A 72,089-nucleotide genomic window follows, 5' to 3' on the forward strand; every position below is an offset into this window, starting at 1 on the left:
GGATCAACAAACATTCATTCTTAAACAAATAGTTGGCATGATACGGGTTATTTTCATCTCAAATTTTGGATGATGGTATGATACTAAAGCCCTAACGGGATAGTTTGTACTTATCATGACGAAAGCATATTTTTTCCATCAGTTTAATTAAGGTCTGGAGCTGGCATGTCAATAAATTTGAGTAGCCCTTTGTTAATTTATGTATTTTCTGCATTTTGCTTAGTTTTCTTTTTCTGACTCAGACTTCATTTAAACTGAGTTTTACTGTACGTATTGCTATGGGTTTTTTTTTTGTATTGGCTAGAGGTTTAAGGGGATGGTTTAGATCTCACAAAACATATTAAATCCCACCAAATGTTTGTGCTTGTCCTAAAACAAGGGCCTCTGGCCTATATTAGTCTTGGTTTTTTTCTTTAATTTAAGTTCATTGATACGTTTTGGAGTTTAGTATGACGTTGATTTTCACTGAACTTGTACACATTTTTATTTAGGGCCCAGCTGAGGTTGCAGACGATATCTTTCGTTTCATTTCATTTGAAATGTAGAACCAATAATTCATTCTTTTCAAACCAATTTCACACTGGCTGAAATACTGTTGATATCCGAGATGGTGTCACAAGCAAATCTAACAGAAATCAGTTCACATATTTTAAATAATGTCTAGATCAAAAGTTAACGTAGTTTCTAATAAGATAGGAAAAAGAAACACAGGGAGAAATATAAAAAAATAACAAAAATCAAATAACGGATAACACCATAACAATAAGAGGTCTATATGTACATCATGTACATTTGCAAACTATATTTCGATAGGGCATTTTATTCAATGAAATATGTCTTAAAAAAGGGCGGACACTGCAATAAGTCTATTCAATGTCTTGTTCCGTATATTAAATATACATTAAATGTAAGTAAATACTTTACAAATTATGTTTTTTGTTTAAACCCCCCAAGAAATCCGGAAGTATTCTACAGAATATAGAAAATAATAACAATAAAAGTTTTTGGGAAATAGTTGTGTAAAAAAATAGTAGGAAATTCTGTGTGTGACAAAAGGCTAAAAAAAATATGAAAGATTTGTTCAACTAATTGGGAATAAAAAGTAATAAACAAAATATATTCAATGCAATTCAGTAATTCAACACTTATTTGTACAACATCCTGTCGATTTAGATGATTTATTAGGAAGATCATTCATTTCTCGGACTGCATAATTAGGTGCCTTTGCATTACATCTGCTAGAGTTATACTGATTGATATTGTAGTCTTGGGAACATGACTGGTTGGTTTGATGTGTATTTAGAAATACTCGTAGTCATATAGTTTATAGTTTGATCTTTCCTTATGTTATTTTATCATCGTCCTAGGTTATGGGAAGGTTGCGCGATGAAACAAAAATGCCTTTCCCGCCATATAAAATGTACATTGTATGTATATATAAAAAAGTATATTTGATGTGGTTGCAAATGAGACAACTATCCCCACAGAGTCCACATAAAAGCGAACCAATAAAACTATAATTTACTGTAGAACCTTCACTAATGAGCAAAAGATATGCGGTATAATAAGCTATAAATGGACTCACATAACTAAATGAAAAACAATTTAAACGAGAAAAAAATCATCGAAAGGTGATTTGGTTGACAGCAAACAACGACAACCACTGAATAACAGGCTTCTTACTTAGGATAGTCACATGCATAATGTAGCTTTCTTAGAATGTGTACGAATAACCCTCCCGTCACCTTATACAGCGATATAACAGTTCAAAATAAGACAAATCTATAAACATCAGATCCGTCTGTTTCAAGGAAGGAATCAACAAATAAGAATAGAAATGAAAAGTTGTTATCCTATTTTTACATTACGAAAGGAGAAGGTTTGTATGATCGTCAATGGAAAATCAATTCAAAATAAATCAAATGATGTTTAGATTTCAAACAATATAGAATGTTTATGGTGTATAAGAAGGTTTAGTTCAGTTGGCAAAATATACAAGATCTTCCTTTAACAACCATTTCTATTTTCTATTTACAATATCCATAGAAAAGTGTAGAACAACAAAGTATATTTATTTGATTTTTAATTCATTGTTGTATCCTATATCAGGTCGTTGGTTTTATCGTTTGATTATTTGAAATGTCGAAGCTTTTTATTTGCTAACTTAACGGTATTGGTTTAACATATGGTCATTTCATATCTGGTAGATAGATGTATGTATAAAAAGTAAGATCACAAAAATACTGAACTTAGAGGAAAAATCAATTCGGAGAGTCCATACTCACATGGCAAAATCAAATAAAAAACCGCATCAAAAACGAATGGACAAGAACTGTCATATCCCTGACTTGGTACAGACATTTTCAAATGTAGAAAATGGTGGTCATTTCATATCTGGTAGATAGATGTATGTATAAAAAGTAAGATCACAAAAATACTGAACTTAGAGGAAAAATCAATTCGGAAAGTCCATAATCACATGGCAAAATCAAATAACAAAACGCATCAAAAACGAATGGACAAGAACTGTCATATCCCTGACTTGGTACAGGTATTTTCAAAAGTAGAAAATGGTGGATTTAATTGGTACTTATACCACAGATTTTTATATCATATCAGTAAATAAAACATAACATGCTAAGGATGCTAATAGATACTATATTTTTAAAATGTTTTTCTCAGACACGTCTTCAAACGACTCATCAAGTTTGATCGAAACAAAACATTTTAAAAAGGCAGACAAAAGTACGAAGCTGAGTTGAAGGGAGGATTAAATTAGTTTTCTTTCTAATGAGTGTAACTTATTTACTTTTACTTTTAAATCGATACAAGATTATTTATTCATCAGTAAATATATAGCTATATTTAGACCACAATAACTGGGATGTTTTCACGAAGTGTCTTTATTTTCAGTATAATAACTATACTTGTCCTTTTAAGTCATAATCTGTTTAAATCAGAAAATTCCAGTTTGACAGTTTGTTAAATCAATAATAAAATTAGTCAATTTGAGACCATTCTTGTACTTTAATTAGTCATTCGACTATTATGTATAAATGTAATAACTAAATAAATAACTGAATGACCTATTCAGTTATTTATAATTACAGCTAAGGGTGCTGCATTGCAAATGTAGAAAAAAAATTAGGTGATTGGAAATTATTATTATTTCAAAATACTTGTTTATTTGTGCGTGCAATGTAATTGAATTTCAGGACTTTTGCATCCTGCATTGTGTCGATATGTTGCGAAATCTTTTAAAATTTGCTAACTGAAAAGTATATTTCACTGAAAAAAATAATTGTCTCACACAGACATAAAATGGAATCACCTTTTGCCTATTGCAACTGTCTTAGAACTGTTAATAGGCCCATTAACTTGATATTGTCTCGAACAAGTATTTCTCAATAATAATACTTTATTCCGAAAGCAAAACAGCTTATAAGATACATACATATAATTTTACATGCACCAATATTAAAATTTTTGCAAGAGATATATAATATATATAAATATAAAGGTCTTCTTGAAATAAAATATAATACATAATACAAAATACGAAATACGAGCAGAGAATGATTTAAATAAAGTGAGAACAAATACACTATATAATGCAATTACATTCTAAGTTTCAAGTAAATAGATAGTGAGTGTTATATCTCAATATCATTATAAATCAAATGTATTTTATTTTTTAACTCTAAGTTACATTTTAGATTGAAAGATAAAACGATTTAATCTACATGGACTTATATCGTACGATAGGGTCTCTCCGAGGGCTAATTCTGCTAAAAGTTTACCGACAACTGGCGCAAGTTTAAAGCCATGTCCTGAAATGTAAAATTGTAGTATATAAATAATAGAATTTACTACGACTGTAACAAGTGAGAGGTTTAGCTAGCTATAATAAACAGCTGCGCCATGAGCGCATGATACGCCCGACGTCTGGTGTGGAAGTTTTCTGCAATAATCATAAATAGGTTTCTGAGGAAGTTTTAAGCAATAACCATTTATTGTTTTTGAGACACGGCGGGACATGTGAAACCCCCCCCCCCCCCTGTTTTTTTGTTTTACAAATATCACTAAAATAAAATTTTGAATCAAACCAAAAAGTATACAGATCTTTAAATTAGTATAACAAAGAAGTGTGTACAGTTTCAAGCAATAATCATAAATTGCTTTTGAGATACGGCGCGACATGTAAAAAAAAACCTCCCCTTTTTTACAAAATACTCAATAACTCAAAAATAAAATGAGTCATCACCAACAAGTATACAGATCTTTAGATTAATATAACAAAGAAGTGTGTAAAGTTTTAAGCAATAATCATAAATCGTTTTTGAGATACGGCACGACATGTAAAAAAAACCTCCCCCTTTTTTACAAAATACTCAAAAACTCAAAAATGAAATTTTGAATCATCACCAAAAAGTATACAGATCTTTAAATTAGTATAACAAAGAAGTGTGTACAGTTTCAAGCAATAATCATAAATTGTTTTTGAAATACGGCGCGACATGTAAAAAAAACCCTCCCCTTTTTTACAAAATACTCAATAACTCAAAAATAAAATTTTGAGTCATCACCTAAAAGTATACAGATCTTTAGATTAATATAACAAAGAAGTGTGTAAAGTTTTAAGCAATAATCATAAATCGTTTTTGAGATACGGCGCGACATGTAAAAAAAACCTCCCCCTTTTTTACAAAATACTCAAAAACTCAAAAATAAAATTTTGAATCATCACCAAAAAGTATACAGATATTAAGATTAATATAACTAAAAAGTGTGTAAAGTTTTAAGCAATAATCAAGAAACGTTTTTGAGATACGGTGCGACATGTGAAAAAAAACACACCCCTGTTTTAGTTACAAAGTGCCGTAACTCAAAAAGTTTAAATCTTATTTTCACCAAAAAGTATACAGATCATTTGACCATCATAAGAAACAACTCTATTAAGTTTCATGAAATTTGGATAAGTCGTTCTCAAGTTACGGTGCGACATGTTTACGCCGGACATACGGACAGACGGAGAGACAGACGGACAGACGGACGGACACCGGACATTTGTATACCATAATACGTCCCGTCAAAATTTTGACGGGCGTATAAAAAGTGAAATCACAAAAATACTTATTACCGAGGAAAATTCAAAACGGAAAGTCTCTAATCAAATGGCAAAATTAAATGATAAAACACATCAAACGAATGGACAACATTTGTCAAATTCCTGGCTTGTGGAGGCATTCTCAAATGTAGAGAATGGTGGATTGATTGAATTGGTTAAAACCAGGTTTTAGCCACCATTTTTGACATAAGAAAATGTCTTTACCAATTCGGGAATATGAAAGTTGTTGTCCATTTGTTTGATGTGTTAATCATTAACAATGTAGAACAAAGAATCTGAAACCCATGGTCGTTCTAAATACTCTATCCTTAAACAAAAACATATTCCAATATGACTCCTCCCGAAAAGCTGCTTCACAGATGACGACTTATATGTTTCTACTGTCCTAACCACGTCTCTCCCTCTTTTCGGCCATTGTAACTGATCACCGAATGCTTATTTTCAGCCGATTTGTATTTTAAAGCGAAACACGACGGTTGACCATATGATGCAGGAACTGCTCACTCGTCCGGAGTACTTAGTTAAGCACTATATTTTGGTTTCGTGTTACTCAATCTTTTTTGTCTATATGTTCTTCGTCGTTTTTTGCAATAGTGTTATCATTTTATTCTCGGGTTGTGTGTTTTGAATGTCCCTATGGTATAGCTCTTTCCCAAGATAGGTCTCATTCTTAAAAATCAATAAATTAAATAAAATAATTACTAAAAAGCATCATGCAAAGCAGTTGATAACTGAAGATCAAAAAAACAATTTGATAATATGACCATCAATATACAAGATCATTGACGCAAAATTTCAATGGTAGGTTAAGATGGGATAAATCAACCTTCATCCTCATTTTTTATAATGTTTGAACAAACAAACACATACAAAAGCAATGCCGGGCAGAACACTGGAATTTCTATCTTTCGGCTACATCGATATATCCAATTTCAGATATATTGATGACATTATGTCACTCAGTAATCCACATTTCATTGATGGACTCCATCCTCTTTAAACAAAAAATTAGAACTTATATCTTATTTCATACGTTACACTCATGTTTCTTCATACAATACGGACTTCATTAACAGGGAAATGTCAGTACCAAGTTATGAATATGACAGCTGTTTTCTATCATTAGATGTGTTTTAGCAAAAACAAATTACAACTTATAAAGAACTTCCTGTTCTAAATTTTTCTTAGAGATCGTTACTTTTGTTATTTTACCTTTACATATAATTTGTGACAACAGAGTTAGAAGGAAGAACGACAAAAGTCGACATGACACAAGTTTTGTGATCACCATCTCGAATTGGTTGACCGATAGCCTCTGTTTAGACATGTTTTGCGATCTTATATCTTTGAATGCAGGTAAAGTCGTCTAATATGCAGTTTTATCGATTATGTCCTATTCACGATTGTAGCATTTTGACATAGTGTGAATACACACGGCGGATTATACTTTTTAGGAGGTGACGCTTAACCTTAATGATTTCGCTCTTATTATCGCTAATTGTCAACATACCAGAAAATCCTGCTCCAATGATTACATTTGACCACTTTGGATGTTTGTCTAATACAAAATCTTCATCAGGTACCATCTGAAATAAAAACTATAATACAATATTTGAGTCGAATATTTCATAATCAGTCTCATGCCATGTGCGTTCTACTTGATGCTTTATATTATTCCAAATGAATATTGAACACTCTAGATATACGTTTTTTATAACATTGATAATGAGTTATTATAGCATTTAATTGTTAATTGAAAACAGAAATAAATAAAATAGAAAAGAGATAATTCGACAGTTCTTTGGCTCTGAGGAGTACAAAGTGCTTATTAAAATATTACCGTGTATATGCATGGTTCGACTATGCTTGGTTCTGAATGGAGATTTGGAAAATGGTCAGTAACATATTTCTTGATTCTGGAAATTACCCATTCTTCATTATCAAAATCTCTGTCGTCTGGGTCGACATCAGGACCCCATCCTAGACACATCTGAAACAAAACAAAAATAAAAAACTATGTTTATAGTATATATTTTTTTCATAAAAAAAATATACAAATAGAATTACTATGCGCTGTGTAGTCTAGTGTTCGTAATATTCAAGTTAAAGACAGCTGCTTTTACTTAAAGTTTACTTCTTGTGTTCTGATTGATATACCATTCTTGTGTTCTGTTTGAGATTGTGTTGCTTTAACCTTTGTTGTGTATGTATTATTTTGTCTGGCGACATTCGCTTTTTATATTTCTTACCTTATCAAAATTGCCGATCTAAATTTTATGAAACACCTGAGGCTTTCAGATGACAATTAAACATTTAACTTTACTACAATCATTTCATATTTTTCCCTTTGATAATTACCTTGACATAGCCAGGATATTCCATACTAGGAAAACCGTATACACTGTATTTTCCATCTACAGCTTCACTCTCATAAAAAGTTGGGAATTTGCCAAATCCATATTCTCCAGGATTTTTCTCTTTCCAGTAGCATACGCTTATTCTTATTGGCTGAAAATCAATTGATAAAGATTATGGAAAACAACAAATTTCATTTTGGAAATTATAAGAAGATTTTTTTATTTTCTTAAAATGAATAACGAAACACTTTGACCAATGTTGATTTTGTTTAATCTATATGTGCATGTAAGATCATATAATTTTTGGTCCTACAAATATTGTACAGAACAAAATAAGGATTTACCGTTATAAAGATAGAAATCGATTTACGATCAGGTAACGTGTCAGGTTAAGTAACTCTTGCTTACATTTAGAACCCTAATGGTAATAATTTTTTCGATTTAGAAGAACAGAGTTGTGTATTAAAAAAATAAAAGTAATTCGTGAAGCAGTACCGATACTAATTATTTAAGGTTCAACCACTATCAAATTCTAAAACAAATAACTTCCACATTTAGGTAAGAACCATTGAAAAGTATATTTATATATACATATATCCTTGTAAGGAAAACTGATCTTATAGAAATCAGTAATGTTGATCTTAATTTTTTTTTCCACACTGTTAAGTTCTAGGTCGATGTTTTCATGTCGTTTTTTATTACCCGTCATTACATCGATGGATAATATTTTTCGATAATAATGCAATTAGTTTATAAATTTATGTAATATATAATAAAATTGAGAAAGGAAATGGGAAATGTGTCAAAGCGACAACAACCCGATATGCATATTTTAAATTTTTTGTCATAAATTAAGAATCAGGATAAAATATTTTAACCTCCCATCATTTTAAAGAACGACGATGTTCCTCTTTAGAAATTGAGATCATTTGGTCATATATTAGAGTAACATTTATACAAATGTAAATTATCAAGAATTGACAGGCAGAGAGGACATAATGGTTAAGTTAAAGGATCTTCAATACAGGTTGAATGAAACGATTGTAAAATCTAGTTTTAACATATCCCACATACGAATGTTAAAAAAGTTGTGTTGTAATGAAAAATTTTGCATTATCAAATCTATCTCGCATAATGTCTCTCCATTTTAACGATACATTATCAAAACTACTTTTGCCTGTACCAAGTCAGGAATATGACAGTTGTTATCAATTCGTCTGATGTGTTTCAGCTTTTGATTTTCCCATTTTGCCTAAGACTTTCAGTTTCAAATTTCCGCAGAGTTCGGTAGTTTTGTTAATTTACTTTTTACAATAACTATCAAATAAATAAAGGTTTGTTTTCATTAATGACATTTTACAGGTCATTATTGTATGCCTTGGACCACATTTCATTGACACTTTATACCGTCCGCGTTGCCTCTTCAATAGAATAGCCTACCGTTCTGAAAGAAAATAACTCCATTTAAGTGTATGATTGTGAACATTGCAAGTCTTTGGTATCTCCTATACTTTAAGATATGGTATAGTACATGTCTAGACTTTGAGCAACCTAGAACCTGTTGTCCGAGCAGATAATAACTCTATAAATATGTTTCCTACGAAATATTGTCTTAAATTTTTTCTCTAAAAACGAGGCCGCACGGTGACGTATAGTTGTTAAATTCTGTGTCATTTTGGTCTCTGGTGGCGAGTTGTCGCTTTGGCGATCATACCACATCTTCTTTTTTATACAAACCTTCAATGGCATGTGTATCCCTAACGTTGGTAAGAGTTGTTTTGCCCATGGTCCGACAGTTAGGATAATACTTTTACATTTATACTGGCCTTTAGACGTCTGTACAGTTATGGCTGACCCAGGAGTAATATTAGTTACTCCCTCGTTGTCCTTCAATATTCCGCCATTTTTTCTGAATATATCCTGAATGAAAAATAAACAATGTGTACGATTTAAAACTGTCCTATGATCTTTTCGATTATTTTTATATTCTAATTAAGTCATACTTTCGAACGATAAATGCAATAAAAAAACTAATTTATTCTGATAAACTGTATTGACAGGTAAATACAGTTTAATATGAATAATGAATGAAAATTATCAAGATGTATTTTTTTTTTATATTGTAGTTTCTTGATTCTTGTTGTTAATCTTAATTTCATTGACCTACCTGGAAAGCTCGTAGTCCCTTATCAGCTAAGAGTATCCCAGCACATTTATCTAAAACAAACACATAATTCTTTGGAAATGTCATCTTAGGATATATTTTTCCTACATCCTTTTCGTCTGTAACTTCTACTGGTATTCCATTTGTCTTTGAGAATTCTATAGTCCCGTTTATGAATGTATTGTCTCTTTTTCCAGCGCATAGCATTCCAGTCTCACTTCAAATATAAAAAGTCATGTAAAAATTATATCTTACCTATTATTTCCTCTCATTTGATTCGAGCGTTAAAGACGAGTCTTTTGTAGACAAAACGCGCGTCTGTCGCAAACATGTAATTTCAATCCTGGTTTTTATGATTTAATTAGGTTACATTGAAAAGGTATCAAATAAAGTTTACATCTTCAACTGTTTCGGTTCTTATCATCCTCTGCTTTCAAATATTCGGCTTTGGTAGTACCTGATGAAGATAAATGCTTATATCGCTTTGGGCGCAGGAAATGTTGAACGTGTTGTTTTTAATCCTGGTATCGATCTATGATGAGTTAATTTTTTTTTTTTTTCAAAAGGTAGACCTTAGATTCTTTCATATTCTTTATACGTGTAAGTGACATGATTGTGTTTGTTTACATCAATTAGACAGCTACACAGTAGAATGAAAGATGTGCTAAAATATTTAAACATATCCTATAAATAATATTAACACATACTAATACAGTGTAGTGTTAGTTTCTTTTTCCAGGAGATTCCAAGAGTTATAAGCTTCCTCCATCATAACGGCATAGTGTTTATACACACCATAAGCTTTCCTTGTGATTCGTGTTTGGCCATGTGAACTTCCACGATTATGTGGAATAGGAAACTGCAAGAAAACATAATATGTTCAATTATTGTCAATCAATAATTTTTTCAGCTAATGTTTTTTAATTTGAGAAAAAGAATATAAAGTTTTGAATGGGCTTATGTTATATGTTTGATCTAATTTGTTTGTAACATTTTTTTACAATGTCTTTCATTTTTAAAATATTGTCTTGCTCACAGGCACTTGTTTCTGTCAATGTGGGGTTTACTATCCATACCAGTACAAAAAAAACACAAGGTAGCTAACGGAAATTTTCAATGTGTTCGCTTCAACCAATATTTTTTTTAATTTCCCTTGATTTTTTCACAAATAAAAGTACACCAGTCATTGTAAAGATAAATCAATTACCGACAGACTGGTGTACTTTTATTTGTAAAAACATCAAGGGAAATTAAAAAAAATATTGGTTGAAGCGAACACATTGAAAATGTCCGTTAGCTACCTTGTGTTTTTTGTACTGGTATGGATAGTAAACCCCACATTGACAGAAATAAGTGCCTGTGGTCTTGCTATATGCATGTCCTTTTAAAAATCTTTTAGGTATATGTCTTAAGACAGTCCCCGGTCAATATGCCAGTCAATAAATATGCAGTAGTACTCAAATGTATAGTTATTCATAGAGTTTTTTTCTCCCGTCTTGGTTAGCTTGTGATACATTGACTTGTGTTTTGTGTCACTTTTCATTAACGTTTATCCCACATTTATATACGTTTATTGATATTTATTTACCTGTTCTAGTAGTAATGTAGATTTACCTTTCTTGGCTAACTGGTATGCGGTTGCTGACCCTTCTATTCCAGCACCGACAACAATTACATCATAAGTATGGTCTCTGTTCATTTTAGTTCTCATTTAGTAATACTGACATACAACTACAGAATTAATACGTGTGTAAGTAAACTCGGGCTCACACAGGTAGTCGCTAAAAATAAACGATATAAACATTTTTGTATTACCAGAGATGCATTTACTATCAAATAAAACAGTTTTATCTTTGTGTAATCATTTATTAAATGATTGTTATTTGACCTCTTCTGTATCATAGAGAATAGTTTGTCATAACAGAAAATGATAGCCTTTTGTTTTGCACTTCGTAATAAAAGAAATTCAGTATTTGAAAGTGATGTTAAAAGAAAAAAATATTTGTTGTCTTCTAAATGACACACACTAAAATTATGATCCGAAGGCTTTTACTGGTCAATTTGGATGTTATCAAAACTGCAATACAATCCCGTAAAAAGATGTGACGAATTTTGAGGACTTAAAATCTTTTAATTCCATGTTTATTATTTTGTCTTACGAAAGAGGCTTTCAAAACAGAAACTCCATCTGATATACAAACAAATCACAGAAACCAATCACTTTTTTATCTATGTCTTCTTTACAAAGATATTTGCATCCATCAATCTCCATTTGGTACATTCATACCTAGACCTATACCGTGTCGTGTTGATCATAATAAATTGATACAATTCTTTGATGTAAATAAATAAACTCATCATAGATACCAGGATTGAAATTTTATATTTACGCCAGACGCGCGTTTCATCTACAAAAGACTTATCAGTGACGCTCGAATCAAAACATGTTAAAAGTCCAAATAAAGTACGAAGATGAAGAGCATTGAGGACCAAACATTCCTAAAAGTAGAGGGAACTTGATAAAAACAAGAATGTGTCCAAAGTACACGGATGCCCCACTCCCACTATCATTTTCCATGTTCAATGGACCGTGAAATTGGATAAAAAATATAATTAGGCATTAAAATTAGAAAGATAATATCATAGGGAACATGTGTACTAAGTTTCAAGTTGATTGGACTTCAACTTCATCAAAAACTACCTTGACCAAAAACTTTAACCTGAAACATGCACTTTCATTTTCTATGTTCAGTGGACCGTGAAATTGGGGTCAAAAGTTTAATTTGGCTTTAAAATTAGAAAGATCATATCATAAGGAACATGTGTACTAAGTTTCAAGTTGATTGGACTTCAACTTCATCAAAAACTACCTTGACCAAAAACTTTAACCTGAAGCGGGACAGACGGACAGACGAACGAACGGACGAACGAACAGACAGACGAACGAACGGACGCACAGACCAGAAAACATAATGCCCCTCTACTATCGTAGGTGGGGCATAAAAATCGTATGGAGGTGGATAGATGCGTAAACTTGATATAATGGTACATGAAGTGGCTAGATGCAACCTGCTTTAGATATAGACCCATCGTGACACAGACATTAACAACTATAGGTCACCGTACGGCCTTCAACAATGAGCAAAGCCCATACCGCATAGTCAGCTATAAAAGGCCCCGATATGAAACCGTAAAACAATTCAAACGAGAAAACTAACGGCCATATTTGTATAAAAAAAATGAACGAAAAACAAATATTATTGTCCATTCGTTTGGTGTGTTTGATCATTTGATTTCGCCGTTTGATTAGGGACTTTCCGTTTTGAATTTTCCTTGCAGTTCAGTATTTTTGTTATTTTGCTGACACAACAGCTACATCATTGATAAATAGCATAACTCAGACCCCGAGAAAACAGCCATTAATTGTAGAAAAAAGTGTTCTACCTGTAGGATCTAAATGTTGAATTTCGCATCAATAGTTCAACTGTTGTATTGATTATAACGTTGCTTTTTGTTTTGTACTGCTAGATATTGAATGGGAGAAACGGTTGAAATCAAACAATAAAGGGTTAAACGCCGTCAAATTATCATATGTTTGACCCAAGCCATGAACCTTGTTTGCAGTTGTGGTTTGTCTAACATGTATATTTATATCTTGATGTAAGGTTTGTCAAATATATAATGCGTTATGATAATGACAAGAAATTGTTATAAAATTTTCAAAACGACAACATGCAAGAGAAAGTTATGAAAGATAGTTTTTATTGTTACATTTGTAAAAAAAACATGTATTTCATGCCCATACATTTATAGGTTTATTGAAAATATTTACAAATAAAAGAGAAAAGAAACCAAAGTGGCAATTAGAATCGTAAGTACAACCCACCGATGCATGAAGGAAAAACGATAACCTTTAATAATCACTACACAGAAACAAATTTCCTTTTTTTAACCAACCAAAAACCGAAAAAAAGTTTCACTGTGATACCATGAAATAATATGTGTTATACAGCAATCTATACCGATAAAATCAGGTAGGAACACAGTTATATAAATAAAACAATATTAAAACACAAGCCAATATAATGCTACAGCACGAAATAGTACAGTATAAATATAAATGCATACTAACTCGTCAAAGATACTCGGCTACTTATTTAGTACGCCTGACGATTAAATTATGTTTCGATAAAATAAAGGGCGAAACCATATTATACACTTTCCTCATTTGAATATGTCTTATAAAGAATAGCAAGTACGAAGTTGAAAATACAATAACATTAACCTTTTATTTAACAGTTGTGTATGAACCTTTTTTGTGCTCTTCAATGTTTTATACTTTTGACTTTCCAAACTAGTGATAACGATCGCACTAGAATGTAATGTAAGAAAAACAAATAATAATCCTACCGTACTCTAAGGAAAAGTCAAAACGGAAAGTCCTTTAACAAATGGCTTAATAAAAAGCTAAAACACATCAAATGATCAGAACAAAACTGCAATATTCCTGAATTGGAACAGGTTTTTCCTAACCAAGAAAGTAGTGAATTAAACCTTGTTTTATAGCTAGCTGATCCTCTCACCTGTATGACAGTCGCTTTTATTTCCATTATATCGACAACACTATGGCGTGTTTACGAAAATCGTGTTTTAGTTCACAAATTAATCGACTAGTATTATCGATGCTGTCATATATGACACTAGAAACTGGTTTCTTCAGAGTTAAGAATATAGCAAAGTGCTGTCGATCTTCAAAATTGCAGGATTTGATGTCTCTTAAGTGTGAAGAATGAATGTAAATATGTTATTAGTAAGGTATTATCCTACTATTTGGGACTTTTTACAGTTCAAAACAAAGAATTACTATAAATGAGTTACAACTGCCCCGAAGCATATTGACCAGTTTGAAAGGCGTTATCACAATAAATGAAACTGACTAAAAGTTGAACTGTTAAAGAAACTATAAAAATCAATAATTGAAGTTTACTGGGGCAATACAATTGTTACCTTTAAGGCTATTATGAAAATACTAAAAGATTGCAAATACCAAAGAAGTTTTATATCAAAATAACATGAATCTTTAGTTTTCCCCAATTCTGTTTACTGGACCAGCAGTAATATAGTTATTTCAAATATTTCGATATGATAATTTTAAAAACACTAGGAAATTATGTTTTAAATATTTCTAAAACTATTAAATGTCTTAAATGGCATTCAATTTTAGCATTCCCCTGACACAGTGAAATAGGTTTTGATTTAAAAAGCCGTACCAGGAATTGGCTGTGAAATAAAATTAGTTGTAACTTAAATATTCGTATAGTTTAAAAATGGCTAAAAATAAAAAAAAAAGACAAACAGACAAACAATAGTACACATGACACAACGTCATCATAACAAATGGACAAAAAACGGCTGTATTTCAACCTCAACAACTACTCTGAGTACAGACTTACCTGTGCATTTGAAAACGTGTAATGGCCTTCCACTAGATATATAAACGTCTAACGCTCGTACTTGATCATGAAGAAAAGGATTATCATTCTCGCTTACTTATACAAAGGGATAAAAGGGTAAATGTATGCATAAACGGAAGTATAGTAATCAGTTTTATAATGACCAAACGTTTTTGTTTAAACAATGAATATATATCATAGAAATGAACATGGGATATAATATTAAGGATGAGGTGAGGTTTTGAACATTTGTGTCAGATGTTCGAACTGCTTGCTTTCTTTTCAAACTATCCAGGGTAAAATATTTTGGACCATAACATCATTTTTCTTGTCATAAAAAATTCAATAGCTCATAACGTTCATTTTCCGAAATTTAATTATATTCTTCATTTCTTTTCTTTCGATGTAAGACACAAACAAAACCTACAATGCAAATGCAACGTAAACGTCCGAATCTGCCTTTTCCTGCCATTTTTCAGAACTGAAATATCTCATAAAGGAGCTCCATAACCTATCAATATGTTCAGCTTATGTTGTGCCTTAACTGATGCGCTTTCAACTTATAGCATTAATCTTAATTTCTTTTTTTTTTAAATTTCACCTAAGTACATCCTTAAACTTAAGCTATATATCTGTTTATACATTGTATCTTTACGTTAATTCTGCTGGAATAATATTTAATTTGAACGTAGTTTTACACGATCCTTTATTAGCTGTAGTATGTCAAACGATTTAAATTAATACACAATTGTATGTGAGTTGTTTTATAATATATTTTTCTTGATACAGGATTTATAACACGTGCAATACTGATTATTTTTAGTGAAGATACACAAGTGGGCAACACATTATATCTTGGATCTAGAAAAGAATCTATCAATTCGACAAGGTGATAAATTATAAGAAGGTTCTTTTCCCATTGCCATTTCTCCAAGAACTTTTCCAACCACTGGTGATAGTTTAAATCCATGACCTATAGTAGCAATAAATAATAAAACAAAAATATACATAAGGAAACATTACTTTGCTGATCGTTACAGAATATCTGTATCATAGTTGACCGTTTGTATCATGTTTTAGAACCAAATAGTTTGCGTTAATGAACACACAAGTTGCAACTTATTACTGGACTTGAACTAGCTATCAATAACACGAAAAGAGTTTTTAAAGAAACATAAACTGCACGTCCTTCAACAATACTTAATTTTAAACCCCAAATTTTGTTAATATTTATAACGCCAAAAATTTAATTTCAAAGCAAAATTTTGTGTATGTCAATGCTTATTTCGTTGCGTTTTGTTTTTCGCCTTCTTTAAGATACAGCTGTGAGAAACATTCGCACACAGTCTTTGATCTTTGGATACCAGATAAATCACATGTTCTTTAAATCTAGTGAGCATGATCAATGTTTGGTTCTTCATGGTGTAGTTATTGGCAAGATGAGTGATATAATCATAGCAAGACGTACTTATCATTTGGACGCACTCGGGTTTTCTCGTTTGTTATCAATGTGATTGGTGAACGTTTAAGTTTTCTCTCTTTTTTTTCTCTTCAACATAGATCTCTTTGTTTTGAAAACCGTAAACTACTGTTGCTGGTGAATGCCCCCTAACTACAATGTTCAACACTTTTTCCAATGCAGAATATTCTGTTTCACTTAATCGTTTTTACAATTGTCTGTCTTCACATGTTATGCCTGCTTAAGTTTTATCACCACAGGTTGGCGTTTTTTTTTTTTAATTCTTCATTTAGAAAATTTAACTATGATGTACTAAATATTAAATCAATTAACCGCATAACGAAATTGTACCTGAGAATCCAGCACCAATTATCATATTTTTCCAGGCTGGGTGTTTATCCAATACGAATTCTTCATCTGGTAACCACTGAAATTATGGCAACAACAAACAAAAGGTTTATCAAAAAAAGAGTCTAAAATTAGAAATAAGTTTTAGGACGGCATTTCAACTACTGTTCTCTCTATTTACTGAACAAAAAGAAGTGTTTACACATTTTCAGATCTATAAAGAATATTTAGATCAATTCATTTAGCCATTCATTACTTTGCATTTTATTAAGTATTATAGCGAGTGATGCATACATAACAGTAGATACTTTGCATGTTGATGCATCAGTTCACGCTCTTTTGTGTTTTTGTGCGATTCCCTCGGTTTTGTTTGTTACCTTGATTTTTCTTTTCCTCAGTCTCCATGACAAATATGCTGACGCAACGTCAGATATTGCTACCATTTAGTGTAACAGAAAACTGACGTTAAATTGGAAACGCGCACTATCTAATTCTTCCTGCATTCTTTTTTGGGTAAATGCAAAGTATAACACACAAGTATAAGTTAATGCCGTGAGAATCCAATCCAATATGATTTTATAATTAACATATGATATTCAATTTTATTGCTAGTAATTGTGTGTTTTTGGAGGAATATTGCTGCATTATATATTCAACCCGAGTATGATTTTATTCAAGCAGTGACATACAATAGATACATACATGTAGCTATGATACTAAAGTTTTCTTACATTTTGATTGTCTTATAGATGTGTATTTTTGTAATGTGTGCATCATTTCGTTTTGTTGAAACCAGGACATTTATATTTAGTGGAGGAAGGAACACGCGAATGCAGTTCATGCCGTCTCTAGCATATTACGCTTGTGGTGACGTCAAATTGTGATAACGGACAAAAGAGGGACGAAAGATACCAAAGGGACAGTCAAACTCATAAATCTAAAACAAACTTGCAAGACATTTTCATTAATCCGTATTATTTATAGATAACCCTGTAATCTTAGTGCTATTTGGTGTAACATCTTCAACTTTAAAAGTGCTTTTTATTGGTATAGTTATCAAAGCCGAAAAATAATCTTCACGAAATCAAATCTCTGTTTTTTTGGCCGTAAAAGTTTTGTGAGGGCATGAAAGTTTAACTCGGACATTTCCGCAAGACATTGCAAATCTATTGTTTTGAATTGAATATGTAGCTCAATTTATTTTTCAATTCGAATTTTGGGAGCTTATACTTAGTACAAAACGATCGTGCATACAATTTAATGAATTATTTGTCAAAATTTTATTTTTGAACAGAAATGTTTCAAGTTTCAAAATTAAAATTCGGATGGGACATTACCGTACATCATATTCTTTTGAAAATATGTATGCAAATTTTGAATGGAAACAGCCATGTTAACCAATACTGAAATATATCACGCCATAGAATGTTCAAGTCATAGAATGTTCATGCAAAATTTCGAAGAGTTGCGTGAACATTTCGCGAATTTTTCGAGTTTTATGTTTTATGTTTCGAGTTTGTAACATGGGACAATGCTAAGTAAGCATTTTTAGGATAATCTGTGTCTTCCTTAGCCTATGAATATTATATTTTTATTCTTTCTCTATTATAATGTGAAAATTTAAGAATCAATCTTTATTTTCATGTATAATTTGAAATATTTATTTCTGCATTTCTATAAAATTTTCCCGTCAAATATTTACTTAACGCTATTTTTCGTGGTAGTAGCAATATCTAACGTTGCGTCGGTATCTTGTAACCAAAATTGAACTTCATCCTTTTCTGATTCTTTTTTAAACTTAAAAGCGGTTGTTTAACATATTACGTTTAACTATATTGTGCTAAACGTGATATCAGCAATGAACAATTAAGTATTTATTCATTCAAATAATAATAAAGTTAGATATAACTTGGGAAAACCGGTGTGATATCCATGTTTAAATGTATATATATTTTCGATAAAGATGTATAACTAAATTTGCTGCTTTTGTCCATGTCAATTATCGAATACTTCAACTTACACTGTAAATACAAGTTTCAAGAATACTTGGTTCTGGAACTAGATTGGGGAAATGTTTTGAGACATAACTTTTCAGTTTATCCATTACCCACTTATCATCTACAGTATCTCTGTTGTCAGGGTCTATGTCTGGACCAAAATGTAAACAGATCTACAAGAATATCAACATATCTATACTCCTAAAGAAAGTGACCGATTTCATTGAACTGCATCTCCTCTGAAACCATACAAAGTCGAAAATATTTGTGGTTTGACGTATTAATGTAGTATTTATACTTCCTGAATATGTCTTTGAAACAATCTGTTTTCCACAGAAAACGTACTGCCCGCGAAATTTAAAAACTCTTTGTTTCAAAACTTACCCAATTGTAACGCGATTTCGTGGGCATCTTCTAGTCTTGACAATAGCTTTTGACTATGACTATATCCGGGGCAATCTAGTACTATCAGTATCAAAATTAAACACTCATTTATCTTCTTCTTCGATGTGAAAGATTTGAACTTCGGTAAACCATTAATGAAGCAAAGAAATATATATCTATATCATGATAGACTGACGAACACAATCCGCTACATGTGTAAAAAGATTATCAGATTTAATCATTATTAGTATTATAATATTTGTTGAACGATAAAATATAAAAATTACCTTAACATGTCCAGGATATTCCTCACTTGGTAAGCCATACACGCCAAAGTTATCTATCGCCGGATGTTGTACAAAGACAGGGAATCTGTTCGCAGCATATTGCCCAGGAATCTTTTCTTTCCAGTAACATACTGTTATTCTTAAAGGCTGAAAGTGTGTACGAGCAAAAAATTTGTTGAGATAATAATTTATTCAAAAATGGGTAAAATAATGAAAGCTTTTGTGGGTGCTACATTCTTTATTCCAATGCATGATAGTATCTATGAAATCATGACTCACAAAATTATGGACGACATTTTTTAAATTTGTTTTCCCTTGTACGATATTAATTGCACTGTTATAACTGTCGTTTCTTTCATAGATTGTGTGATGAACAGATAGAGTTTAGTACTTGAAAAAATTAATATAAGCTGACAGAATGTTAGTAGGTCTATCCATGAAAAGAAGCTGGCGTTATGGCCATTGTGTAATGTATCTATTACAAAAGAGGGGCGAGAGATAATAGAATTACGGTTAAATGTAGCCCATTCTAATTCGGTTGGAGCTTGCATACCATCAGTTGGCTTATTTGGTTTTAAATTTCAGCTGATGTGTATTTTTTTTTTTTTACTTTGTTTTTTAATAGTCTAATCAACAAGTATTCGTCAATTTTTAATATTTACTTAGTATATTTCTATGATTTTGTTTCATCACATACTCATCATATAATAAAATCATACCCTTAATGGAATGTGAACATCAAGAGACGGCAGAATCGTTTTAGCCCATGGACCAACGGTCAAGACAAGATTGTTGCACTTGTAAGTTGATTTGGAAGTATTAACTGTAATAACTTTTCCAGGTATGATTTTGACCATGGCCTCTCCATCATGTAAATCTCCACCGAACTTCTGGAATTGATCCTGAAATTGAAAAAAAAAGAAAATATCAATTGCTATCATATATCATAACAGTGGCTATTTTACCCGAGGGTATCACCAGCCCAGTAGCCAGTACTTCGGCATGAAAATACGGATTTTTTTATGTTATAAAAATTTGCTGTTACAAAATGTTAGAAATTATTATAAATTCTAATTTCCCTCATGCAAAGCTCTGATTCCTTTTACAGATCTGACCATACTTTTTGGACCTTTTGGATTATAGCTTTTCATCTTTTATATAAGCTTTGGATTTCAAATATTTTGGCCACGAACATCACTGAAGAGACATGTATTGTCGAAATGCGCATATGGTGCAGGAAAATTGGTACCGTCAATGTTATTGCACGTCTACAAGCAGTTATCAACTCATAACTGGCTGCACAAAGTCAGCATTAGGAAAATGATCGGAGTCGTTTGTAGATTCTCCAAAACCTTTCCAGATTAGATCGACAGTCCTTAGTAAAGGGGAAAGTACTATCAGGCCACAGTTTTGACCTATGAAAATGTATACAATAAATCTCATCTATATCATGTTCGTACTACACAAATTTATCATGTATCAGTATTTATGTTTTCAAATTTTTAAATTTTTCTTACATTTTTGCTTAAACTAAATATGACTCTGACTGTTTATTCATGTGAAGGTTTCAAGGTGATACAGTCAAGGTTTTTTAATATCAAAAAGGTCTTCAACAGTTTTTCGAACGTACTGTAAGAGTTGCTGAGATTTTTCCGGAGCATCTGGTATGCTTTGACTGATGCTTAATTGTAAAGGGAAAATGTGTTATGGACAAAACAATTTACCTGGAAGGCTTTAAGAGCTTTATCAGCCCGTAGTATTCCACCACTGTGATCTAAAACGTATGTGAAATCTGTCGGGTAGGATATCATTGGATACTTCATCTTTGCTTCATCAGAACCGAATACATCCATTGGAATATTATGTTTTCTCATAGCTTTGATTGTACCATCGATAAAATCGTTACCTGGCTCACCAACAGATAACATTCCTGTGTTTCTGAAAAGTTGATGATTTGAAATGAAATATAATATTTATCAAAAGATCAGAAGAAAATATAGTACGTATAAAATTATCACAATGTTAACAATGAATTGGAATAACTCTAAAGAAACTGATGCATATCGAACAAAAATGGATCAAGGTGAATATTTGAATTCCAGTCTTAGTCTCTGATGCATGATTTTTTTTTATTATAAATTAGTTTTGGCTTTTAACTAGCTGTCAGTAACTGCGAGTACTCTCAAATCGTACTTTCGTGTTAATTTGACCTGTTGATACTATTTGTAATGCTTTCTTGTTATTTTATATTAATATGGATCTTGTCTATACACCAGCTTGTAATTATTTGGAATATCTACTAATTTTCACTTCTTTGTACTACATTTGTATGAACATCAAGATTATTCTCCTTAGATCTGTACAGGGAAGTTTTATCGAACTCTAATTGTATAGTTTTATTGTTGATATTCACCCAATATGTATCTAGTATTAAATTGGGTATTTATATGACTGAACTTTCTTGGTATTCCTAATTACTGGCAATTTTTTGTTTATATACACAGAAGTAGTATACCTAAAACGACAAAGTTATTTTTCATTTACCTGTATATATCATGAAAATTGTTTTTTTTTTAAGTGATTATTTATTAAGGCTTGTTAAATATTTCGAGGTGGTGTCTTGGCATGGCTTTGTTTGGACTTGTTTGTTTACTATTTGGCCTTGAATGTTTGTCCCTAATATTTTTTTAACTATGGTTTTGCATTCAGGTTTCGCAGATCAAATTTATTCGTTCATCGTGTGTTTATTTACGTTTTTTGATTGAGTTAAGCCTTCCAATTGATAATTTATCGTGTGTTTTTCTATGTTGTGATGTTATACTATTGTTTCAGAAAAAGAGAGAAGGTTTGGTACCAATAAAACGTTTAATCCAGCTGCAAATGTTTTGCACCTGTCCTAAGTCAGGAATATGATGTATAGTACGTAGTTGTCGTTTGTTCTGTAAATTTTGATATTTGTTTGTCTATGTGTAGAGTTGGGCAGATTTGAACAATATTGATTCAATACATAAATATTTCTGTTTTACTCTCTCTTTCCAACTGTTCCCAAAGATGAAAGGCTTCGTGCATCATGACGGCGTAATGTTCCTTTGTGCCATAAGCTTTTCTGGTGATCCTACTCTGTCCATGAGAACTACCCCGGCTATGAGGCAGAGGAAACTGAAAGTTATTAAAATATTACAGATTGGTATTATCTATTATAAATATAGATCAAATATTTTTTAATTGCACTGGTGAATTTGTTGTTTTCTGAATAATAGTTTGAAATTGCGATTTATCAATCAGTCAATCACGTACCGTAATCTTAAGGGCATACGATACAGTTTTGATCCCGTATTTACAAGTTCGTGAAAATTTGCATACAGGCCATTTTATACCTGATTTAATCAAATATGTAATAAAAAATATACCTCCATGTGCTATTTTTTGAGTAAAATGAGGTCGAAATTTTGTATATTTGCTCAAAATTCAGATTTGTGGCCGTAATTTCTTTTTCGAAAGAAAGACATAACTTTTTTGTTATAAAAGATAAACACAAAGTGTTTTTTGTTAAATAATCGGTAATTTCTGTATTTTATAAGTATCCTAAAAAATTATGCATTTTTTATTCAGAAATAACTCATATTTATCAAATGTTCATGAATTGTGGAAAATACGTCATTTTTTACTTCATGTTTATCAAAATTAAAAAAAATCCTCTATTTACAGTTTTATAAAATTTGGGTCACATAATCTCCCTTCAAAATGAAACAAATGCTGTTTTGAAAAATAGGGGTCCATGAACTCGTTTTCAAATTAAATCAGTTTGAATGATAAAAATCAGTCGAAAAATGCATCTTTTCCCGATATGTCACAGTTTGACGTCGCGAAAATAACATTTTACGTTAGCAACGTCATTACCTCCCCTGTAACTGTATCGTATGCCCTTAAAAGGCATTGCTTCAAATCACGGTTAGTAAGGTCGTCATATCGAGGAGCGTTTAGTACAGTGATTTTGTCATAGTTTGGTTAAGTTTGTCGTGGATAAGTTATGTTACTTTCCGAAACGATTGCCTTAATTCTTTTCAAATGCGCAAATGCAAAGCAAATTAAAGGTTTGAATCTATATTGTAAGTCAAACTATCTAAACTGAAATTGCTGTTTTTAATTTAAGAAATTAACGCAGGATAACCAAAATATCCAAATTGGTATGGTTTGGTTAAGAGATTGACATGGTTCAGTTAAGAGTCTAGAAATTAGTCATGGTTTTGGTTACATTTGTCATAGTTAAGATCCAAATTAAAACATATGTGTGGCGCCTAAATATTGATAGTTTGCTTGAAAGCGAGTGTAAAGTACAAAATTAACCAATCGACTAAAGGAAAAATGCATCTTTCCAAATTTGGTGGACGTAAAAGGCAATTCTTACATTTATTTATTTTTGTCCTTCGTTCCGTCAGCCTATGCGTTCATCCGTAGGGTCTCATGTTTACAATTCTTGTTGGATTTTTTATGAAACGTTTATCGTAGTTGTTTTAGCAATAGTTTGGGCTAGTTCGAAAATCAGTGCCGATCATTTATTTCTAAAAGAGTCATGCCCATTGGAAACATTAGTTATATTAAAAATTCATAGTTAGCACTCTCAGATGTGCAATTCTTGTAAGAATTTTATGAAAACTTACATCATAAGTATATATATAGTTATAGGGAGGATTGCATTTTAAGCGCTCTCATGTATACAATTCATACCCGAATTTTAAGAAAGTTAATTCATAGGTTGATATCAGCAATGTTTTGGACTGATTTGAAAATTAGAAACGAAAGATTATTTTTTTACTATCTATAACTGTTACATTTTGAAATAAAATCGAGAATGAAATGGGGAAGTCCAAGCAGACGTCATTAATAATTTTTCACGATAATCATCCCTTGTAAGAGTCCAACTACTTCGAAATGATACCGTCCATGATACAATAACTCAACTATAAAATTTTAACAAACGATATCGAGAGGACACCATATAGTCTTCAAACATTGACGGAACAAAATGTTAACCTGGACAACAGTTTAAACTATTTTTTATACAGTAAACGTCGTTATACTAAATCCATTGGATGTTGGATGTGTACTCATTGATAATTTAGTCTTAGATGCATGTTTTTTCATTAGTTGTTAGTTGCTGTGAACAAACTGTCAGTTAAATGCGAGTACTCTCAGATATATACCTAGTGTCTTTTTGTTGTTGGGATGTACAATTACATAAACACTTCCATTTGTATTTTTATCCATCGTGATGAGTTAAGCCTTTTTCAATTGATTTTTGTAGTTCGTTTTTATGTTGTACTGTTATACCACTACCAAAGGTTAGGGTGAGGGTTAAAACCCCGCAACAGTTTGTATGTATGTGCATGTCTCGAGTCAGGAGCCTGTTATTGAGTTGTTGTCGTTTGTTTATGTGTTACATATTATTTTTTCGTTCATTTTTGGTACATAAAGTAGGCCATTAGTTTTCTCGTTTGAATTGTTTTACATTCTCATTGCGGTGCCTTTTAAAGTTGACTGTGCGGTATGGGCTTTGCTCATTGTTGAAGACCGCACGGTGACATATAGTTGTTAGTTTCTGTGTAATTATGGTCTCTTGTGGAGAGTTGTCTCATTGGCTATCATACCACATCTTCTTCTTTTTTCATATTGTATATGTGTATTATGTAGTACCACTAAACTCGTTAATCTAATTTTTCTTGTATGGCACAAAGTTCCAATAATACCAGAAAAAGCTCTATCGGTGTGATTGAAAAACATAATTAAAAAAATCAATGAAACACGTAATGCTGTGCTTAGTACGAGTACATTTAAACTGTTTACATCCGCATTTCTGACCCGACAAGGCGATAAATCACAGACAATACGATGAATATTGGTACCAGTATTCCATTCTGAAATAAATAAAAGAAACTTTTTCTTAGATTTATTTTTTATGTTAGACATGTGGTGTAACCTGTATGCCCAGTTTAAGACAAGGGACTGGTTGGGAGCTCGGCAACATTTAAACCACGTCATATTATGTATGACATTGTATAATGTATACAGTTGGTGATGCACTGGCTGTCGTTTTTCCTGTATATCATATTTATTTTCTGCTTATTTGTTGAAGGCTGTACAGTGACCTAACGTTTACGTCATTTGGTTAAGGGTGGATAGTTGTCTCATTGGAAATCATACTGTATTTACTAATGGTAGAATGAAATTCAAAACAGTGTGGCTGTGGCCATTGATTGACACATTAAATTCATCCATTGACTGGGACAATTTAGGTGAACGTTTGTATGTAACGACCACTGCTCACTATGTACTTTTTAAAGACACTTAAACTATGGGGTCACCAAAGGTTCTCAACACCTTAATAAAGTAATTCGAAAAATTAATGAGAAATAACACGATGTTTTGATTCATATCAATTATATAAATCAAAACATAAAGGTTATTCCTGATTAATTTTTCGAATTATTTTATAATTAAAGGCGTTAAGAAACCTTTGGTGACCCCACAGTTTAAATGTCTATCGAAGGTACGTCGTGAACAGTGGTCCTTACAGACAAACGTTCACGTAAATTGTCCCAGTCAATGGATGAATTTAATTTGTCAATCAATGGCCACAGCCACACTGTTTTGAATTTCATTCTATATTGCAATGTACTTTCTTAGGTCATAGTGTATTCCGAATACACAAACTTTTAAAGAAATTGGCAAGTATAATTGAAATTCATTAAATTATTACTCTAGTGATCTCTTTATACGTGCTTGTTCTATTTTAGCTTTACTGTAGACAACTTCCTTAATCAAGAGGTGTATTTTTGCAAGTAGATCATCGTTAATATGTAAAACTCAGAAAATAGCGACACTATATTGACTCAAAAATGGATAACATAGGTCTAACACGAAAATCAGTAAAATTATTGTTCAACAATATTTCAGTTGTTGTACATTATGTCTGTCTATTTTGATCGTAACATCGCCATAATTCACGACAGGAATTACATAACCGAACCATGTCGAACATGAACTAAACTATGACGATAAGGAACCAAACCATGACATCGAAATTTCTGTAATCTTAAATTTAGTGTAAATGTAGGTTTTTTAAGGAATAATTGACGGCGGATTTATACCATATCGAAATATGGGATGTAACAGACAATAAAGAAATAACTGTACTTTATGCATTAGAAACGAACAACAACTTATAAATTTTGACATACGCAAGCATTATTCTGTGTCAAATTATAACTATATGACCCCTTTAATGTACTAACATATTAGTAATAAACAAGGACACTTACCAGCTTAAATTTATATTCAGAGATTCCTTTAGCAAATTATCCGAATGTTTATATTGTGTCATTGATTGTCAATAAAAACTCTTAACACAACCATGTCTAACTTAACAAAACTATGACAAAATCACTGTACTAAACGCCCTTTGATGTGACGACCTTACTACCCGTGAAAATAAAGTAAAAGTTTGAACCTAGATGCCTGACATTATAGGAAGATGTGTTTATACGTCCTTCAAAATCTGTATTTTTTTTATTTTGTAATTAGATTATGATTAGGGTAACCCCTTATTTAACCCTAACATGACAATTGTAATGTGTATGTGTGTTTCCTTATAAAGAACATAGAGATATGAGTTAGGTAGATTTTTTTATTTGCTTAACTCTTTCTACTTTGAGTATATTGGTGAAACCGGCATTTATCCGATTTACTATTACTCGATTTATTTCACTTGACTGGGCGGAGTTTAACCGGTTCGCTCATAACAAACCAGTCCATCTATAGATAGCTGTTATAGGATAAACTCATTAATGAAGTGTCCAGTCATTATTTATTAAATTCCTTTGATGACACTGATAGGTGATTAGAAATCAGTAATAATTATAACGGCAGTCGTCCTTATCACACACATCTTCAAATAGACTATCCTTATGCAAATTAAAATGTAAGCTCCGCCCGATCAGTTGAAATAACATTGGTAATACCAGCGTGTCACTAAAATTTTGTGTTAAGTAGTTTGATGCATATAGGGAGGAATACCCTGAACATATATATCTTGTTATGTTTGGCCTAATATTATATATAAATATCTACGGGTCATGTGTATTTGCAATTGGTTTGCATAACGCTATATTCATCTTCTATTTCCGCAAGTAACAGAAATTTTACAAAAACAAGAGAGAAGGTGTTTATTTCTTTTATTTGAAATGTTTAATAAATTCTACTAATTCAAATTAGTTACGCACGAAATTCTCAATTTTATCAACGACAACTGTTTAACAAATGTGATACACGTAAAAATTATTCCGCTTTTAGTATACGCCTCAATGACAACAGTTCGGTGATCCATTATCAGATTATATTTATCCAATGATCCAATTGACTTGGTGTGATAAGGTATAGATCGTATTATATGTGTAGATAAACGGTCGTGAGTTTGAAAATAAACATGTCCTGCTTACTGGACACAGTTATTACATTGTTATACATGTTATACTTAATAAGTTACCTGCTCCAAAAGGAGAGTTTTCTGTCCCTGCTTGGCTAGATAGTAGGCAGTAGACGACCCCTCTATCCCTGCTCCAACCACAATAGTATCATAGATACCCGACATGTTCCCTTTCTGTCAAGTCAAATGATAAACAATACTGTGAAGGTTATACAATATTGACAAAGATTTGTTAACTCCCTTTTATGACATTTTCCTTTATCTTAATCACTGCCCTTTACTTAAGATTTTGGGTTGACGCTTCTAAAAAGCGGTTTTAAAGTGATGAGTAACTCATTTATATTCCATGCATATCGCAATATTGACATTTATTTCTCTTAGAGTACGACAACAATGTTGTACAGGTCGAATAAATAAGGACTAATATACCAGAGGCGGATTTAGAGGGATTCCGCCCCCCCCCCCCTTTTTGAAAAAATTTTGGTTGCCTATATAGGGAATCACTGACGCGTGACTGGAGCGGGCCCCCTCTTATGTCAGTCAGTGGGCCCCCACTTATGAAAATTTCTGGATCCGCCACTGTACACTCTTTTTCTATTTGAAAACTATTGTATAAAGGCAACAGTAGTATACCGCTGTTCAAATTAATAATTTGGTTGAGGGAAAACAAATCTGGGTTACAAACTAAAACTTAGGGAAACACATCAACTATAAGAGGGAAAACAACGGAACAACAGAAACACATGAAATGCAACAAAAACAAACACCAACATACATAGAAACAAGCTATTTAATCCAACATACATAGAAACAAGCTATTTAATCCAACATACATAGAAACAAGCTATTTAATCAAACATACATAGAAACAAGCTATTTAATCAAACATACATAGAAACAAGCTATTTAATCCAACATACATAGAAACAAGCTATTTAATCCAACATACATAGAAACAAGCTATTTAATCAAACATACATAGAAACAAGCTATTTAATCCAACATACATAGAAACAAGCTATTTAATAACTGTTTGCAAAATTCAGGATTTGTACAGGACATTTCAAGAAAAAATGGCAGGTTGAACCTGGTTTTATAGCTAGCTTAACCTCTCATTTGAATGACAGTCGTATAAAAATCCATATGTTGTAGGATGCTTGAAATTCACTAAAATAAAAGTCATAATGACAGAAATGATGTCAGAAAGTGCATGGAGGCGGTCTGTCTCCTTTGTCCAACGTAAAAGATGAAGAACACGATGTTCTTCTTAAAAACTTGGCGGTCAAGAGGTGAAGTGAAACCCAGCAAATTGTATCGGATCAATGATGTCACTGAGGATCTCAAAATGGGATTTTGGGTGCAGACGTGTAATTTGTTTGGCACGTCTGGACCACCATCAACACAATGTTCAAGCAATAATACCGTCTATATCTATTCATTGAATTTTAGCCGGTAGATGAAAATATATCAGTACCTTCGAAACAAAATGCCTCAACTTGATTAAATGTAATATATAAAGTGAATTTACTAAGCCAAAGAGTTTAATAAAACACCCTTCCTGTATGGTAAATCATGACTATTTTGTTTTGAGAAATGTTTGAATTTTAAGTTTTGTTTAACAAAGCATCGAAATATGGTGCATTTTCAGAATTTGATGTCTCATGTTAATAATTGGTAGAAATAATAATATGTGGTGTTAGTGCAAATGAGACAACTCTCCATCCAAGTCACAATCTACAAAAGTAAACCATTATAGGTAATGATTGGTTTATTTAGTAGTGGTCATATGTGACAACTCATTGCGGTTTATACAGGTAGATGATACATTCCATGCTGAAAGGAATCAACTGTGCATATGTCTACCCCATAGACAGGTGAAGTACTGCATACCCCATAGACAGGTGAAGGGAGATAAATGTAAAAAATGAAAACACTTAAGCATACACCTTAACCAGGTGAAGCTGCTATATTGCTATGATATTACATTTATAACAGAGGCTTAAACTAAACACCTTCAAACTTAGTACCGGTAACACATTTTGAATAAGAAGCACGAGGTCAACTGATAATTTTATCATGACAAACGATTTAGATATGTATAGCACAGGGTTTTCATCTCACGCATGGTAGCCTCGGTGGCCGAGTAGTCTAAGTTTTCCAACTACTGTATCATTTGCCAGTCCACGCTGAGTTTGTGAGTTCGGATCCGGCACGGGGCATGTTCACTCGACTCAATTCTTAACTGACTAAGATTGTCAGTGTTCCTAATGAAATTCGGTGCTTTCCGTCAGCACTCCAGCTTCTTCCATCAATAAAAACTGATCGCCACAACATAGTACAATAGTGTTGAAAGTGGCACTATACATTAATAAATAAGCCAATCAATCAATCATCTCGCACATAGACAAGGATGAAGGCGGGTTTTGAGTAAAGACTTTACGCTGCACGTGTCTTTCTGCATATGGATACAATTTAATAAACAGAAGTTTAATATATTTTTTAAATTTTATTATACCATCCTTAAAACTATATTATATGGTCATTTTTAAGCGTCATGATTAGGTAGTCGACTTGAGCAGAAAATATCTACAATAAATAATTTCTACAATAAATAATTTATCAAATCTATTTATCACATTTACATTTTGGACTTTGGAAAAAATCTGTTAATTTTACAAGGCGTGAGATCATATGATGGTGACTTTCCCATGGCCAGCTCTCCTAAAACTTTTCCCACCACTGGTGCCAACTTGAATCCATGTCCTGTTAAATGATAAAATAATTCAATAACCATTTTTAGTATATACATGTTTTCTATAATATTATGGTTTTCGTGCAATCGTCTTTAGGATAAAAAAAATCCAAAACAACAAAGAGAAAAGGTAAAAAAAAGAAATCGCGAACACGTGAATCGACGACTGCGACAACGCGGAAGAAAACTAATTTCGTGTTTTTGAGTTTTCGAAATTTAGAAATATCAAAGTAGAAAGCTTGTAATGGCCGCATCCGGTTACCATAGTTACCTGAAAATCCAGCTCCAATTATGATATTCTTCCAAGATGGATGGGTGTCTAAAATAAGGTCTTCGTCAGGAAGCATCTAAATGAACCAAAATAAATATAAAATAAAATCCTCTAAGTTCATTATCTCTAACTAAATATAGGAAGAGTACCTTTTTCAAAGTGCTTGTAGGCACTGACGGATAACATTGCTTTCAATTTGGGATGTGAAATCAAGTTCAACGAATAAAGGCGTTATAATTTCATTGAATTGTATAAATCTTGTTTGTTCCTAGTTGTGCATTTATAGTTGAACACATTATAAGAATATTTATAATTTTCCTGATATGTATGGTTGTAGATGTATACATCATGTTGTGTCTATCTCAGTATATGGTATTTATAGACTGCATGGCATGTGCTAGTTAAGATCTAAAGAAAGATTTGTCAATGCAAATTTTTTTAACATAGATTACTGTATATTAAATACATGTTTCGGCAATATTAGGAGAAGAAGCTAAGTTGGGGAATGTAAAACAATTGTTTTCAAACAGCATACCGTATAAATACATGTTTCGACAATACGAGGAATATGAACTAAGTTGGGGAAATGTAAAACAAATATTTTCAAACAGCATACCGTATAAATACATGTTTCGACAATACTAGGAGAAGGAACCAAGTTAGGGAAATGTCTTGCTACATATTCCGATATTTTGTCTATCACCCATTTATCATCTACGGCATCTCTATTATCTGGGTCTATCTCCGGTCCAGCATGTAAACAGATCTAAAAAGTAAGCATTGGACTGAACTGATATAATTCATGCCATACATTACATAATTTACATGATGTAATTGTCTATCAATTTCTTCCGAACCACAAAACTATTTCCAGGCAAAGAACAAGAAGATGCTAGCGGTTAAAGAAATCAGTCAGACAAATTACCTAAAAAGATGCATTTACTAAATAATTTGTGAATCATCTAGACATTTACTTATTGAAAGAATTACTAGTTTGTAAATATATCGTTAAAATATTGGAATAATATTTCCCCTGCAATCAATATGTACCTTAACATGGCCAGGGTATTCTTCACTTGGTAGTCCATACACTTCGTATCCGTCTATTGCTGGGATCTGGAAGAACACTGGGAATTTATCAGCTCCGTATTCTCCTTTCGTCCTCTCTTTCCAGTAGCAGACGTTAATTCTCATTGGCTGCAAATGGAATTTTAAAAAAGTCAAATGATATATCTAAATATGATAAAAGGAGATGAATAAACAGCCCAATGGTAAAATCAATCAAACGGTAAACAAATAAACCAATAAAGGAAAAGCACATATCACTAAAATGAGTCAATAACAGATAACAACTTAACTAGACAACAAAGCATAAACCGTAGCTACTGAAAGCAAGGTAAACGTACTAACATAGATTCATTTCGTCCTACAGTGGATAATGTTTGTTGTACATACTTGATAGATTTCATGCAGCAACTAATTGAGATTCAGACGCGGTGATCAGTAACAACAGTATTCATCATAACTTCTATCCATATAAGCATATTAAGATTTCATTACTTATCTAAAGTCGTTGGTTCTCTTGTATTAATTTTCAACCTTTCTCCATTTTATATGAAACGCATGTTTTATAAAATTTGTTATATAATGCAGAACTCATACCGTTATAATTTTTATTTGAATAACTTATTTTAAAAGAATGATAGAATAATCGGCCAGTTAAAGAAATACTGATATATCATTACACGTTCCTACCTTCAAAGGTGCGTGTACACCAATAGCAGGTAGAATCCTTTGAGCCCATGGACCAACAGTAAGCACTAGACTTCGACATTTGTACGACCCTTTAGTTGTCTGCACTGTAATTATATCCCCTGGTATAATGTTAACCATGGGTTCCCCATCGTGTAATTCTCCACCAAACTTCTGAAACTGGTCCTATCAATGTATAATAACACATATTGTTAAGAGTCGTGATTTGTAAAATCATCTTTTGTCTACAATCTTCATTGTTTTTGGTTTTTGTGGGGGTGTTGTTTGGGTTTTTTTTTTTTTTTTTTTTTTTTTGGTGCTTTTTTGGGGGGTTGGGGGTTGTCACAGCGATTATCAACAAACAGAGTTACTATAGTCATTTGTTTCTAACCAATATCTTTAAATTTTAGATTAAGAAAATAAAAGGCAATATTTTCAAACTAATAGATATGTTATTCCATAATGTACTATAAAACTATAAAAAGCATCCAAAGAATACTATACACACTTACTTGAAAAGCTTTGAGTGCTTTGTCTGCTCGAAGTATACCCCCACTGTGATCTAAGACAAATCTAAAGTCGTCAGGAAATGATACCATAGGGTACCGGGCCTTGGCTTGGGCCGAATCTAAAATATCCATCGCCATGTTATGTTTTCTCAGTGACTGGATAGTACCGTTAACAAAAATATTATCTGTTGAGCCCATGGTCAGCATTCCTGTTTGTCTGAAATATTAAAAAAGTGAACAGTGAAGTTACAAAATATAGTTGTTTTGCCTTATTATGTAATCATTTAATTATACATTCTTGGTAGCCCGACGTTATTCTAGTAAATCATGTCGTTAAAACACACAAAATCAACTTTGAATAAATACTGCCAGAGAATGACCTCCACAAGAATTCTATTCGGAGTTTAGTATGACGTCCGTTAACACTGAACTAGTGTATACATAAGGGGCCAGCTGAAGGACGCCTCCAGGTGCAGGAGTTTCTCGCTGCATTTAAACCTCATTGGTGGCCTACGGCTGTTGTCTGCTCTATGGTCGGGCTGTTATCTCTTTTACACATTCCCCATTTCTATTCTCAATTTTATTCAATTTAACTAGACCTTTGGTGGGGTTTGCAAATATAATTGATGAATGTTTTATTTTGATATCATTACTTAGGGTAAAAGATTAATTTTAAGATTATGATTAATATTATTCGAATCTGTCTATAAACTTTAAATAACTTTACATCCCATATAGTTTCATATTTAGTGAAAGCAATATGAATTAAACCGTATCTGCTCCATCTTGAAGAAAAAGGATGGCTCGAGGGCGGTGTATTAACTGCTTCTATTGCCATTATGTTTATATAAAATAGGCAAGGGGAAATAAAAATAAAAAGGTAAATTGAATCTACTGAATATATCTGTAATACTGAAGAAGGGAGTCCATGTCCAATGCGCTCAATGAAAAACTTGAAATTCAAATAACACATATATAGACCCACATTGAAGGGACATTGAATACGTTGAATAAACAGCCGTTCTATACATTTCTTTGCACGTTTTAAAAATAAAATATCTATTGACCTCAATTTGTGTAAGTTAACTTACCTAAATACAGAAGTTTTGCTCTCTCGTTCTAATACTTCCCATAGTTTGAAGGCCTCCTTCATCATAACGGTGTAATGCTCTTTTGGGCCATAAGCCTTTCTTGTGATTCTACTCTGTCCATGGGAACTACCTCTGTTATGTGGAAGAGGAAACTACAAAGATAAAAATGTCCAAGTTAAGTCGGCAATATGAAACACAAAGAAAAGAACTGATTTGGCCTAAGTGATAATCTGATTTAACTGTTCAACTAGATTTGATAATGTTATGTAATATCAGAAGTCCATTAATTTACTAGGGCTTTAGTAATGGACTTCTGGTAGCATCTATGTTAATTGATTAAATTAGTGCATACCTGCTCTAACTGTAATGTCTTTTGTCCCTGTTTTGCCAGATGGTAGGCGGTGGCTGATCCCTCTATCCCCGCTCCCACAACAATTGTATCATATATCATTTCCTACGTTTGCTGCGAGTATAATTTCAGATAGGTTAATAACGAGGACACTCAGGTAGTTATATAACTTTGTTGATATGAATTATATAATAATGAATTGGAAAATTATGTGTTATTTATAAATATATACATCACATGTATGTAAATAAACGCTTTGACGAAACGATATCAAACAAACCTCGATAATGATTTATGATTAACTACTATCAGATCTGCATACATTTGCATTGCAAACATAGTTATGATCAACCTGCTGATTTTAGAAAAATTGCTAATTTTAGTCAGTTCAAAATTATTTTAAAGTCATGGAATGGAAATAACTGTAAGTATACAGTTTGTGCAGATTTAGTTAAAATATTATGCTAAAAAAATTACCATCTAGATCATATCCCGATGTCGGTAAAAAGCTCATAAGAGCTTATGTTGTCTCTGTTTGTATACTTTGCCGACTCTACATAAAGCTTATTTAATTTTAAATGCTGATGATAAGTAAATTATCACTCCATTTTTGTGTAAACAGAAACTTTTCTGTTTGGTTGGGTCTTAAGGTTAATTGTCTAAAATTCGTAACTTTGACGTAACTTGTAATAATCACACAAATTCTTCGCAAACTTGTGTGATGTATTTAGGCCTGAATATTGATAATTCTCTTCCTGGACATTTTTTTAAAATTAATATTATACAAAAGATAAACTCAAGATTGAAGTTCCTCATACAGACAGGCCAACTGTTTATAAGAACGCCATAGAAAGACTTTAGTACCTCTTTAAAGCTTTAATTCAATGTCATTTTGACTATGTCTAGTCTACATGCATGGTACATAAGCAAAAAATATGAAGATAAGTTACAATAGTTATCAAAGTTACAAGTTTTACGAAACAAATCTGTTAGATTATTGTATACTATGTTATAACTATTGTCCTAGTTGTATGTATACAAATTTTACAAAGGTGACAGACATTTTCATCATCATTTCTCACGAAATAGCAAATTTGACTCCCGAGTTCCACCAGTTTTAAAGAGTTATCAAAAAGATACATTTGATTAAAATGGCATACAAGATTGGAATATGTTGCCAAATAATGTTGAAACAAAAATTTAAAAATTAAGGAATTAGCGTCAAAAATTACTTGACCAAAAGGTATATTGCGGCTAAATCATACTTCTTTTTATGTTATTAAATTATTTTTTTTATTTATATAATTTTTATATGAAGTTTTTGTGTGTTATCATTTTTTTCTGTTTACATGAAGGGACTCCATCGTGAAACTAGCTAGATAAGATATCATCAATTTCTTCCGTACAGTAATGATGGGAACAGTATATCTATATATGTTCCTGACCTGGGACTATCATACTAGTATAATAGTCCAAGTTCTGACTAATGGTACTATACACTCCTCCGAAATGCCAGTGTTTCAAATATGTGTCTATGTAACGGTTTATTTCGTTTATGTACGACTTACAACTTAATTTAATCAGACAGATAACATTTCACAGGTAAATACTATCCAGCTGTTAAACATGCTTTTGTTCCAATATATTGTTATGCTATGATTTATCTGATTTCCATATAATCACCAACTACATCTCTGTCCCCAGAAAAAGTTATTTATATAGTTAAAATTATCATCATAATCAAATTCTTCTATAATTACTGTTAACAGTAGTAATGCAACTATATTTCTATAAGTTTTTTCTAATAACTATTCAACAAGTTAACTACCCAGATAGAATTTCACGGCAAAGGAAAAAATAACCCATGGAAATTTTTTCCTCCGGATTAAAAAAAAACAACAACTACTGTGACATTTTCCCTCCGGATCAAATTTATCCCGGATATAATTTTGCTTTACATCTACTGTGTTTTGTAAAACGTATATATGCTTCAAAGTGATATTTTATTGAATAAAATATTATTGTTATTATTTTTTATTATTAGTATTATCAGGGACTTTTATACTTACAGTCCCAGGTATTATTATTGTTATTATTAAAAGAATTTTAAACCAAAGAAAGGTATTTAACGTTTTACGTATAATATTCATGACAAAACCGGTAGATTTTTATATTTAATCTGTATTTCGTATTTCCGGCAGATTTGATTGGTCAACGCCTACTTTTTCTGTGCGCTAAATTCAACGTAATATCAAATTCAAAAATGTAAAGAAAACACTTTGCAATAGTATAAATAAACAATTAACAACAAAGGAAAAGTTTATATCCAATAAAAAGAGCGAAATAATATAGTGAGTAAATTTAATGCAAGAGTTTATACTAATGAAAATCTAGTTTGAACCAGTGTGATTACTGAGGTGTAAAATATAAATTTCACTGTTTTGCTAATTAAATAATTTAAATCTTAAATTAAACCAATTATCAAGTGGGTGAAATAAAAGGAAGTCAATAGGTATAATTTGTATTGCCTGATATAAATATTTTTTCAATATATTACAAAATACAATATATCATAAATAATTAAATACACAAATGAAAATACATAAACATAGATATATAACCAAATTTTTTGGCAAACATCCGCCAAGCCTGCAAGGCCGCCAAAAAAAATTAAAGATAAAATAATAACTATCAAAACAGTTATAATGATGATAAAAACCAGACATACTATCATCACTCTTTTTTCTCACTTCAAATAAGCTCCATCCTTTCAAAATGTGTATAGATAATGAAAGGACAAAACAGCAAACCAACTCAAAATATATGTAGATCTTGAGTAGTTAGAGGAAAACCAGCATCATATTCAGGATGCAAGTTCTCTGAAAAGAGAAAAAAGAATAATTACAGTAAACAATATACATGTATGAAGTAAATAAAAAACACAATTGTAACACATTACAACTTATATACTCTGATGCTTAATAATATTGATTATCTTTTTTCTGAAAAGTTCTGTACCAGCAAAATTTAAATGAAGCCCATCTCTCGGAGCAAATAAGGAAGCATCTGGAATATTGTCGAGTAAGAAACTCCTATACAAATTACAATATAATAAATTATTTCTTTTACACAATCTTTTTAACTCAGTATTAACTTTATTAACTTTAGCTCCAGTTTCAACGTAATATCAAATTCAAAAATGTAAAGAAAACACTTTGCAATAGTATAAATAAACAATTAACAACAAAGGAAAAGTTTATATCCAATAAAAAGAGCGAAATAATATAGTGAGTAAATTTAATGCAAGAGTTTATACTAATGAAAATCTAGTTTGAACCAGTGTGATTACTGAGGTGTAAAATATAAATTTCACTGTTTTGCTAATTAAATAATTTAAATCTTAAATTAAACCTTTTAAACCAAAGAAAGGTATTTAACGTTTTACGTATAATATTCATGACAAAACCGGTAGATTTTTATATTTAATCTGTATTTCGTATTTCCGGCAGATTTGATTGGTCAACGCCTACTTTTTCTGTGCGCTAAATTTGAAAATGTAAACAAAGACAAAGGCTTACATCATCGTCAGTCAGTAGAAAGTTGCCATCTAAATATATTTCAGCTGTTGTAGACGATTCTCTTAACAACATCACATCTCAAAGACGTACAGTAACTATTTGGATAATACAGGTTCGAAATTCGCTCGATTGGGTTAACGAAAATTCTCCCTTTGGCTTTGATATTTTTCAAAATGTTTCATAATTTCGACCATGGAGCCAGTTGATTCGGCCTTGGTCGTTTCGGCTAAGTGCCACTTGTAATAAAAGTATATATGCAGGACTCTAAAGTGCGATGGGGACGCTAAAGTACGACATTGAAATAGTTGTTCATGTAGCAGTTTACTTTCTGGTCCCCGTTAAAATATTTTATTAAAAATTAGAGTCGGTAAAATAAAAGTACATGTTTTCATGCGTAAATCATAAATGATTGTCTGCTAAAATGTCAGTTTGTACATTGTAGGAAAATGCAACCTGTATTTCTATTCGCTGTGAAAAAAGAAGAAAGCTTGGAGAACATTGCATTTCTCTCATTTAAATTAAGAATGTTTTAAACAAATAGATGTTTCACAATTAGTATTTGTATTTGTAATTTACAATGACGACGTTAAGAGGAGATATTCACATTAGTGATAGACTGTGTGAGCAGCAAGCTTCATCAATTATCCAATATTTGATACCCCCGAATTTCTTCTTAATTTAGAAACAATCACTTAAGCCTACTGGTAATTATAAAGCCTATCACATATGTTATAAAACCTCATCATACCGTAGCTTTTGCAAAAAGACTAATTATTACATCCGTGTTCTATAAAGTTTTTAGCCCTTTAACATTACCCTTTTGGTCCATCGCACTGAAGCGCGATAAACCATCGTACTTTAGCGAACAAACAGCCGTTGCACTTTAGCATGATACACCATCGTACTTTAGCGTAGACCATCGCACTTTAGTGTGACCATCGTACCTAGAGTACCATCGCACTTTGAGTCCTACATATATAACGTGACGGTACCCAAATTGCACCTATTTTGACAGTTTTTTCACCTACGTTGTTTTATGATCAAGAAAAAAATGTCCATACTGGGTTTATTTTGTAGCCCTATCCTTCTTTACTGTATAGGTACACCAATTTAATTTTTAATCCATATCAGAGTCATAAAAAAATGGGTTTGAATCAACCTCCAAACTATCCATGATTCTGTAATGAGGAGTACCCAAATTGCATCCATGCTTAAATTCACATCGTCAAAAGTCTAATAACCGAGCTTTTGTTTAATTTCTTCAAATATTTTGAACAATTGGATATTAGTCCATGCTTACTCCTCATATTTTACGAAATGAATACTTATAATATATTGTATTTGCTAATTTTAAGAAGATGACGTTTTGATGACGTCGCATGGTGACGTTTTCGTACAGTTTGCTTTTTCAGTAAACAGTCCATCTGTTGATAAAGACTGTGAATGTTTTGTGTATATCTAAATATCTTTACCTATGTTGAAAGCCGTTGCAAGTATCAAATCATAAAAATACAAATTGTTTAGTCTCTAGGAAATCTTGTAAGATTTCTGTTGCTATTTTTTTCTAAATAGGTGCAATTTGGGTACTCAGTGCAATCTGGGTACCCTTACGTTATATAAATATAGTTGCAGCCATACCTTTATTTTTGTAAAAGAGATTTTGTTGTACTCAACTTTTTACCTTTTATAATTAAATTACTTTTAATAATAGTAGTATTTTTCCTCTTCTTCCTTCAAAAGTAAATGAGGAGTTAATTGCAGATAACACTTATCATTATTTATTTTAATTTGTGTGATAATAATTACACAATGCTTAACTTCTAAAGTGCCATATAGGTTATGTTTCTGAAAAAAAAATGATAGTAGAAAAAAAATAGTGCAAATTTCTTAAGTTTTTCTTTTGTTTTTGTACCATACATATAGGTTGAAACCATATGTCATAATGTATGTGTACAGTGTAGGTTTATAAGACGTTAATTTGTCTAACAAATATTGGAATCTGTTCTTTGAAATAGCCAAGAGTACATATACAGATATCATAAAATGTGGTACAAAAGTATGAGTGGCAATGAGACAACTCTCCATCCAAGTCACAATTTGTAAAGTAAATCATTATAGATCAAAGTCTTCAATACAGAGCATTGGCTCACACCAAACAGCAAGCTAAAGGGCCCCAAAAAATTATTATGTACATTGTATGTTAGTCAATCTGTCAGGTTAATAATGGTACATTTATTTGTACAAGTAGATGGTTACAAAATGGTTTATGATTTTGTATAGAAGAATTCTTCCCTAAACCCACTGCATGTGCACTTACTGTATTTTTATTGTACCCAACTGATTGGGCAGAGCTGAAAACAAATGGATAAATACAATTTCATGAATGTACAATGTATATAAATTACTACTTAACCATTTGTTTAGTGTCTGATTTCAGGATGAGACAACCTATGTTTATACTGTACCAGACTGATGGGATAGAGCTGAATACATACATGTATAGAAATCCCTAAAATTGAGTACTTCACCCTTTGTTTATTGTCTGTTTTCAGGATGAGACAACCAAATATTTATATTCTACCAGACTGTGATAGGACTGAGCTGACTACAGATAGCTATGATTCTATATTGAACTATGTAAGGGACGAGACATGTTCAAAAGGTAAATAATATGTAAGGGAAGAGATATGTTCAAAAGGTAAATAATATGTAAGGGAAGAGATATGTTCAAAAGGTAAATAATATGTAAAGGAAGAGACATGTTCTAAAGGTAATATTCTGTATGGGACAAGACATGTTCTAAAGGTAATATTTTGTAAGGGATGAGACATGTTCTTAAGGTAATATTCTGTATGGGACGAGACATGTTCTAAAGGTAAATAATACAATGTATGTAAGGGAAGAGACATGTTCTAAAGGTAATATTATGTAAGGGACAAGACATGTTCTAAAGGTAAATAATATGTAAGGGAAGAGACATGTTCTAAAGGTAATATTCTGTATGGGACAAGACATGTTCTAAAGGTAATATTATGTAAGGGACGAGACATGTTCTAAAGACAAATATTCTGTAAGGGAGGAGACATGTTCTAAAGGTAATATTTTGTATGGGACGAGACATGTTCTAAAGGTAATATTCTGTAAATGTGTAAGGGACGAGACTTGTTCTAAAGGTAAATAATATGTAAGGGAAGAGACATGTTCTAAAGGTAATATTCTGTAAGGGAGGAGACATGTTCTAAAGGTAATATTCTGTAAGGGACGAGACATGTTCTAAGATAATATTCTGTATGGGACGAGACATGTTCTAAAGGTAATATTCTGTATGGGACGAGACATGTTCTAAGATAATATTCTGTATGGGCAGTCTTCACGCTGAACTGCTCAATCTACAGGCCCGCAGCTCAATTTTTGAAATTTTTTAGTTAGATTCTGTTGGCCTGTAGGTCTGATTTTTACAGGCCCAAGAGCAATTTTACCAGCCTGGGCTGCCTGGGCTGCCACTCGTCGTGAAGACTGATGGGACGAGACATGTTCTAAAGGTAATATTCTGTAAGGGACAAGACATGTTGTACAAAATGAATATACTCGGGTAATATTCTGTATGGACAAGGCATGCTTGGAAGGAAAAATACTGTAAAGTAATGATCTGATCATTATTTTGACTGTCTGATCAGAGAACATTTAACTGTTTTTTCATTTATGTAAATGTTAAGCAATTTATCATGTTTATGTACTTTCTTTAGTTGAAAAACCAGAAACGTTATATTTTATTTTAATATATAGAAATGCTTATAATTCCTAGGGAAATTGGCTATAAAACAGACATCTGCTAGATTTTACAAAATGTTAATATTAGAACATATATATAGAACTGCATGTGCAATTAATTTTGTATAATATATATTACCGTACATGAACATCATGTACATGTCTTCTAGAAGGTAAATTCGAACTCTTTGCAAAAAGTAAAATAAAACTAACTAAATCACCTGTTATGGCATTGTATGTATTTATTTGGATTACAGAACCTGTGATTATATGCTGTGATACAATAAAAGATGAGCAACATTACACCTTAACAGAGTTTGTAATGACTTTGTGTCGTAAACATGGAATCCTAAAGAATGAAAGAGTAACCTTATTGTCGTCCATGGATCAAATGGTGGCTGTACAGCTTTGTTTGGCAGAGAAAAATAAACAGGTTGAAAAATTATTCAAGACTTAAATATCACATAACATTTTACAAAAAAAGTAAATAGTTTATCAATATACAGTACATGTATCAGTAATAAGAAGAAGTTAAGAAGGCCCTACCAGGATATGAATACATGTAGTTTAGGTATAATTAATGTTTAGATCACTTTGGAAATATGATTTTACATGTTTTTCTAGCTGGAGCACTGTCAATCAACTAAAGCACTGTTTCTACCACATGTATCTCAAATCATTCTAAAAATTCAACAACAAAAGGGGCATGGTGCCAGTGGAGGGCATGGCACTTTTTATGATAGGATAAGGCAATGCTCATTTTTTTTGTCTATGTTTCTGTGTGTATCACAAGTTCACAAATCTCTTTTTTTTACTGTATATGTTGTTAATAAAAATGCAAAAGTTGTTGTTTTGATTACATGTATTTATTCTATACAATTTGCATTAGAAAAGTCATTTTTTGTCGAGCCTGCAACTTTTGTTGCAGAAAGCTCGACATAGGGATAGTGATCCGGCGGCGGCGTTAGCTAACTTCTTAAAAGGTTTATATTTTAGAAGGTGAAAGACCTGGATGCTTCATACTTTGTATATAGATGCCTCATGTTACAAAGTTTCCGTCAGTCACATGTCCATATCCTTGACCTCATTTTCATGGTTCAGTGACCACTTGAAAAAAAAGTTCAAAATTTTTGTAATGTTGAATTCTCTCTTTATATAAGTAATAGGATAACTATATTTGGTATGTGCATACCTTGCAAGGTCCTCATGCCCGTCAGACAGTTTTCACTTGACCTCAACCTCATTTCATGGATCAGTGAACAAGGTTAAGTTTTGGTGGTCAAGTCCATATCTCAGATACTATAAGTAATAGGGCTAGTATATTTGGTGTATGAAAGGACTGGAAGGTGTACATGTCCAACTGGCAGGTGTCATCTGACCTTGACCTCATTTTCATGGTTCAGTGGTTATAGTTAAGTTTTTGTGTTTTTGTCTGTTTTTCTCATACTTTATGCAATAGGTCTACTATATTTGTTGTATGGAATGGTTGTAAGGTGTACATGTCTAGCAGTACATGTCAGATGTCATCTGACCTTGACCTCATTTTCATGGTTCAGTGGTCAAAGTTAAGTTTTTAAGTTTTGGTCTTTTTATCTAATATTATATGCCAAAGGTCAACTATATTTGGTGGATGGAAATATATTATGATCTTTATGTCAGTCCCGCAGGTTTTATTTGACCATGACCTCAATTGCACGGTTCATTGCACAGTGTTAAGTTTTTGTGTTTTGGTCTATTTTTCTTAAACTATAAGTAATAGGTCAACTATATTTGTTGTATGGAAGCTTTGTTAGCTGTACATGTCTGCCTGGCATGGTTCATCTGACCGTGACCTCATTTTCATGGTTCATTGGTCTTTGTTTAGCTATCTTGGTTAATGTTAAGTTGATGTGACAGTTGTAATCAAGCTTTATACTTAGGACTATCAACATAATATCAATGATTAGTAAAGAAGGCGAGACATTTCAGCGTGTGCACTCTTGTTTTACATGTTCATAAAACATGGCAATACTCATTCATACATCACATCAGTGATCACTATTAATCAAGACAGTGAGTTTGAGAGACATACATTTTGTGTATATGTTGAAATATCAGTAATGGGATTACACATGGTAACAATTTACTGAACCACACAGAATTGTGATTATTTATCAAAGTTGTACCTTATTTTCAGGATATTGGTGACTATGATGTAGAATCTAGTACAGCTATACACCAGTGTAATACTCTGATCAAACAGAAACTATCAACATGTACACCCGATATAAAGTTAACACAGACAGTGGATGATTGGTTAGATAGGGACTATACACAGTTCCTTAGCAACTGTAACCAAGTAGATATGTGTGATATATTACAGCTGTTAGTTACTGGGTTTGACAAGAATGAAAACCTCAAAAACGATCTTCTGTCTACAGATATTATTGTGTTGGGTCTTCCATCACATCAAATACAGGTATGGTTTAGACTTGCTTGCAATGAAAATGGCAGAATATACACAACGTATCTATATGATTGTAAGAATGCATAATTTCTAGATGGAGAGTTGCCTCATTGGCACTCATACCACATCTTTTTATTACTAGCTATATTGTAAAACAAATCATGTTTCTATAGCATATCTGATGCTCTTTACATTATTATTCATTCAGTCACGTGGCCGCTGTACAGCCTCAACAATCAGCAAAACTTAAAGACTTGTGTTTTAAGCTATTAAATGCCTGCATAAACATTTTGGAGCGCTTTTATCTTTATCTCCTTTCATGAATGAATAAACAAATTAAATTTATACTAGTTCTAAATAGCAATACTAAGTTTGTCTAGTACTCATCTACAAACTACCAGTACAGTTGTAGTTCATGGACTGATTTTTTTGTAGAAAATTGAAATATGACATGTATTTGTCATGTAGTGAATTGGTTTAATGAACTCAAAAGAATAAATGATATAACATTTAACTGACTCTATTTCAGAAATATATGCTGAAGTTTTTGTGCAATGGGAGAACTATAAATAAAATAACAATGGAGACATCTTTAGAAAATAACAGTAATATACAAGTTTTGTCTGTGCCAACATCATTAGAAGAGGTACAACTCAATTCCACTCAGGAATTCATTGCCAGTAAAAATCTTTCTATAACAGAGGTAATATACTGCTTAAAACTGCTTAATAAACTGAGAGTGAGGTGTTTATCTCTTATTTTATGTATCATTTCTATAATTACTGGAAATTTGCATTGAATTTATTTAGTATTATATATAAAAATGTCATAAATTTTTCTATAGTACTATTGATTAAAAAATAAAATCTAGTATTATAATATTCTTCAACTTGGTAAAAAAAAAAAGTTTTATGTTTCCTATACAAGACAAAATCCTATGGTAAAATGTAATTTCTCCTCACAATTACACCTATTTTTAGCAAGATTTTACTTCTTTTATCTTCAAGACTGAGTTTTAAAACATCCTACCAAAGAGTAGATGGTAATCTGTTAAAAAAATATTCAGAAGTTAAAAGTTTGTAATACTGTGGATTCATTTATTTTCGTGGGTATCAATTTTCGTGGATAGAGAAAAAAAGACGTTTCTTGGTATACGTAAATTCGTGGATCGCTGATTACAACAACAAAAAATAGATACATAATTCTTGGATTTCTTTTTGATTTAGGAGATCATGTAACCTCCTTGATTTGATCAATAATAAAACAAAACAAAAAAGAAGGAATTCATTGAAAAAGTTGTGAATGGTCATTCTAGGTTAAAGTGTTCATTGATAACTTCGATTACAATAATGGACAGAGACAACTAATTATTTGTTGTTTTACAACAGGGTTGGCAAAAACCCGGGTTTTATGAGTATTGCCCAGCCCAGTGGGAAATACTGGGAAAACCCGGGTTTTACTGGGTTTTAGTGGGTAATACTGGGCAATACTGGGTAATATAAAATATTTGTCTGAATTTTAAAGAGGATTCAGTGATAAACACAAATGCAATACATTTAATAAGATATTTATACCCTATTTTGTTTGTTTAGCATTTGTATAGATTGGCAAACTGTAAACATGGTAAATAGAAAGCAAATAAATCATTTTTTTTTTCAAATGAACATAGCTCCTATTAAGAATTAACAATTACATGTATTAAAGAAACATCACATTTAAATAATGTATATTTACTGTCACTAATTAATAAGTAATTATTCAGATTATAACACAGATTTGTTTATGTAACAATAATCAGTCCTTTCAATTTTATAAGTGTTTATGGCATGACCCTGTAGGGTGTTTATTTAGCAATATGAATGCATAATAATTAAAATTAACAATTCACTTAAACACTGCAATAAAATGCATTTTTCAAAGTTTGGATTATTGAAACAATACTTGGTAATTAAACATGTTAAAAGGTATCTTTAAATGTGCAAATCTTGTATTTTGCCTACATATAAAATTAAGAGAGAAGAGAATGAAATTGAATTTTCTAGAATTGACTGTCAATGGTTATCTGTATAAAAAGTATATGTTTAGCTGTTATACTATGAAACTATAACAAGTCTTTACTATTTTGTGTTAAAATAAGCTTAAAAAATCATATTGCCCAGTAATGCCCACTATCACCCATTTCTGGGAGTATTGCCCAGCACGGGAAAACCCGGGTTTTCCCTCCCGGGAATTCCCGGGTGGGTAATACTTTGCCAACCCTGTTTTACAATTTATAAATTGTTGTCTGAATTCTATAAGGCATTCAAAACATATAAGTATAAGGTGTGAAAATAAATGTTCCTGTCATAAACAATATAACCTACGGGCAATATCCCCGTACTTAATCCTATTGATTTTTGGAAAGATTAGAACTTGTTCTAAATCTTTACTTAGGCACCGGCCTCCATAACAACAGGACAGGTTAGCTACTGTTACTAAATGTATTCACACTGAAATATAGTTCCCTATGGTTCTCATGTATGTGCACATAAAACACATATAAACTGAAAAAAAACTGGGTATATTATTGGAGCAGTTCATTCAAGAATGTATGTCATTAAGGTGTGTTGATGTGCAGGCTTTTTAAAAAAAACATATTGATTAGGTAACTGGGTATTGATTCAACTAGAAGTATGATTGGCAACTGTCATTATCACTAACAATCAGAGACAAGGTGGACCTTTAATTACAATGCCCCACCTCCTAAACTGCCAATCAAATTGACCACATTACCTATCAACCTCAGTCTTGCATAATTATACAGACCACTAAATATGCATATAATTCTTAATACACAAGTATTTGACCTCATAATTGAATCCACAAATGTGTATATTAGATGTTTGATATTTATAAGGATGATAGATTTATTTATTGCCAATTACTTTTGATCTACATTACATATAGTGATTCTGTAAATTATATCTGAAAGATAAATTATTAATGGATTAAAAAGATCTTTAAAAAAATTAAATATGAATATAAATATGAATAAATAAAAGATATTTAAATAAGGCCTATAATTTACTTGATAAATTTCTAATAATCATCTGTAATTAATCATCAATTAAATTAGTACACTTTTTTTTATCAGGAATTGGCTTGAAACAGTTTTAAAATTTTAAAACTTTTAATTATAACAAACCATTGTTTATGAGTTTATTTCCCATCAATCAGTATGTCTATTTTAGTCATTTGAATTTTTATTAGAAGTGAATATATATTTTTACAATCGAGAAAGAATCCACATTTCAATAAGATAAGTTTTTTAATTGATTAACGTTGAAAAAGTACATTTTCAATGCCCTGTGTTGAAAAATACTTTAAAAAATGATCAAAAGGCACTCTAAAACTTTTAATCTTCAATGCCATATAACCTCTGTTTCAACTTACAAAATGCCCCAAAACAACATTTTTCAATGTTTTTTGTTCCCACTTGAAAGTTTTAAGATGTTGGTCCAGATTTATGTCTTACAAGGATAGTTGGTAACATTTACTAGAAGAATTTTTGCATTTTTTTGTTTTTTTGAAACATGTTCAGAACCGGCAACATAATTTGATAAGCTATAAACTGCAGTTTAAATAAAATTGTGCAAATTAAGAGACCCATATTATTTAATTTGAGCTTGTTTTATCCTCATACTGGAAAAGCAAGTTTACTTCTAAAGACCTGCTGTAAATGCAATTTTCAGCAATAGTGCTTTATAAATGTTCATTTCCCCCCACAATACCTTAATATGAAATAATTCAAACTACTCTTCTAATCTTTCCATGAGTGATTTCCATCACTTTGATTAATCACTGGTAAACCAAACTATGACACGGTAATTAACAACTTGCAGTTTTTTTCCATGAACAGTTTTAATCAATTTTAAAAAGTAAATTATCATTGATATTCGATATATTTATTATAGGTTTAATCAAAATACTTGTATCTTCTTTCAATAAAGAACACGTGTTATGTTACAATGTTTATCGCTGGTCAACACTATACTAGAACTGCATAACATAACGGGAAATAAACAACCGACTCCATACCATTTCTCGGGATTATTCTTTGTTGAATTCTTAAATTCATGGTTCGCTGTGACCCATGAAACCCACGAAAATTAGTATACCACGAATAAAAATGAATCCACAGTAGGTAGCCTATAAATATTCAATTGTAAAGCATAACCTGAGGATGTGCATGATAGAATATAATCCACAAGTCCTATATATCAAAAGGGAGATAAGCCAACTTACTTACTTCAATTTTATTGTCTGCAGTAATGATCTATGGCAAGTGCATCAAATCACAAAAGGCTGCAAAGACATTAATGAAACATAACATAAACATGAAAATTTTTTATAGAACACTGCATGACAATTTCAATAAAGGAATCAATGCTAAAGGGGAGATAATCAGAGTCATCATGTTGTAATTTTACTCCCAGTTTTAATTTTTATCACCTGTCGCAACAGTCTGGATGTGAGATGCAACAAATAAAGGGAGAAAGAATGAATAAAGTTTTGTTTAATATTATATGTATATATTTCTATTTCCAGTCCTATGTGAAGATGGTTCTGCAGTCGTATTTAGAATTATTGGTGAACACTAGATCTGAGTTAGCTCTAGCTCGAGTTCTCAACGTACCAAACAGAGAACTTACACATGAAGCATTCACAGAGCTTAAACGAGAGGCAAAGACGAAAAATATGACAATGTATCAGGTATGTCAACTTCAATGTTATTATATATTTCTGACCTTCAACACAATTTGAGTCAACAAATATTATGTCATCAATGATTTATTTTGATCCTTTGGAGCTAATTATTTATATCCCAAACATAGTACCCTAAATCATTTTCTCAGAACCCCATGATGGTATGTTTATTTAAATGTTATTCACACATTACAACAATCTTACTCAACGCCACATCTTTTAGAATGTGTGTATTCATGATATTCCAACAGTTTGTAACATGGTCATGGTGTGCTTTAATATTTTAAATAAAGTTATTGTAATTTTACCAGTTGTGACTTATATACATATATATGTGATTGACTTTTGTAGACGGCTGTATCATACATATTGAAGATAAGATTAGGAGGTAAAGGATATGCCCCTGACCCTAGTCATCCATTGTTACAGTTTGTTAAAGGGTTAGGAGAATTTGTTGATCTGATGCATAGGTTACAGAATGTTATTGAAGAGGAGTCAAATACAAGGTTAGTTATAATGTTTAATTTAGGATAGCACATGTCAAAGTTTTGAGAAATAATGTACTTTAAAGTTTGAAAAATATTTTATACAGAATTTTCCATAAAATTAAAAGCAGATTATCTCATTTAGTCTAGATAAAAAAAAAATGTTTTCTATGAAAGCTATAGTAGCTCAACATCATTCTGTGATGCCATCTGCCAGAGTAAACTTTTTGATGTTTTATTTCAATGGCATAATAAGAATATAGAAAACAGGGAAGCCCCATTTATACCATTTGATCTTTATGTTCTGGGTGTTGATGTTGATTGTGCATAAGAGTTAATTTATTTTTCTTTTAAACTCATCTAACATTACAGGTCAGCTTGTCGTAAAGTAGTTAATATCATAAAGAAAGAACTGCTGAGATCAACAGATACCAAGTTAAGACAAAGTAGTATAGAGACCGTCAGTGATAGACTGCAGGAGCAGATTAAAATGGTTATTGACCAGACAGAGAGGAACAAGATGTCTAGTCCAGATAAAGTAAGAATTCACATAAGACCCAAAGACCAGAACAGATGTTGCATATGATAAAACAGATATCAGTTAATGCTGTTTAACATGATTAACATGATATGTTTTTTTTCTGTAGAGCAAAAAGATAATATATGATGTCATTGACTTTGCCTAGAATAACTGGAAATAACAGATTATCAATGGTCTTTCAAACTTGAGGATGTTTCAACGCTACATTTCATGTCAGGCTAGCCACTCTTCCAAGAGATTGTAGCTGATAAACTCCCCCCCCCCTTTTTTTTTTTAAAGAACCACCAATTAAAGCATGTTGTCGTTCTGGAAATCTGATTTATAAGACAATCAAAATCGCCATTGCTAACATGTGTTGTGTACAATGTGAACAGGAAGCAATAAAGGGCAAAAACTAAATGTTATAGTGAAGCTTCAAACTCCCTAGTAATATCAAATAGTAAAATACTTAAGAATACCAGTGCAGCACTTAAAGTAGATATTTTGTAACCAGCTTAACCAACCAGAAATTATATTGAACATAATGAAATACTGCTTACGCTGCCAATTGTAGTAAATGGTGTTGTTTGACTAATTTAGGAAAATGATTTATGTACCAGGTGAAATCAGTTTTATTTCTGGTCTGTCAGTAGGTTTAGGAAAGTAGACATTGTTACATTATAGAATATTTTTTAATTATTTTCAGTCTGTCAGTAATGGTGGAAGTCTGCTGGGAAGGAAAACATTGACAGCTCTACGTTACATCACAGATAAAATACTGACACAACAAGACCAGTCTCAATCTATTGATTATTTGTGTGACGGTTTCTCCAGTCAGAAAACACCCATTAGATTTCCTTCCCTGTTATCACAGTTCAGGTGTGTATACTATTTTAAGGCTGTTACAAAATTAAGGGGGTATAGATTTGAGATACTGAAATAAATTTATTGAAAGTGGGCGGTTGCATTTTTCTTGGAATTGGTTAAGAAATAAGATTAACAGGAACTGCTATCTGTTCTTTTGCCTCCAGATTGGAATAAAGCTGGTACTTTTAACAAGATTTAGCTTATTTATATGGATATATTATATAATGAGAAAACAAATGATAATTTTGTATTTATTGACAGATCTCCTGATGAAAACTGTGATGATGAGGAAGAGAACTCTGACCTCAGTTTATCACTCTCAGAAAGATTAGTGAAAAGACAATCAGGGGTATGTATACTGTGTTGTGTAATTAGAATTAAGAAGATCTTGTATGATTGCCAACTCTCCACTAGAGACTAAATGACAAAGAAAATAAATACTATAGGACACTGTGTAAAACCCATACAGCATAGTCAGCTTTAATAGCATCTGGACTATTAACAATTCTTTTGACTAGACATCATTAAATTTACAATGTTAGGCTAAGAGCAGCTATTGCAGGTGAGACATCAGTTGTATCAAAACTCTTTATGAATTTTTATAATGATATGATAGATTAGACAAATTTGAGCATTTCTTAACTTTGAAACAGCATTTTTTATCAAATTAAACCCCTGATTCAGCAAAAGACATGATAAAATGAAAATATCTAGAAATTGGTGGAATTTGAAACCCAACGGACTTTAAGAATCTGTTGACATTAGAAAATGATTATTTTACTGAAAATGGTGTGTAGTTACTATTGCAAAGTTTTTCTTATTTTGTCTGGATACTAATTGATATATGTTTTGACTTCAGGTTTCCTTAGAGATAACACAATCATACCAAGCCTCCTATGACTGGGCTTTACCAGCCCATCATGTAGGTCTCCCTAACAAAGATGATATCTGTCAAACAAATAGTCCAGTTGTAGTCCTGCCCAGGTATTTAATTTCACTTATATACACACCACATCTGTATAGGGTAGTTGTCATCAACATCAAACATTATTTTTTTAAAGTAACAGTTTAACATATATCATGAATTAGGGTTTTGACCCAAATTCCATGGTTCACTAAACATGGAAATGGTAGTCCAAACAGGCATTAGCAGGGCATTAAACAAAATGTAAATTGCTTATACAAAATTGAAAATATGGAAATATCGTAAAAAAAACTTGTCTTGAGTAAATCATCTACCAATAACCAAATAGTTGGTAAATATTGTTGAATTAAAATAATAAAGCATTAGAAGTTAGAAACTAAGAAAAGTCAACTGTTTTATCTAAACAATGAGCTAAAATATAAACCTTTTTACACATAATTAATCAAAATCTCTGATATTTTTCAGTAAAACTTTGGCTCATCCTGCTTCTGCATCTAAGGCAGGTTTAGCAAAGAAGGTTTTAGAATCGATACGTGATCAGGAAAATATACAGAAAATACAAATAACAAAGACTTTTAGTGAGACGTGTAAAACCAAGACTGTAGATATTGTAACTAGTCAACCAACAATTGAACTCTCTAGTCAGACATCTGATGAAACAAAAAGAAATATAGAGAAAGGGGGAAAGAAACGTAAAAACACGGAATCAAATGCTCCAGCAAAGAAAAAGTCCAAAACAGAAACAAAGACATGTCGAAGAAAGTTACTACCTCAGGTGAAAGGTCAACAACAGCTGTCGACGTTTTTCCGTGTGTAATCAATTGAGTTCATAATATGCAGTTTGAACGATTTTAAAGTCAGGCTATTTATTATATGACATATTAATTCATTATAAATTTGGTATTAATCATATATAAGATATTATAGCCTAAATAGTTTGTCTGTGAGTCTCGTTGTTAGTATGTATGTATGTTTTTGTTAAAAATTAATTATCATGGTAGCTATGTCACCACTGAATCAAAAGGTTATAACAAAATTAATTTTATTCTATTAATTTTTTTATAGTATTCAGACTGCCTTTTAAATATTTTACCATTCGATTTGTTTCTTTTTATTTAGATACAACATTTGCAATGGCTTCCTTGTCATTGTTTTATAGTTCAATGTCTCTATAAAATAAAATTTAATCCTAAAATTAATTATTCATGAATTAATAAAATAATTGTCCACATTTGTTTTTTTTTAATGTATGTGTTATTTTGTGTTTTAGGTTGTATTTATTTTAACTCACAATATTTGTGTATAAGATGTTTATTTATAAAAAAAATGTATATTGTCATTGATTGTGAAAATGTGTGTTTTTAAATAAAAGTGCAATATTTATGTTGATACTTTATATTTTTATGGTTTAATGTAGAATCAGTTTCCATAATAAATGAATCTAACTACACACCATGTTCTTACTCAAATAGATATTCTAACAGTTAATATATATTTACCAACTTGAAAAAAACTAAATTGAGTAGAGTTGTATTGAATTTAAATATATATTAATCATCCTTGCTTTAGCTAATTTTCAGCCTAAATTGGCCAAATCTCTTTTTTGGCATTACTTAAACATTGTCTTTTAAATTAAGCAACATCATTAAGTAATAGTTTATGCGCTCTCTTGATGTTGTCATTAGGAATTGAAAAATATGATCACACTTGGAAAACAGCTGTGTGACCATCATAAAACACCCAATATGTGAAGAAAGTTGACTACTCATAGTAACTGCTTTAAATGATTATTTTTGACTATTTTTTATTGATCTTCACATTGTATGGATGAATCATTAGATTAATTAAAAAAATATGTTGAATATAAATAAGAAAAGATAGTATGAGAAATATACCTCGAATCCTGAAGAAAGTAAGTAAACCAACCAATAAACTTATCTTGGACAGATGGCCCGGAATTATACAGTATGCCAACCAACTCCTACATTTTGTGTTTGACATATAAGATCTTTCATCTTCTTTTTTTTATTTGTCTTAACTGTAATGAACACCATGTTCCATACTAGGCGTGATGGTAGAAACGTTATCCGTGAGACCTGAATGCTTCATACATTATATTCAGATGCCTTATGTTAAGAAGTTTCTACCTGACATGTGTCCATTGTTCTTGACCTTATTTACAAAGGTCAGCAACTGTCTACAAAAAAAATATCATTTTTTATTCCACCCCTACTGCCTTACCTACGATAGTAGTTGGACATTATGCTTCCTGGTCTGCGTCCATTCATCCATCTGTCCCACTTCAGGTTAAAGATGTTTGCCAAATTACTTTATGACCCCATTTCATGGTCCACTGAATACAGAAATTTGTAGTGCAAGTTTCAGGTTATAGTTTTTGGTCAAGGTAGTTTTTGATGAAGTTGAAGTCCAATCAGTTTGAAAATTAGTTTACATGTTCCAGATGATATGATCTTAATTTTAATGCCAAATTAGAGCTTTTAGGCTAATTTCACTGCCTACTAAACAGAAGATGATAGTGCGAGTTAGGCATCTGTGTACTATGGACACATTCTTATTTATGTGAAAAAATAAAATCACAAAAATACTGAACTCCTATGAAATTCAAAATGGAAAGACCTTAATCAAATGGCAAAATCTAAAGCTCATACGAATGGATAACAACTGTCATATTCCTTTCTTGTACAGGCATTTTTATGATATATAGATAGCTTAAACTGTCACTTGAATGACATTTAAAAAAATCCATTATATTGACAACGATGTGTGAACAGAACAAATAGACATAACAGGTAAATAAAGGCAACAGTAATATACTGATGTTCAAAACTCATTAATCGATAGAAAAAAATCTGGCTCACAAACCGAAACCGAGGTAAAAATGTCAAAAATAGGGTTACAGCAGTCAACATTGTGTTATAATCTTAAGGATGTTTGCTGCTCAGTTTCAAAACAAATAACATTTCATAAAACTAGTATGTATTGGGGAATAAATTGAGGAATCAAAAAAGCAAAAAAAATATAGGGGTCAATGTGCTTGTTTTCGAGATATTAGCCAATGGAATTTTGGCGGGAAAATGTTTTCTCTTGATTTTTCATAGCTTTATCATTGACCAGTTAAAGTTCTCAAATACTATTAAAAAATAAATAAATTTTATAAGACTTTTACAAATGTCTTATAAAAATACATGTAAAAGATTTATAAAAAGGAAAATGGGGTTTCATGGGGAATCTTTTTAAGGCATTCAAATAGATAAAACCAGAGGATTCCTAAAATCTGAAAAAAATTCCAAAACATGACAAGCAAATATCCTTAATCACTAAAAACAAATCAATTAATAACACAGAAGCAAAAAAAGGAATATAGACAAAGTACATAAGCAACAACAAAAGACAAATACAAAAATTTACAATAACTTGACAACAAAATGACGGAATGTATCAATATCAAAATTTTAGCAAAGTGTTTATAGTATTGTTGAATGTGCTAGTAAAACATTTATTTTTATTAGTACGACCTAATCGAATGCGCAGTGAATATGATTTTGTTCGTCTTTTGCTTCAATTGCACCGTATGCTGAGCAATTTGATACATAGTGGGTGCTCCATTTGTCATTGTGGAGATCAACTGCCTTGCCTCTATAATGACGACTGTTACAGCTATGACAAGCACCTGCTATTTCATTAACCTGCAACAAAATAGAATTTAACATATCATATATTTGGCTTTTCTAATGTTATTTTCTGTGCGTTTTTAGCATAAATATATTACCATTGATGTAATGATCTACATGCAGTTTTAATGTTACACTGATATTCGTGTGCTGCACGAGTTTGAAATGATCGAAGTGATTCAAATATCTATTGTAATATAAACTTAGAAAATGGTTAAGATTACCAAGGTAAACGTGTAACTTGAAATAACATATTAAACAAAAATGGCAATTCTTGTTTTGGAACTGTTAAGAAAAACATGAAGAGTTTTTGATACAATATACCGCAATAGTTACTTGCTTAAAAGAAAATCTAAATTGAATAACACTATTAACCAAGAGGAATTAATGTTACTTGAATCTTATAAAAAAAAAATAGCCTCGCTAAATATTTGTTTATAATTATGTTGTCCTTCGAATTAATCATGATAATTTGTGATAAGTAATAGCAGTTGTTGACCATTCGTTTGATGTGTTTGAGCTTTTGATTTTGCGAATAGATTGATAAAGGACTTTCTGTTCTGAATTTTCTACGGATTAAAGTATATTAATAAACTTTTTAATTTTGTAAACAATTGCCAAATTAAACATTTTCGTGTTGTTTTTCATTTTTTTCCAGCCCCATTATAATAAGGCATTTAACATTCGTTGACAAGTAAGGTTTTATTCATCCCATAATGTTGCTAGAAGCTCAAAGTTCAGACATTAAACTGTCATACTATGAAATGTATATAGATTGTACATTTGGTTCAAAAGTCAAATAAACTTGAGTGAGTTTCTTGCACACATAAAAGTAAAGAAAAATAAAAAGCTAAATTCATAATAGGGGATGCCACAACAACTGACACACATCAAACGTTATCAGACAATGGAAGGAGTGAAATAGAGTTGTGGTACCAGTCTTGTATTACAACTCCAGTTTCCGGTGCATGTCAAAACATGGAGGGAAACAAAATAGTGCATTTTTTTCTGATTTTTTTTTCTGATCTCAATTTTTCTGTTTTATTATAGGTTTATGCTGAATTGAAACATATATATATAGACTTTAAAAATCTTGCATCTTTTGGGGGATATCAATCTATGTAAGTGGAAGGATATCCTGTTTACTGGAAGTGGTGCGTGCGGCCTAGTAGCAGCAAACAGAAAGTACAAAAAAAATTGATTCAGGATAACGTAACTTTTTATTCTTCGTGGCATGACCCACTTTTTTTCTCGATTAAATCATAATTTCACATTAGTACATATCACATGATATGAACATTTCAAAGATCAGCTGTTTTGCATGGAAGCATATGGAGCAGTCAATTACAAGACTGCAACCTTGTCATGTTCCTGACTTGAATTTCTGGTAGAAAAAAAAATGATTTAAACCTGGTTCAATAGTTCGCATGGATGCGGATCCGGCGTCCAAAATTGTGAACACATAGATCACAACGGACTAAAGAAATAACAAACAAATAACAAAAAGTCATACAACGACGCCAACACAAGTGTTGTAATTCAAGGTAAATTAGACAAAGACGTTATCAAAAAAGTTTTAAAGTTGGTTGTATCTGTATATTGTTGTTACAGACGCCGATAAAAACTTGTTCCAGTTGATAATACATACCGTATATATAATATACACTTTCTCGATACAGTACAAATTAAGTGAACTATAAATAAAAGGGTGAACAAAATAGAAACAGCACTGTAAAGTATATCACGTCCAATTCGCACTTCAGAACCCTCCTGCACAAGAAACGCCCAAAGTGAATAACCGGACAGCGGGATGCTACTTTTACTGACCATACTTAGTCTTTGTCTTCCTCCGAACAGGAGACTCGCTTCTAATGCGTACTCATCTGCGCATTAACCCTTACACACGGGGCACTCTAAAATTGGCTAACAGCTTATACATAAATACTGTACAGTCACTTCAAAAGTCGTATCATCAAAAGAAACACGATAGCACGAAAACAACTAATTTTAAAGGATGACTGTAAGTACACAAAATGATACACAACTTCAACACATTGAATCCATAACTCAAGACCATCTGTTATTATCTGTCAGACAGACACTGAATTTTTCATCTATAACTTAGTACTTTCCGAAGAACGTTTTGATAAAATGGACTAAATGTTCTTTGCCGAAACCCTGACTCTTATCTTTTGCTTAGACAACGGAGACATTTTAAAAAGTCTGTGTAGCAGCTACAAGCTGTTGAATACCGAATGTGTTGAGAAATGTTTAATTGATACGCAGACGAGGTTGAAATTTTTTTTGATTTCAAAATTTAAATCGTCTAAGTTGTGATAGATCCTGGTACTGCGATGACTGGTTTTTTTTTTACAAATTCGAGACAAATGTCTAAAAATGAGACGTAAGAAGCCGTTTCTGTTCTGTTTTAAATCTAGAGTTCGGGAGGATATGTTAAGTGACCCCATATGGAAGTCTGAAGTGTTCATACAAAAAAATCAATATATAAAGGCAATATTAGTATACCGCTGTTCAAAAGGCATAAATCGGAGTAAAGTAACATATGTAGAACATGTCTTAAGGTTCCACTAAAGTCAAAATATAGGACACTTCATATACATCTAAACTTTGCCTGTATTTGTCAACCTATAATGAATAAAGTCAACTTGAAACTATGAGAACATATGTTCATTTAAACATACTTAACATATACACACTGTGTAAATTGTAAATAAACTTGAAATTGTTATGTTGTGGCCAAACCGGTTCTTGGGGTGAACACCAAATTTCCAATAAATCTATAGGCCTGCGAGACGACTTAATTTGCTTAAAATTGGTATGGACGAATACTGTTACATGTAATGCAGGGCAAGCTCATGTTGATTTGTCAAATACATATGTTTTAATGGCATATTTGTCCAAGTTCTGTATTATACCTTCGTTATTCGTTCACTTAGATACATGAAATTAACTGAAACTCGAACATCAATACATTTTTTGAAAAATCAACATGAGCTTGCCCTGCATTATATATAACAGTATTCGTTCATACCAATTCTAAACAAATAAAGTCGTCTAGCAGGCCTCCAGATTTTTTTGAAAATTTAGTGTTCACCCCAAGAACCGGTTTGGCCACAACATAACAATTTCAAGTTTATTTACAATTTACATAGTGTGTATATGTTAAGTATGTTTAAATGAACATATGTTCTCATAGTTTTTGACTTTATTCTTTATAGGTTGATACATACAGGCAAATTTTAGATGTATATGAAATGTCCTATATTTTGACTTTAGTGGAACCTTAAAACAATATGCATTTAGCAAATAAGTAAGAACATTTAAGAACATTTAAGAGCTCATAACATATTTATACAATTCATGTATATAAAACGCAATTATTCCATTTGAAATTTGTTATGACTTTCAATGGTCCGAAAATATAAAAGAACTTTAACGAAATTTCCCATATTTCCTCAAATTATAAAAAGTTCGTTCTGTTTTTTTGTATTATTTTTTACAAACGGATAAAAATAAACAAGTGATGGTCCTTTTCCAACTTACATATAGTATTGGGACTGACGATCCTATGTCATAGATTAATTGCAGCAGTTTAGGGTCAAGACACACATGGCCTCCGGGAGCCCCTGTGGCTTTACATTCTCTGCATGTGTAACTGTAAATAAATTGTGATAAGCAACTCGAATAAATATTAGTTTGTTTCCTTTTTCATAAGTTATGTTTTTTTATAAGTCCTTATTCGAGGCCATAAATGATTATGTGCTGTTTCATAGGATTGATTACGAAAAACCAGCCCACAGAGCACTACACGGACACACAATCACATAGAAGTAATCGATATTCTAGTTTTGTCACGCATTTTTTTCAACACAAAATAGTCAATCAGTTGAAAACAAATGTTCTCTTCTTCTTGTCGACTTGTTTCTTCATTCATATACAAAATACGCCATACACGTGTGTATTGTAGTCCTGTAATATTATGTTGTCATTTCAATGTTATATTTAACATTGCCATTAAAGTGCAAGGTTTGGCATGCCACAAAACCAGGTTCAACCCACCATTTTTTCCTTCAAAAATGTCCTGTACCAAGTCAGGAATATGGCCATTGTTGTATTATTGTTCGTTTGTATGTGTGTTTCATTTTAACGTTGCGTCGTTTGTTTTCTCTTATTTTTTAGTGTAAATTCACATTGCGATAAGACGTGTCACGGTAGTTGTCTATCCCAAATTCATGTATTTGGTTTTGATGTTATATTTGTTGTTCTCGTGGGATTTTGTCTGATGCTTGGTCCGTTTCTGTGTGTGTTACATTTTAGTGTTGTGTCATTGTTCTCTTATATTTAATGCGTTTCCCTCGGTTTTAGTTTTACCCCGATTTTGTTTTTGTCCATGGATTGATGAGTTTGAACAGCGGTATACTACTGTTGCCTTTATTGGGAAGAATGAACGGAAATAAAAAGCATAAGCCTTTAAATTCCCTTTAAGCTATTGAGATGCCACAAACAGCAAACTGGTAAATTTGGTGATTATGTTTAACGCATATGTCCAATCGCAATGGAAATAAAGGATACCGTAGATACGCTAAAGGCTGTCTCATACATCTAGAAATTACAAATGAGGCCAAAGTTAAATAGACGTCATTTCGAGTTTGTTGACCGTTAAAAAATATTTGTATCACAGATGCATATCATATATAGGTTTCTATTGCTATAATTATAAACAATCATAAACCTGTTCCTTTTCTTCTATCGTGATATCATCGAATGCGAATTATCAGCGTAATGCATATTGGGTGGAAGTATCTGATTCCCCTCAGGGGCACCATTAGATAAACTCAAGATTTAATTGGGATTCGTGTTGATCAGATTTTAATTTTCTGAGTCCTGTTTATATGTGATCGTGTTTGTACTTTCGTCGTCCTTCGTTGGTTTTTTTTTTTTGTGCAAATGGGTTTTAAGTTTATCAATGAAATATGAGTTTAATCAATGAAAAACAGAAAAGCGGTTTTCATATCATTGCAGCAGTACGTTTAATGATTATAGGTAATATACTCGTTTTCCTTACTTACTGTGATCGGGATGCAGCTCTCCCATGACATGCGTCGTTGATATTATTGTACGCGTATGCGTTGTCTGTCTCTCCTGAAGGATGTGTTTTCGAAAGTCTAATCTTACCAGCCTTATGAAGAGCCAATATTTTGCAGGCATAATCCTTTGCTTCTGCATTACTGCATACTTTAAAACATTTGAAAACGTGCTGGTTATGTTAGTTTAACAAAATGTTTCAAAGACAAAGGTTATTTGTATTTTCCTTGAAATAATGAATTGAATGTCAAATGTTTCAAATGTTTCAAGTATACTCGAGACAAAATCTGGACAATAGAAATTTAAATTTTACACTTCCAAAATAATTTTCTTGATATTCAAATTATATAGATCGAAAATATACTGACAACGCCATGGCTAAAAAAAGAAAAAAGTAAAACAGACAAATAAAAGTGCACAAGACACAACATAAAAGTTGATAATGATCTTCAAGCTATGCCATTAATTTTGAACAATTACATTAAATTTCTAAACGGTTTTATTCGTTTAGCATTTTTATACAATCTAATCAAGAGAAATAAGGGAAACGAACTTACTGTTTATTAACGTTTTATTAAATGGACACACTGATTCCTGAAATTATAAAAATACATTAAAACCAAATAACTGCATATTGTATTTCTGCTTCATAATTTTCACAGTTATATGACTTGTGTTATCCGTTCGTTTTGATGTGTTTCAGCTGTTTCATTTTGCCATTTGATAGGGACTTTTAGTTTTGAATTTTCCTCGGAGATCAGAATTTTTTTCGAATTTTCTTTTCATGCACTTCTATTATTATTCAATTGTGAACTTTCCATTTCTAAGTAGCAACATTCATATGTTCCTTACGTCATAACTACTATCCCCTTCCTTTTCATGAATGTGACCTACCGAATTAGACTATTTACCGGATTTGTTATCTTATAAGCAACGCGACGGGTGTGACATGTAGAGCAGGATCTGCTTACTTTTCGTGTTGTTTATTCTTTAGTTGTTATGTTGTGTCATGTGTACTATTGTTTGTCTGTTTGTCTTTTTCATTTTTAGCCATGAAGTTGTCAGTTTATTTTTGGTTTATGAGTTTTACTGTCCCTCTGGTATCTTTCGTCCCCCTTCTATTAAGTGACATATTGTCCGAGTAGACAAACCAACAAAAACATTAAAATATGACGTAAATTCCAATATTATATGGAATTTGCGACTGTCATACAAGTGAGAGGTTTAGCTAGCTATAAAACCAGGTTCAATCCACCATTTTCTACATTTGAAAATGCCTGTACCAAGTCAGGAATATGACAGTTCTTGTCCATTCGTTTTTGATGCGTTTTGTTATTTGATTTTGCCATGTGATTATGGACTTTCCGAATTGATTTTCCTCTGAGTTCAGTATTTTTGTGATTTTACTTTATACTCATATTTATACAAAACATTTGAATTGAGGGGTTCCACATTAACCTTGTGTCACGCGAACGATTGCTGCTTTAAGTGTAAAAGTGCAGTATTGTATTAAAATTTTGAGTCCATGTATCTGTAAAATACAGAATTTAGAAAAAAAGGTTTTCTCTTTAGATGCTATTATGTGGTCTTAAAGATAAGCGAAGTAAATACCATAACATCCATAAAGGTTTAATCATTTATCATTTCAAAAGATTTCACCCACGACTTCTGTTAATGTTAACTTTAACAAAAAACCATCTAATAGAAAAAAGAAAATCCCAAAAATACTAAACCTAGAGGAAAATCAATTCGGAAAGTCCATAATGACATGGCAAAATTAAAATACAAAACGCATCAAAAACGAATGGACAAGAACTGTCATATTCCTGACTTGGTACAGGCATTTTCAAATGTTGAGAACGGTGGATCAAACCTGGTTCTATAGCGTAACCTGGTTCTTATAGAAAAGTATTGAATAGTCATCTAAGGTATCAGGATTATAATTTAATACGTCAGACGCCAGTTTCGTCTACATAAGACTCATCAGTGACGCTCAGATCAAAATAGTTAAAAAGCCAAACAAGTATACAGTTGAAGAGCATTGAGGATTCAAAATTCCAAAAATTTGTGCCAAATACGGCCAAGGTAATCTATTCCTGGGTAAAGAAAATCCTATAATAGTTTTTCGAAAAATTTAAAGTTTTATTACAGGAAATATAAAATGACCATATCATTGATACACCACTGGGTCGTCCACCAGCAATGGCATCGACCCAGTGGTGTTAATAGTTATCAAATGTACCAGGATTATAATTTAATACGCCAGACGCGCGTTTCGTCTACAACCGAGTAATCAGGAATATGACAGTTTGATGTGTTAAAGCTTTTGATTTTGAATTTTGCTTTACACTTGGGTTATGATACTAATTGCTACACAGTCTCTGTTTCTATTTCTTTACCTCACTCCACTTTGAAATGGTTGTAAATATAACAGTTTAAATTGCTTGGTTCTATTCATCTTAGAGGTATGTAAAAGTAAGCCGTCATGTTCATCTTTTTAAACCTAGCCGAAGTTAATTATTTTATTTTTAAACTACTATTTATTTGGGATGTTTAAATTCACAGCCTCTGTTGTGATGACTCTATCGTTGTCAAATTTGAAGCATTTACAATCTTTGATCGGTCAGTGCTGTTTATTGGGAACGTGTATCCAAGCAATCGTTGTTGTAACATCGTACGTCACCTTTTAAATTTTAGAATTGTGCCAATTCATATCGCACATTACTATTCTTATTTCAAGCATATCTTTGCAGTCTCTGTTGTAAATAGCTTATTTACCTATGACATGTTTAAATAATTTAATATAAATTTCAAGATTGTTATGATTCATTTTACAGTATAATCATACTGATGAAGGATATGTGTTCTCCGACATATTTATAAATTATTACGTTTAATGTTTAATTTTTTTGTTATTGGTGTTGTTTTGTACATTTCTTTGTCGTTTATTTATATGACAGTTGTGGGGACGATATCTTATATTATAATTCTGATAAAATACACAACAGCTTTGTAGTTTGACATTTACTAGTTACCAAGAAAAAGATAAGGTGACGTCGCCATGTGACGTCGACCTTAGATATAATGTGACTTCCGATACGTTGCCGGTCCTGCGGTCTTCTCGACATTCTCGGGGCCTCAAAATAAAATTACTTTACGTAGAAAAGAAAATTGAAATATAAATTAGATTAAATAAAGATCAAAGAGTCTCAAAATAAACAAGAATGTGTTCACAGTACACGGATGCTCCACTCGCACTATCATTTTCTATGTTTAGTGGACCGTAAAATTGGAATAAATTCTCTAATTTGGCACTAAAATTAGAATGATGTTATCAAAGGGAACATGTACACTAAGTTTCAAGTTGATTGAACTTCTACTTTATCAATAACTACCTTGACCAAAAACTTTAACCTGAAATTTGCACTATCATTTTCTATGTTCAGTGAACCGTAAAATTTTGGTCAAAACTCTAATTTGGCATTTAAATTAGAAATATTATATCATAGGGCACATGTATACTAAGTTTCAAGTTGATTGGACTTCAACTTCATCAAAAACTACCTTGACCAAAAGATGTAACCTGAAGCGGGACAGACGGACGGACGCACAGACGGACGGACGAACGGAGGCACAGACCAGAAAACATAATGCCCCTCTACTATCGTAGGTGTGGCATAAAAATTCACAGTTCTTTCACAGTTGAAATAACGTAGTTCATAAAGAAAATTCGCATTACATTAACAGTCCATCATAATTGCGTTACACATTTCTAAACAAATATGCTCGATTCATACTTTACTCCGAAAGTCCATAAAATATTTAATGTTTTATTTAATCGTTGTCGTGTTTCCATGGTAACTTTGCATAATCTTTGTCGTCGCGAAACTCTGTATAGTTCTCCTTTTCGTGTACTCCTGGAGATTCTTTTTCTTTAGCTTCGAGCTTCCTAAACGCTTCTAAGTCGCGCTTCTCTGTTTTATGTGAAATTAGTACATTGAATGTACTTGACGCTGTTGATAACTGTGGTTTTTCTGATTGTAACGGTCCAGAAAGTAAGTACCCCAATTTTATTTGACAGCGGTGGGTCCGTTTCCGCGTACAACTTAATCTTCAACTATTTCCCAATAAAAATCGGCTCCAATTAATAGTGAAATTTCGAAGGTTTCCTGTTGTGTAACTGGATGTGCGAGCTTAAGATCTCGTAAATAGCCTGAGTTACTGTTCCTGTCAATGAAACGAATGTGGTTCTGTATCGGCGTAGCTATCATAGGAACGGTTAATGCATGCAATGCATGGGATTTTATGTCCAGTTTCAGTTTCAACATAAACTGTGGCTGTATCGAGTTGCCTAGCATTAGTGTTGGTTTCGCCAAATAATGAGAGTTGAATCTTTTCGGATCCTTCTCTCTGCAGGTTTATTTCTCGCGCAAGACTCTCCGTTACAAAAGACCTTTGAGCGCCTTCATCAAACAAAATATTCGCATCTGTGCAATGATGATCTGACCAAACAGGGACCACGGCAGTTTTCAACAATACTTTGGAGTGATTTTGTGCTGACGAGTGTAATATTGTTGAGTCTTCTTGTATATCGGTATCCTTCACAAGATTAACTATAGTCGGTGTAGATGTCGTACTTTCGTTCGTACAACTGTGAGCGGAATCTTTCGTATCAGTGAAACGATTTTCACTTCTCTGGTCGGGGTTTGCGGTGTGTTCAACTTCATTACATAAACTAGTGTGGTGTCGTTTACCACAGTTACGACATGATCTTTTCGATTTGCATTCTTTTATGTGATGTGTACCGAGGCAGTTGAAGCATAAATTGTTACGTTTAACAATAGCGATGCGTTCATCTAAATCGCGTACTTTCTGGCAGTTGGCAGGCGAATGAATATCTTTGCAGAAAATGCAAGGCTTTTCTGTTAAATGCTTATTAACATTTCTAGTACTTGCGTTGTGTTTTCTTTGTGAGTTAGCACCGGCGAAAAGGGTAGAATACGAAATATCACTTTATGTCTGTGTAACTTGTCCGGCGTCCATGATTTGTGTCTCTTTATACTGCTTCGAAGATCTCGTAATAACCAATTTGTCGTACCATGCTCCCGCGCGAGATGCTTTCAGATTTCTCCAGGCAGTTTGTTGATTATAATCGGGACTAATAAATTACCGTACGAGTCCTGTGTCTGTCCTAGCGATTCAAGTCCTCTAACTAAACTCTCCATTTTGTCGTAAAAAAAACTCAAGCTTATGAGATTATTTCGGGGTGGCGTAATATCAAGCAGTGCTTGTAGGTGTGCTTGTGTTATTTTATGAGTCTGTCCCAATCTTTCTATCAGAACATTTACGGCTTCGGCATAGTTAGCGTTAGTTAGAGAAAATCCGGCAATTGTCTTAGCGGCTTCGTTTTCTAATTGGGCCTTCAAATAATTAAACTTTTGAACATCTGTCAATGTTGGGTTGTAAAGAATCCCAAAAGCTTGGCCATTCTAATATATTGCCATTAAATGTAGGTAACGTTAATTTTGACAAACGGTGATTGCTGGATATAGCGGACGGGACAGCATAGCTTGACGTGGGAATTGATGTGGCAATTTGGCCTGTCTCTGTTAAAATTCGAGCGGCATCATTTGACTGTGGCAATGACGGGGCGGCATAACTTGTCTGTACAATTTCGGCTGAACTAGTAGGGATGAACGGTGGACTGTCTACATTCAAAACTTGATAAGACGAATGTGATGGTTGATTGGAAATAGGCTGTGATGTTTTATCTATGAATATCTTAAAATGTCTCAGTTTAGTAACAAAATTTGTAGTATACTCATCTTTGTCTACGATTTCCGTCTCTATATCCTCTGTTTCCGATGCGTTCTCAATTTATTCATTCAGTGTGTCGATTAACTTCTTCTTCTGTTGTAGATTTTCATATGTGGCTAACAGCTCCTCTTTGTCGAATTCAGAACTTTCTTTTGCGTCGGCAAATTTTCGTAAAAGTCTGATAACGGCACTACAATTGCTCGTTTTTCTTGATTTCGGCTTTGGTAGCTCCATTAGTCACGGCACCATAAATGTGGGGACGATATCTTATAATATAACTCTAATAAAATACACAACAGCTTTGTAGTTTGACGTTTACTAGTTACCAAGAAAAAGATAAGGTGAAATCGCCATGTGACGTCGACCTTAGATACAATGTGACTTCCGATACGTTGCCGGTCCCGCGGTCTTCTCGACAGCAGTCAAAAGAATTGTTAACATACTAGTAGATTACTTTCATGAACAATAAGGAATATAGATGAAAGGAAAACAAACAAATAGTCATCAAAGGTACCAGGATTATAATTTTGTACGCCAGATGCGCGTTTCGTCTACATAAGACTCATCAGTGACGCTCAAATCAAACATATTTATAAACCCAAACAAGTACAAAGTTAAAGAGCATTGAGGATCCAAAATTCCAAAAAGTTGTGCCAAATACGGCTAAGGTAATCTATGCCTGGGATAAGAAAATCCTTAGTTTTTCAAAAAGTTCAAAGTTTTGTATACAGGAAATTTATAAAAATGACCACATTATTGATATTCATGTGAATACCGAAGTGTTGACTACTGGGCTGGTGATATCCTCGGGGACGAGACGTCCACCAGCAGTGACATCGACCCAGTGGTGTAAATAGTTATCAAATGTACCATGATTACAAAATTATATCCTACCTTTGGCATTGAATTAGGATCTGCAGTCGGAATAAGAATACTTCTTTTTTCTCTTTTTGGTGGGTTTTTTTCTGTCTGTAGTACTTTTGTACTGCTACCAGATCTAATTGGTATAAAATTTGTATAAAGGCATCCACAATTTTAGTGCACAAAAGTTATTTTGGAGATTGTTTCTGAAATTCGTCAAGAAGTATTTGATATATACACCACATACTACAACCTCAATAAATATCAGGGTCTGATGATGACTACTTTTCTCGTACTTTTTCTTTAAAAAAGTTCCTCTGAAGATGCCGAGACATAAATATTTCGTAAACAGTTTTGTCGTGGCTCGGCATTTTTTATACATCGAACCCTTGCAACGAAGTTTCATTGTTCTATTATAGTATCATTTTTCAAATATCTTTATTTTTATTCAAAATTTTGAATCTTAAATATATTTTATTTATTAGCACATGTTTCAAAGGCAACCTTAAAGTGCACAGGAAAGCAACTAAGGGAGCCCCGCATTTTTACTGTCTTATTTGTCGGGGGAAATGAAAATGAGGGGGAAAAACTAATATTATTATTATTTCAATTAAATACACTTATCTTTATAATTATCATCTGTATATGAAATTATCATCTAGTAATATTTTTATACATCACACCATATATAATCATTTGAATAAAGTACTAGTATTCATTCGATATATCTGTATATTTTTCTCATAGGAGCTACATATGACATATGTATACATTTAGCAGTTTCAATTTTATAGCACATTTTGTGATAAAAAGTAAAATCACAAACATACTGAACTTTGAGGAAAATTCAAAACGAAAGTCCTTAATCAAACGACAAAATCAAAAGACCATACACTTTATTACAAAATTATATAAACCGTATCTAGAATTTAAAAATAAAATGTTTCTCAATTTACGACACAATTTAATGCAAAATACAGTCACAGAAAATAATTATATATATATAAAATTGAGAATGGAAATGGGGAATGTGTCAAAGACACAACAACCCGACCAAATGAAAAAACAACAGCAGAAGGTCACCAACAGGTCCTCAATGTATAGCGAGAAATTCCAGCTTTCGGAGGCGTCCTTCAGCTGGCCCCTCAACAAATATATACTAGTTCAGTGATAATGAACGCCATACTTATTTCCAAATTGTACAAAAGAAACTAAAATTAAAATAATACCAGACTAACGAAGGCCAGAGGCTCCTGACTTGGGACAGGCGCAAAAATGCGGCGGGGTTAAACATGTTTGTGAGATCTCAACCCTCCCCCTATACCTCTAATCAATGTAGAAAAGTAAACGCATAACAATACGCACATTAAAATTCAGTTCAAGAAAAGTCCGAGTCTGATGTCAGAAGATGTGACCAAAGAAAATAAACAAAATGACAATAATACATAAATAACAACAGACTACTAGCAGTTAACTGACATGCCAGCTCCAGACTTCAATTAAAATGACTGAACGATTATGATTTCATCATATGAACATCAGGCACAATCCTTCCCGTTAGGGTTTTAGTATCATACCATCATAACATATATGAGAAGAACATAACCCGTGTCATGCCAACAACTGTTTTTAGAATAGTATCGTAATTATATCACGTCTTAATAAGTCTATTAAAAGGTTTTGTTAGTTTCTGAAGTGAATACTGACACCTTTGTGCTTTATAAAGAATATTTCCATAAAAAAATTGGATGTGAAATACCTGAACGTATAAAAAGTCTGCATGTTGAGCTATATTTACGAATTATGTCCTTATACCGATGATAAAATTTAGTAAATGTTTTGACTAGTTTGTGATATCGAAAACCCTGGTGTAATAATTTTTCAGTTATACATAAATTTCTCTCTTTAAAATCTAAAACATTGTTACATACACGAGCGAATCGTACAAGTTGAGATATTTAAACACCATAAGATGGTGACAAGGGAAAATATATATATATATATATATATATATACAAAAAATTTGCGAAAGAAAATCTACGGATCTAACATTGTTGGGTTGATGTTTAGACGAGTTGTATATACATAATGTACACAGCCATGTATCTCCATCATTGATGGTGATCCGATGGATAAATCTGTTGTAGAGTTGTCACTGACTCAGACGTACTTACAAATATAATTATTTTCTGCGACTGTATCTTACATTAATTTGTAGGATCCTTTACTATTAATAATTGAGCTGCTCTGTAACAATAACATCTCCATGCCTAATATATCATGTACTGTAGTACGACGCTAGATTAAAACTGACGAGGAAAGGTAAGACACAGCCACCGAAAGTTTTATTTTTTTATAAAGCCCAGGTGGTCGTGTGGTCTAGCGGGATGGCTGCAGTGCAGGCGATTTGGTGTCACGATATCTCAGTAGCATGGGTTCGAATCCCTGCGAGGGCAAGATGTAACAAAATGGATCTTAATATAAATTTAATACTAAACAGAAAACAATTTTAACTTGTGGCCACGATGTTATGCCACAAACATACGTAACTCGTCTAAACATCAACCCAACAATGTTAGATCTGTAAATTTGCTTTCGCAAATTTTGGTTCTTCCCTCGCCGGGATTCGAACCCATGCTACTGTGATATCGTGACACCAAATCGCCTGCACTGCAGCCGTCCCGCTAGACGACACGACCACCTGGGCTTCACAAAAGTAAAGCTCTCGGTGTGCATGTGTTACCTTTCCACGTCAGTTTTAATCTAGCGGCGTACTACAGTACATGATATATAAGGCATGTAGATGTTATTGGTACAGATCAGCTAAATTATCTATAGTAAAGGATCCTACAAATTCATGTAAGATACAGTCACAGAAAATAATTTTATTCATAAGTACGTCTGAGTCAGTGACAACTCTACAACAGATTTATCTATCGGATCGCCATCAATGATGGTGATACATGGCTGTGTACATAATGTATATACAACTCGTCTAAACATCAGCCCAACAATGTCACTGGGGTAAAGCTGATGACCGTAACTGCATTCACGGTCATCCCAAGATGTCGTATGAAAAATTAGGTCATTATTTTTATTGTCTGTTAAGGTGTTTCTACATTATTTTCTTTGCAAAGTATACTTTGATACGATGTAAATTTATAAAAGATTCACACGGAAGTCACAAATCTCTACCGAGGAACGTGTATAAAACGGGAATTTTGATTAGAAAAGTTCGCTAGGATGACCGTAAATCGTAATCGAGATGACCGTAACAGGATTAGCGATTCATAACAAGGCTGACCGTAATTGGTTAAAAGATGACCGTAAATTGTTAAGGATGACCGTAACTTTTAAAGGATGACCGTCAATTCTAAGAAATATTCATATTTGTATTCATAACTGTTTGTCGAGTTTGTCTCAATAGGGGTTCGTTTAGCGGTTATAAATAAAATTATGTTTAATTTATCAATTTCTTTTCAACTATTTGCCGTATTTAGAGTTTATGACAATGATAATAAATTGCATATTTCTCGTAAATAATTAAATATTTAAGGAATGACTGTAATATTTTTTCTGTCTATGAAGAAATAACATAAAACATTGGTGCACACTGATTAACGCGCGTAGCGGGTTATTTAACAGTGTGCATCACATTTTTTATGTTATTTCGAATAGACAGAAAAAAAATATAACAGTCATTTCTTATAATTTAATTATAAATTCCATTTTAAACTATAGAAAACCATGAAAAAACGTTGATGACGTCACGGTCACATGACTAAATTATGTCTATGGGCTCAGAACAAAATAACGTCAGCCAATCAGAAGACGCGTTACATCCAAAATTAAATTATTTATTGATAACAACGTTAAAATTTGAATACAAATCCAATATTTTATTTTTCCAATCAGGGTCCCAAAGCGGGCATTTATACAATTACCAATAATGAAAGTATATGCAGCAAACATTGTAAATTATATAACGTGACAGATATTATAATAGACAAATGACAATAAATTTGTTCATCTATATAGGAGACACCAATTCAAGGGACGGTGCTGTAGGATATACTGTTGACTGCGATAGGCAATAACAGCAATCCTCCTCGTGTCAGAAGCAGATGAACACAAATAAATAGAGAAACTGAATCCTGTCACTTAAAAAATGTGATTGAATGTGCTCCAAATTTCACTTCCATATAGAGGAATAAGCTTAATAGCATGCTCAAAAACATGCATACAGTACTAGTATTTAAGGATTTAGAGATAATATGCCTATTAACATTTACATGGTCTAGAGATTTTTCCAAATAGTTGGGAAGGTCATTGATGATAATTTTAAACAGGTTAGGACTTATGTTATCTCCTTGTATAACTCCAAACTGTGAAGGGAAGAATATAATACAAATTGACAGCGATGCGACGAAAAGTTGAAGAAGAAAAACATTGATTAAGCATAAGATTATCCAGCGGAATCAGATTAAAATCT

The 72,089-nt window shown here is 32.2% G+C and overlaps 4 protein-coding genes across 5 annotated transcripts; 1 reads left to right on the forward strand and 3 right to left on the reverse strand.

Annotated features, from left to right (window-relative positions):
- Nucleotides 1-3,400: 3,400 nt before the first annotated feature.
- Nucleotides 3,401-11,431, reverse strand: LOC139504915 (peroxisomal sarcosine oxidase-like). Of its 2 annotated transcripts, none has more exons than XM_071294805.1 (8): nt 11,264-11,431; nt 10,357-10,508; nt 9,653-9,866; nt 9,223-9,405; nt 7,487-7,636; nt 6,969-7,118; nt 6,639-6,714; nt 3,401-3,830 (listed from the first exon to the last, which is right to left on the reverse strand). In XM_071294805.1, the coding sequence occupies exons 2-8, from the start codon at nt 10,419-10,421 to the stop codon at nt 3,706-3,708; spliced, it is 963 nt and encodes a 320-aa protein (XP_071150906.1). In that variant the 5' UTR covers nt 10,422-10,508; nt 11,264-11,431; the 3' UTR covers nt 3,401-3,705. The 2 variants fall into 2 exon arrangements, with proteins under 2 accessions (XP_071150906.1, XP_071150900.1); XM_071294799.1 differs by having other exon boundaries at nt 11,238-11,431.
- A 4,029-nt stretch (nt 11,432-15,460) lies between these two features.
- On the reverse strand, nt 15,461-28,305 carry LOC139504928 (peroxisomal sarcosine oxidase-like). Its single transcript, XM_071294812.1, has 8 exons — nt 28,120-28,305; nt 22,585-22,736; nt 21,302-21,515; nt 20,297-20,479; nt 19,578-19,724; nt 18,930-19,079; nt 16,913-16,988; nt 15,461-16,075 (listed from the first exon to the last, which is right to left on the reverse strand). Exons 1-8 carry the CDS (start codon nt 28,222-28,224, stop codon nt 15,951-15,953), a joined length of 1,152 nt encoding a protein of 383 aa, XP_071150913.1. The 5' UTR covers nt 28,225-28,305; the 3' UTR covers nt 15,461-15,950.
- A 2,240-nt stretch (nt 28,306-30,545) lies between these two features.
- LOC139504939 (peroxisomal sarcosine oxidase-like) lies at nt 30,546-34,951 on the reverse strand. Its single transcript, XM_071294821.1, has 8 exons — nt 34,787-34,951; nt 34,435-34,586; nt 33,347-33,560; nt 32,838-33,020; nt 32,133-32,279; nt 31,699-31,848; nt 31,083-31,158; nt 30,546-30,822 (listed from the first exon to the last, which is right to left on the reverse strand). The coding sequence occupies exons 1-8, from the start codon at nt 34,883-34,885 to the stop codon at nt 30,698-30,700; spliced, it is 1,146 nt and encodes a 381-aa protein (XP_071150922.1). The 5' UTR covers nt 34,886-34,951; the 3' UTR covers nt 30,546-30,697.
- Nucleotides 34,952-38,300: 3,349 nt separating this feature from the next.
- LOC139504950 (PCNA-interacting partner-like) lies at nt 38,301-52,965 on the forward strand. Its single transcript, XM_071294830.1, has 12 exons — nt 38,301-38,473; nt 40,914-41,023; nt 42,390-42,565; nt 44,309-44,590; nt 45,108-45,281; nt 49,166-49,330; nt 49,676-49,830; nt 50,182-50,347; nt 51,036-51,208; nt 51,458-51,545; nt 52,056-52,180; nt 52,587-52,965. Exons 2-12 carry the CDS (start codon nt 40,915-40,917, stop codon nt 52,936-52,938), a joined length of 1,965 nt encoding a protein of 654 aa, XP_071150931.1. The 5' UTR covers nt 38,301-38,473; nt 40,914; the 3' UTR covers nt 52,939-52,965.
- Nucleotides 52,966-72,089: the final 19,124 nt, after the last annotated feature.

The sequence above is a fragment of the Mytilus edulis genome, chromosome 1 (assembly GCF_963676685.1).
Source record: "Mytilus edulis chromosome 1, xbMytEdul2.2, whole genome shotgun sequence".
NCBI classification, from domain to species: Eukaryota; Metazoa; Mollusca; class Bivalvia; order Mytilida; family Mytilidae; genus Mytilus; species Mytilus edulis.

Coding starts and splice junctions, on each gene's coding strand:
- LOC139504915 (XM_071294799.1), bottom strand. CDS start 11,360: ATGAGAACTAAAATGAACAGAGACCATACTTATGATGTAATTGTTGTC. Junction 9,406..9,652: donor AGGGACTACGAGCTTTCCAG/GTAGGTCAATGA, acceptor TTTTTCATTCAG/GATATATTCAGAAAAAATGG. Junction 7,637..9,222: donor GGATACACATGCCATTGAAG/GTTTGTATAAAA, acceptor ATTGATTTTCAG/CCAATAAGAATAAGCGTATG.
- LOC139504928 (XM_071294812.1), bottom strand. CDS start 28,224: ATGTCGGGTATCTATGATACTATTGTGGTTGGAGCAGGGATAGAGGGG. Junction 19,725..20,296: donor ATGTTCACATTCCATTAAGG/GTATGATTTTAT, acceptor ACACACTTTCAG/CCTTTAAGAATAACAGTATG. Junction 16,989..18,929: donor TTGAAACTTGTATTTACAGT/GTAAGTTGAAGT, acceptor CCATAATTTCAG/TGGTTACCAGATGAAGAATT.
- LOC139504939 (XM_071294821.1), bottom strand. CDS start 34,885: ATGATATATGATACAATTGTTGTGGGAGCGGGGATAGAGGGATCAGCC. Junction 32,280..32,837: donor GTGTACACGCACCTTTGAAG/GTAGGAACGTGT, acceptor TTCCATTTGCAG/CCAATGAGAATTAACGTCTG. Junction 31,849..32,132: donor AATACCCTGGCCATGTTAAG/GTACATATTGAT, acceptor CTTACTTTTTAG/ATCTGTTTACATGCTGGACC.
- LOC139504950 (XM_071294830.1), top strand. CDS start 40,915: ATGAGACAACCAAATATTTATATTCTACCAGACTGTGATAGGACTGAG. Junction 50,348..51,035: donor AGATGTCTAGTCCAGATAAA/GTAAGAATTCAC, acceptor AATTATTTTCAG/TCTGTCAGTAATGGTGGAAG. Junction 51,546..52,055: donor TAGTGAAAAGACAATCAGGG/GTATGTATACTG, acceptor TTTTGACTTCAG/GTTTCCTTAGAGATAACACA.